Source organism: Dasypus novemcinctus, chromosome 9 (assembly GCF_030445035.2).
Source record: "Dasypus novemcinctus isolate mDasNov1 chromosome 9, mDasNov1.1.hap2, whole genome shotgun sequence".
Taxonomy (NCBI): domain Eukaryota; kingdom Metazoa; phylum Chordata; class Mammalia; order Cingulata; family Dasypodidae; genus Dasypus; species Dasypus novemcinctus.
The window spans coordinates 122,401,889-122,473,486 of NC_080681.1; the positions used below are offsets into that span (position 1 = coordinate 122,401,889).

Genomic DNA, 71,598 nt, shown 5'->3' on the forward strand with positions numbered 1-71,598 from the left:
CCCTGGAGTCTTTTGTTGGTTTTTTTTCCTAAGGCTCTTCTGGAAGATCTTTGGACTCGACAGATATTCTGTTACTTTCATCTTTCTGAAAAATGTGTCCAGAGCCTTTTTTATTTTTTCAGAGGTACTGGGGATTGAACCTAGGGCCTCATACATGCGAAGTGCATGCTCAGCCACTAAGCTGTACCCATCCAGAGCCTTTTGATCACCCCACATGGATGTGTTGCCTTCCACCCTGGGGTTAGCTTCACCTCTCCTGTTGGAACTCTCGTCTCTTGGATCCCAGGTTTCCTTTTTTTTTTCCAGTTCCCCCCCTCATTCAGGTGGAGCACATCCTACAGTAGCTTTCTGAGAAGGGGTACACTTTTTTTTTTATCTTACATGTATAAAAACACCTTTATTCTACTTTCTTGCTTAATTGATAGTTTGAATTGGTATAGAATTCTATGTCAGAAATAATTTTCTTTTAGCAGTTTAAGATTTATTCTCATCCTAATTTTATTAGGATTTATTGGTTATTAGTTACCTAATGATGTGTTTAAAATCAACCTCAAATTTAACTGATTTATTTTCTGTGGGTCAGGAAGTTGGGAGTGGCTTAGCAGGGTCGTTCCATTTGGAATTATCCAGAAAGCTGTGGTAAAGACATTCCGTGGCCAGGGCTGCAGCCACCTGAAGTTCGAACTGGAGCTGGAAGACCTGCTTCCAAAGCAGCTAGTAAATGATGCTGATTCTTGTTAGGAGGCCTCGGTTCTTCCCCAGGTGAACCTCTCCCCGGGCATGATTGCGTTTCTCCACAACATGACAGCTGGCTTCCCTCAGAGCGAGTTAACCAAGAGTCAGGTGAGAGCTGCAACGTCTTTTATGACCTAGCCACAAAAGTCACAAGCCATCATTTCTGCCAAATCCTACTGGTAAACTCTATTTAGCTACACCGGGGCTTGAATACCCCAAGGTGGGACCCCCTGGAAGCCATCTTAGAGGCTGGCTGCACACCCTCCTAGCTTCCGTTGTTAAGACCTCTGAAGTAACTCTTTCCCCTGATTCTTTGCAGGTGATCTGCTCTGTTTTTTTTGTTTTTGTTTTTCTCTCTCTAGACTTTTGTCAGATGTATTGTAATTTTCCCCACCGTGTCTTGAAATGTCATCATATGGGTCTATTTTCATCTAATTCTGTATGCTTGGGGGACACTTTCAATCAGTACCAAATTCTTCAGTGCTGGGAAGTTTTCTTGAGTTATTCTGTTTGTAATTTCCTCCCTCTGTTTTCTTTATTAACCTTTTTCTGAAATTCTTCTTACCCAGGTCTTTGACATACTGTACCTGTCCTCTAATGCTCTTCTCTCTCTTTTTTTTTTTTTATTGACTTTGTAATAATATTACATTAAAAATATATATGTGAGGTCCCATTCAACCCCACCCCCCTACCCCCCCCCTCCCCCCCTCCCCCCCCCAACAACACTCGTTCCCATCATCATGACACATCCATTGGATTTGGTAAGTACATCTTTGGGCACCTCTGCACCTCATAGACAATGGTTCACATCATGGCCCATACTCTCCTCCATTCCATCCAGTGGGCCCTGTGAGGATTTACAATGTCCGGTGATTACCTCTGAAGCACCATCCAGGGCAGCTCCATGTCCCAAAGGCATGTCCCATGCCTCCACCTCTCATCTCTTCCTGCCTTTCCCCATACCCATCGTCCACCATGTCCACTTTTCCCAATCCAATGCCACCTCTTCTATGTGGACATTGGATTGGTAGTGTCCATTGCACCTCTATGTCAAGAGGAGGCTCAGATTCCACATGGATGCTGGATGCAATCCTCCCATTTTCAGTTGTAATCACTCTAGGCTCCATGGTGTGGTGGTTGTCCTTCTTCAACTCCATCTTAGCTGAGTGTGGTAAGTCCAATAGATCAGATTGTAGGTGCTGGAGTCTGTTGAGGCTCAGGACCTGGCTATCACATTGTCAGTCCAGAGATTCAAATCCCCTAAATATATCTTAAACCCCAACATTAACTGCACCTCCAGCACATTAGCATGAAAGTCTTATGAAGGGAGATCCCATCTGAGTCCAGATTCATCACACATAAACACCATTTCCAAAGAGGGGCCATCTGCCCTGGTAGTTAACCTCATCGGCCATGACCATAACTCCCATGGGTCTCTTTAGCCCTCAAAGGAACCAATATCTGGGGGTTGTATCTGCTTTATCTGTCTCTCTGACTCTGCTCAGTTGTGCATGAGGGCAATCCTTCTGCCAGCCTCCAGACTCTTTTTTAGAAACTTGTAGCCATATAAACTCATTTCTCCTTTCCATTTCCCCCTTACTTTAGGTCAAACAGCATTTTAAAGTCATGGTATTTTATGTAGACATGGATATTCTGCTGATCCGCATTGAACCTTCCGTATAAGGTCATTTTCCAGTTGCATCATCAGTTGGTAGTTGATAGTGGTCCCTCGGTGCCAGGGAGGCTCATCCCCGGGTGTCATGTCCCACGCTAGGGGGAAGGCATTGCATTTACATGCTGAGTTTGGCTTCGAGACTGGCCACATTTGAGTAACATGAAGGCTGACAGGAGGAAATTCCCAGGCACAATGTTGCTCTAGGCCTTGTTCTTATTTTAGGTTTATCAGCTCACAAGCATAGTCATTAGCATCAGGGGCTCACTGTTGAACCCTCACTCCCTCCCGGTCCCCGCCACTGTACCTGGGAGACTGTCGCTGCTCCCCTAGGGACCACGACAGAGCACCACTGGCCAGGAACCCAGTACCCCCCCTACTGTGGTTTTTAATTGTTGCCACTATGAGTATATCCAAACATTACCATGCACCCCGGACATATGTTCTGTACAGCTCCCTGTCAGCCATATATCACCTGTCATTGGTATCCCATACCAGTATCCCTCCATTGCCATTGTTGAAACACTCTGTGATCCAGAACTCCCCGAAATTTGAAGCCCAATATAATGTCATGGTCCCTTACTAGGGAATGGCATATAGCGATGGGTTTAAAGGATAGATAAAGAACTTGGATAAAGTTAGATAAAGAACTTAGATAAAGAATGTTGACTTGAAAAAATTCCACATCCTATCTTTTTCCCCTCCCCCCCCAATTATTCAGCTTTTCTTCACAGGAGTCCTAGACCACAGCAATGTATATATATAATATACAGCACTCCCACACATCCACCAGAAAACCTTTTCCCTTCCACAGTGATACTCTTACGCCCTATTCATATCATATTTACTTAAAGTGATGTACAGAGTCTGAGACATTAGCTTTCTAACAAGGTGACATCTGTCCTTACATTATGGTGCATACTTTAGGATACACAGTTCTTTACATTTTTAGTTATCCTATGTTTTACATTATGGTTTACATTATCAGTCTGTCATCTCCTATATGTTATGGTGTAATATTACATGTTTTATATCCATCCTTGTGTACTCTCAAGAAACTCCTCTCTTACCCCCCATTTACTTTGGTTCCACACATTTAACGTCCATTTTCCCTTCCACCTTGGTGCCCACAGTGACAGCCAACCTCCGTTTCCTGAGGAGCCACTTCCAGAGATAGATGGAATAGTGTTCAGGGCCTAACTTGCTCAACTGCCCCAATGCCCTGGGAGCCACCCTTTCTCTCGAGGGATACAGTTCCCTCTATTTGATGGCATTAGTCCTCCCCAGGATGTGGGTCCACCCCCACTCTCACTACTTGGGTTTCTACCCCATGGTGTCACCCACTCTGGCAGAATGAGCATTTAGACATTCCCCAGGAGCCCGTCCTGCATCAGACCCTCCCCTCCGAGCATTCTAAACAGGTAACCCTCTTTATTATATTTTGATATGATTTTCTCGGCATTTTACTCTCCACCAACACCTGACCCTCTCCTGTGTTCGTATGCTACCCCTCCCTCCCCCCACTTTTGGGCAACGTTACCCATCCGTCCCTCCCCAGCCACCCTCAAACCCGCAAAGCCCCAACCAAAGGCAACCCCTTGTCCCCCTTTTATCTCTTCTTTGTGTTCATACTTACCACCATCTCGTCTTAAATTCCACCCCTGCAGACATCGGCTCATATCCTTCCTCCACCCTCCGATTTCCTGTAAGCCTATCGTTCAGTCTCTTGCTATCTAGGGCAGCTTGTTTATTTCATATCATTGAGGTCATGTAGTATTTGTCCTTCAATGTCTGGGTTGCTTCACTCAACATAAGGTTCTCAAGATTCATCCATGTTATCACATGTGTTTGTAGTGTGTTTGTTCTTACAGCCGAGTAGTATTCCATTGTGTGTATATACCACATTTTATTGATCCACTCATCTGTTGATGGGCATTTGGGTTGATTCCAACTTTTGGCAATAGTGAACAATGCTGCTATGAACATTGGTGTACATATATCGGTTTGTGTCCTTGTTTTCAGTTCTGCTGGGTATATACCCAGCAGTGGTATTGCTGGGTCATATGGCAAATCTATGGCTAGTTTTTTGAGAAACCGCCATACTGTCCTCCAGAATGGTTGGATCCTTCTGCATTCCCACCAGCAGTGGATGAGTGTTCCCCTTCCTTCACATCCTCTCCAGCACTTGTATTCTTCTGTTTTTTTCATAGCTGCCAATCTTATGGGTGTAAGATGGTATCTCATTGTAGTTTTGATTTGCATTTCCCTGATAGCTAGAGATTTGGAACATTTTTTCATGTGCTTTCTTGCCATTTGTATTTCTTCTTCGGAGAAGTGTCTGTTTAAGTCTTTTTCCCATTTTTTAAATGGGTTGTTTATCTTTTTATTTTCAAGATATAGGAGTTCTTTATATATGCAAGTTATAAGTTTCTTATCAGATATATGATTGCCAAATATTTTCTCCCACTGTGTGGGCTCCCTTTTTACTTTCTTGACAAACTCCTTTGAGGTGCAGAAGGCTTTAATTTTGAGGAAGTCCCATTTATCTATTAGTTCTTTTGCTGCTCGTGCTTTTGGTGAGATATTCATAAATCCATTTCCTATTACAAGGTCCTGTAGATGTTTCCCTACACTGCTTTCTAAGGTTTTTATGGTCTTGGCTCTTATATTTAGGTCTTTGATCCATCTTGAGTTGATCTTTGTATAAGGTGTGAGATGGTAATCCTCTTTCATTCTTCTACATATGGCTATCCAGTTCTCCAGACACCATTTGTTGAATAGGCCACTCTCTCCCAGTTGAGAGGGTTTGGTGGCTTTATCGAATATTATGTGGTTGTATATGTGAGGTTCTATATCAGAGCTTTCAATTCGATTCCATTGGTCTATGTGTCTCTCCTTATGCCAATACCATGCTGTTTTCACCACCGTAGCTTTATAGTATGTTTTGAAGCCAGGTAGTGTGATTCCTCCAATTTCGTTTTTCTTTTTCAGTATGTATTTGGCTATTCGGGGTCTCTTTCCTTTCCAAATAAATTTCATAGTTAGTTTTTCTAGTTCCTTAAAGAAGGCTGCGTTGATTTTTATTGGGATTGCATTGAATGTGTAGATCAGTTTTGGTAGGATAGACATCTTAATAATGTTAAGTCTTCCTATCCATGAACAAGGAATAGTCTTCCATTTATTTAGGTCTTCTTTGATTTCCTTGAACAATCTTGTATAGTTCTCGGTGTATAAGTTCTTTACCTCTTTAGTTAAATTTATTCCTAAGTATTTGATTTTTTTATTTACTATTGTGAATGGTATTTGTTTCTTGATTTCCTCCTGATCTTGCTTATTATTGGTGTACAGAAATGCTACTGATTTTTGCGCATTGATCTTATAACCTGCGACTTTACTAAACTCATTTATGAGTTCTAGAATCTTCGTTGTAGATCTCTCAGGGTTTTCTATGTATAGGATCATGTCATCTGCAAATAATGAAATTTTGACTTCTTCCTTTCCAATTTGAATGCCTTTTATTTCTGGTTCTTGCCTCAGTCTAATGCCCTTCTCTTTTGCTGTTTTTCATTTCCCCTTTTTGCTCTATTTTCTGGAAGATTTATTCAACCTTATCTTCCAAACATTCTATTGCATTGTTTCTATCATATTTTTTTAAGTTTCTGAGTATCCTTTTTAAAAAGTGTTCTTTTTTTTTGCTTCTTGATTGTAGTATTGTTCATTTTTCACCGAAGATATTGTTTTGTTTTGGTTTGGGACATTTTTTTTTCCTCCTTGCATTGTTTCTATATTCGTCGGTTGACTTTTTTTTGGGGGGGGGGTGGATCTTTCTCTCTCATGTTTGAGGTTTTCCTTAGTAACAGTGATGGTTAGGCTAATGTGTCAACTTGGCCAGGTAATTGTGCCCAGTTGTTTGGTCCTGCAAGCACTGGGCTAACGGTAATACAAGGGCATTTATGGACTTTGGTCACCATTGACTTTACCGCAGTGGTAAATCATAGATAGCTGGTTACAATTACACTAATCAGGGAGATTGCCATCAGCAATGAGTGACACTTTATCCAATCAGTTGAATGCCTTAAAAGGGGAAGTGATTCCAGCATTGAGTGAGAATTTCCCAGCTTGTCTTTGGACAGTCAAAGTCTCCTGGAAACTCATCAAGGACTTTCCCCACTGGGCTTGTGCATTCCCACGGTCACGTGAGAGACTCTTATAAAACCACATACTATGGACAGAGATCTCTTGTTGATTCTGTTTCCCTAGAGAACCCTGACTAATTCAGTCACCTTTCTCAATGGGAACTGAAAAAGCTCATTGGAAGCTCTTAGTACGTGGATGGGGCATGTCAATTTGACTCTCACTGTCAGTGATGTGGCTGAGCCACTTGCTTATAGAACTTTGGAGTCTTTCCTCTTGGACTGGTCAGATTTTCCAGAAAAGGGAGAAAGCTGCCAGCTTTTAGGAGGCGTGTCCGGGAAGAGGCGGGAGGGGATGAGCCTCAGCGTCTAAGACGGCTGATTAATGCTGCTGGTTTCTGTCTGCCACCCCTACCTCCCCTCAACCTGGTGCCCTCCATTTTACTCATTCCAGACACCAGTCTCAAGTTTCCACAGGAAATAGGAATTGTCTGGTATCTTCCCCACTTCCAGGAAAACTTGGTGCCCACAATTCCTGGGCCCTTGGGCAATCCGTGTTGGTTCCTGGCTTTCCCTGCTGCCGGCGTGGAAGTCGCGGTCAGGAGGTATTTCCTCCTGTCCCTCTGTTTATCCAGCTTCCGGAGTGTCGTTGCTGGCCGCTCCCTCTCCCATTCACTCCGTCCTCAAGGACTCCTGCCTTTGAAAAGAAATCCCGTTTCTATCCTTCCAGTGGGGTGTCTGGAGGAAACGGAGTTGCAAGTGCTCAGTCCCCCACTGCTGCCGAGACGCACCCGTTGCTGCTCTGCAGGGTGGCACCGCAGCCGACCCCGGGGCACGACTGAGGAGGAAGCGGGAGGCTGTGGGCAAGGGCGGAGAGCAGGACGGGCGTCGGGCCCGTCCGGGGGTTTGGTCCAGCTGCTGGCTCCTTTGGGTCCCGGAACTCTGGAGTCATGGAGTCGATTCCCAGAATCCCGGGGCCAGAGAGGCGGAGGGGGGAGCGCAGGCCCGGTGGTTAGACAAACAGATCAAAGGTGAGGGCCGCGCGGGCGCAGACCAGGCCCGGGCAGCGGGACGAGCGAGAGCACCATGAGGTGGGTGGGCGCCCCCACCACGGCCACGCAGCAGGGCCGGGGGAGAAGGAGCCCCCCAGGCCCTCACCCGCCCCCTGCCCTGCCCTCAGGCTGCTGACGGTCCTGGGCCTGCTGTGGGGCACGGCGGCCGTGCCCCCCGCCCCGCGGTGGCCTGAGCCCGTGTTCGGGCGCCTGGCGTCCCCCGGCTTCCCCGGGGAGTACCCCAACGACCAGGAGCGGCGCTGGGCCCTGACGGCACCCCCCGGCTACCGCCTGCGCCTCTACTTCACCTACTTTGACCTGGAGCTCTCCCATCTCTGCGAGTACGACTACGTCAAGGTGCTCAGCCCGGCGGGGGGGGGGCCTGGGGGTCCCCAGGGACCGGCCGGGGCAGGGGCCACGGACCCCTGCGGGCCCGGTCCGTCGGAGGAGGCCTGGCCTTGGGTCCGGCTCCCCCTCCCCGTGATCCCCGTGCCCCCCCCATCCCCACAGCTGAGCGCGGGGCCCAAGGTGCTGGCCGTGCTGTGCGGGCGGGAGAGCACCGACACGGAGCGCGCCCCCGGCAACGACACCTTCTACTCGCCGGGCCCCAGCCTGGACGTCACCTTCCGCTCCGACTACTCCAACGAGAAGCCGTTCGCGGGCTTTGAGGCCGTCTACGCAGCAGAGGGTGAGCCGAGAGCGGCCCCGGGGGCCCGGGGGGGTCCACTTTCGGGGGGCACCCTCTGTCTTTGGCCAGGCCAGCCCCCCCTTAGTCTCTGTGCCTTCCCACCCCATCCCTCTGACCCCCGCCACCCGCCCTCCTCCCAGACATCGACGAGTGCCAGGCGCCCCCGGGGGAGGCGCCCACCTGTGACCACCACTGTCACAACCACCTGGGCGGCTTCTACTGCTCCTGCCGCCGGGGCTACGTCCTCCACCGGAACCAGCGCACCTGCTCAGGTGAGCCCGGCCGGGGCAGGTCCCTGGGCCGGGACCCAGCCAGCTCCTCCAGGCCCCAGCTGCTCTGCCCAGGGGGCCCCGAGGGACCCCCAAAGCTGGCCTCTCTCTCCTTCCCCCTCCTCCCATCATCCATTCCCCCACCTGAGCCGGGGTCTATTCTCCCCGCCACCCCAGCCCCTTCCCTCCTCTCAGGCCCTGGGAGCCCCTTGGGCAGCTGTCACTGGGCCTCCAGGAGTTGGGGAAGAAGGGGGGGGCTACCTGGCGCCCCACAGTTCCTCCACACAACTTGAGGGTGGGGGACAGGGTGGGCCCAAAGCCCTGTGGCTTCCACTGCCTGGACCCCCTGACCCCCTCCTCACGCTGCCAGGCCACTGGGCCGTGGGGGGTGGGCGGCCCTGACCCCCGTGCTGACCCTGCCTCACCTTGCTGTCATCTCTCTTCCAGAGCAGAGCCTCTAGCCCCCCCTCGGGCTCCGGCCTGCCCAGTGGGCCAGAACCCAGCGAGTCCCCCTGCCTGCAGACCCCCCCACCCCCACCCCTCGGACCTAACAATAAACCCGCTCCACCTCCAGCCTGCTGCGTATCTCTGGGGCGTCGGGGGCGGGGCAGGCTGCGCAGACCCAGGCCCCCGCCCTCTCCTTCCCCTCAGCGAGGTCTGGATGAGCCCCAGCCTGGCGGGACCCCCTCCAGGGGAGCCACCTGAGCCAGAGGAGTCTCGAGGATGGCCTGCCAGCCCCCCAGTTTGAAGAGGGAGAGGGCCAGGCTGGCCTTCACATGGGAGGGAAGGGGGAGCCGGGTCCCCTCTACCTCCCTGGGCTGGGAGCACCCTGGGAACACCTCCTGGCCAGGGGGCCTGTGTGCTTGGAGCTGGGGGCCGGCCCAGAGCAGGGCCACCAGGGACGTTCTCACCGAGGGGGCGGCCTGGCTCCCCAAGCCCAGCAGAGACCCTCCCTGCTGGGGAGCAGCCACTGGAGGAAGGAAGCCAGGGCTGGGAACCCCCCTTTCCTAGAAGCGCAGGGGCGGGGGACCCCTCTTAGGAGGGACAGGGTCCCAGGGCTCCTCCGACAAGAGAATCAGCTGTTCTGATAAGGAGAGCCCTGCGCTGGGGGGAGGTGGGGGGGAGAGGCCCTCCCTGGTGGGTGGGCCAGGCTTCCTGGGGAGGGGTGGGGAGCCGCCTGGTGGGTGACCTTGGGAGTTGCTGGGGTCAGCACGGGGGATCAGGCGAGCAGGATGTCCCCTCCCTCACAGGGACACCCCTCCTTCCTTTTCCCCAAATTTGTGGGGAGCAAAAAGGGTCCCCAGTCCCTTGTCAGAGGCTGACCTGCACATCCCTCACCCTGGGGCTGGCCCAGGACATGCCTCAGCCCAGGAGTCTCAGCTTGGGACTCCCGACCTCTCTGGGGGTGAAAATGGGGGACGCTGGTGAACCCCACACCGAGCGCGGCCAGCTAAAGCCTCGAAGCAGGAGACACGTCCTCCCAGAGCGTCCCGCAGCCTCAGGCTGGGTGGAGCGGTGGGTTCTGGGCTGCCCAGCTCCAGGGACACAGGTGGCCCAGCCACGTCCCTGCCCCTGCGCCCTGCGGGGCCCGCAGGGAGCTCACCCTGCCTCTGCCCTCTGCCCTCTCCCCAGCTCTGTGCTCGGGCCAGGTCTTCACCGAGCGGTCCGGGGAGCTCAGCAGCCCCGAGTACCCGCGGCCGTACCCCAAGCTCTCCAGCTGCTCCTACAGCCTCCGCCTGGAGCAGGGCTTCAGCCTCGTCCTGGACTTCGTGCAGTCCTTCGACGTAGAGACGCACCCTGACGCCCAGTGCCCCTACGACTCCCTCAAGGTCCACTTCCGGGGAGCCCAGCTCCCCCCAGACCCTCCCAGCTGTCCCCGGGTGCTGTCCGCTCTGGTCCCCCACACCACGGAGCCGTGTGTTTTGGAAGTGGCCCCCGGGCAGGCCCCGCGGAGGGGAGGGGGCAGGCCGCACCCTCTCTCTGGGTGAGGGGGTGCAGGCTGAGGCGCCGGGCGGGGGCAAGCCTTCTCATCCGGCCAGACCTCCAGCAGCAGCACCCTGTCCAGGGCCCTTCCCCGCCCCAGACTCGTGGAGGCCTGAGCCGGGCTCTGACCTTCCGAGGCAGGGAGGGACTGGGGGACACCCGGCCCCAGGCCCGCTCCCCAGCCCTCCCCGCACTGCCGCCGCTGCCATCTGGCTGCCCTCCAACCCCGGCGGGTTCTGGGGCAGCGCGTCCCGAGGCTTCTTGGCCTCTCCTCTCGCAGATTCACACGGCCCAAGAGGAGTACGGCCCGTTTTGTGGGAGGACGTTGCCTGGCAGAATTGAAACGAAGAGCAACACTGCAACTGTCACCTTTGTCACTGATGAGTCTGGGGACCACACGGGCTGGAAGATCCGCTATACGAGCACTGGTGAGAGCAAGGGGGTCTCGGGGAGCTGGGGGGCTACGGGGCCAGCTGGCCGAGAAGAGGGCAGCATGGAAAGGGCAAACTCTTTCTGGGAGGCAGAGCAGGCTTGAGTGGGGTGAACTGTGAGGCTGGGTCCCCCAGGGGCACCGCCGTCTTCCACCTGCCCCTCCACCCAGCCATCCACCCCTCTCCCTCCTGCCCACCCTCCCGGCATTCCCCGGGGCTACGGACGTGCATCAGGCCCCACGTGGGGGGACACGTAACGCAAGGCCAGTCCCCACCCACAGCCTCTGCTGTCGATCCAGTGTGTGTGCATGTGTGAGGGGACAGGAAGAGTCACAGTGACATAACCAGAGCCCCGTGGGGAGCGGAGCACCAGGGGGACCTCCTAGCCCAGGAGGAAACACGGAGACGGGACTTGCAGGGTAAGTAGGTGTTACGGAAGGACCTTTCAGGAAGAGGCAAGTGTAGGCCCGAGCAGGCTGCAGAGGGCGAGCCTGTGAGAGGCGGGGGCTTCCGTCAGAGAAGGGGCAGACCTTGAACGCCCCAAGCTAGTTCTCAGCTTGCACACTTCCATCCGCGTCACCTCCTTTGACTCACTTCCAGGTCCCTGTCCTCGAGCCCTCTCGCTGCTCTCAGCCCACGGGTCTTTCAGAATGTCACGGAAAGAGCAGGGTCACTGAGCTGGGGAGGCAGGAATGGGTGACGGCTACAAAGCACAAAGAAACCAAAAAGCTGCAGGCCGTGCCTGGAGCACAGCATGCCGGGGTGTGCGCTGGCACTGCTGCTTCCAGGCCACGTGACATTGAACCGGCTAAGGACCCTTTCTGAGTCCTGTTTTCCTTCTTACCGCATGATGGGCAAAGGATGGTCACCAGTGAGCCAATGCAGGGAAGGCCACCATGTGGCCTGGAGGAGGTGGCCAGGAGATGATAGGGGGTAACTTTGTAAATGAGAACACCTGATCAGAAGAGACCAGCCTTGGGCCCCCCTGACGGAAGTGTAGGCAAGGGCGCGACTGGTCCAGGCGAGGGAGACCAGCGCTTTGGGATTATGGCATTTATCCTATGTTCATTTTTTAAAGCCTTTTGGAATAAAGACCTAGGCTTGAGAAATAAAATGCTTAAAACTGAAATGCTGGTAACAGAGGGAGCCACTGGGGGAGAAATCAGGCTTTGCCAGGTTCTAAGAGAAATGGTGGGTGAGAAGAGGCCGGAATGGAGGAGGTGAGGGGGTGGGGGAAGGGAGCGTGTGAGCAGGGGCCTGGCCCGGGCACCCAGTGGGCTGACAAGCCTGGCCTTGGAGGTTGGGTCCCTGAGGGAGGCTCGGGGGCCTGCACAGGACTAAGTCACCAGGACAACAGCTGGCTGAGGTGACCCCAGCCGCTCCAGCTTAGCAGGCTCATCAGGTCGCTGGGAGCGGTTGTCACCGGGAGAAGGGAACTCAGCCATGGCAGCATGTTTTAGGAGTAGCTGGAGGGATGGTTCAAGCCATGGCAGGTCAGGGCGTGGTGGTGCCAAAGTGGAAGAGGGTGCCCCTGGTGGCCTGAGCACTGTGGGGAGACGCTCAAGAGGGCTCATGGTGTCAGTGGCCCCTCAGGTTTCCACCTGTGTAGCACAAAGCTGCTGACCCATTTTCTCCCACGAATGGCTCCCCGTTGGGCCCCCAGGAGGCTTCATGGCCACGCACGCCTACAGAGACACTGGTTGAGGTCCTCACTAGCCCTGGGAAGTGAGGAACTATAATCATCTCCCCCATCTCACAGATGAGGAAACTGAGGCTCAGAGAGGTTAAAAATATCCACTGGGAGACGGAGAGCTGCGTTTAAACCCATAAATCTAGATCCTTTCCTCAAAGTCATGCTACTTCTCGATTTTAAGCATGCTCCCGCGATGCGGATGCTCCCAGTGCCAACACTGTCCTGCCGCCTTCCGTACCTTTGGCTGTATCCCAGGCGAGGCAAGAAATCCAAACTCGTACAAGCAACTGAGTTTAATCTTTCCCACTTGCGGCAAGCTCCTTTTCTGTGTTACATGTTCCTTTTGTAAACCAAGAACTTTAAATGGCTAAATTCAGACTTGGCTGGTACAGACCACGTCAAAACCGACAGCCTCATTTCCTCTGCACAGCTCAGCCTTGCCCTAATCCGATGGTGCCACCTAACGGCCACATCTCACCTGTGCAAGACAAATACGTCCTGCACGACCACTTCTCCGTCTTTTGTGAGACTGGCTATGAACTTCTGCAGGTAAGTTATTACAAAACTAGGTGCACCACAGTCACGGTTTTTAAATGTGTACACATCTATATGTGCAAAGGCGTGAAAGGAAAATGGAAAAACAGCTGTCAACACTAGGTTCTTACATCTAAAATCAAAGATACAAAAATAAGTTGAATACAAGAGGGAGAATTTTTTATTCTTAGGAATTCTGCTGTTAAAGCTATTTTGGAAGGCTGGTAATTAAAATGGACAATTTTTTATTGAGTGGCCGCACTACAGAAAATCAAGTTTGCTTTCCTTGTTTCATGTTCTCTTTGACAATACCTTGTATTAAAGTCCTCTGCTGGTCAGATGATGACCTTTCCATGAAACAACTCCTGGGCCCACAAAAAATTAAATGGCCTTTGGAAATAGTACATTCTGCAAAGTTATACATAGTGATCACTGTTAAGGGAGAGGGAGTATAATTTTAAAAAATGCTTAGACGTTGCTTTAGGGGCACAGGTAAGAGATTAACACGTCCTCTTTATGTTCTTCAAAACTGTCACCAAATCCCAGTGGTAAAAAGTAATAACATTGAAATGATAGCTAGCTATGCAATCCACAGACCTGTGGAGGGATCAAATTAAAAAGAAGTGACATACTTTTCCCACCTTGCAGAACTTCTCGGGGCGGGGTGGGTTCTTTCTCCCAGCTCCATGGACTGCAAACCTGTTCAGTTTCCAATAAAAAAAAAAATCCCAATATCCTTTGACGTGTAACGCTTTTGCCAAAGCCATAGTCTTTCATTTTACTGTTCTAGAAAAACACTTCTAAAATGTCAAAAATGTTTCCCTGTAAATGATATTAGCAATGAAAGCTGATGGAAAACACATATGCAAAGCTTATCGAAGTATTTTTAATAGCCTTCCTCCAGTTTAATGGCCACAGGCTAGAAAAACACCTGGACACATTAGCTCTGTGGCATGGGACTGGCCTTTCCCAAGCTCTTGGACCACAAACCCTTTGGCACTTAGAATTGCTTCAGTCGTAATTATTTTGATCCCTATATTGACCAAACATGAGAACTCATGAGATCTAATATAGTCTTGAATTAAAGTGGAAAGCTAAAAACTGCTGTTATAAATTACCACAAGGGTCAGCATTTGATTCACAAAATTCCTATGTTGAAAGATGAGATCCAGAACGCAGGGGGCATACACCAGCAAAGCTGCTTGTGACACCTATGCATGTGCACTGCTCAGAGTCGAACCATGCATCCTAGTGCCAGGTGGTCCACCCTTCACGTTCCAAAACCAGCCACGTGAGCCGTTACCCCTTCGGCAGTATCTCATAAAGCACTAGTAGGAAGTGTTCTATCAGCTTCGGTGAATGGAGTTTATGATGTAAATAAGAAAATCAATGTTCTCTGAATTCCTCTTTAGGGTTATTTGCCCCTGAAATCATATGCTGCAGTCTGTCAGAAAGATGGATCTTGGGACCAGCCGATGCCAGCATGCAGGAGTACGGTCGTGTGGTGACTACAAGTCCCAAAACCGTTGCAGCTTCTATTGCCGCGTGTGGGCTTTCTAATACTCTTGTTTATCAGAGCTTCAATTCCAAGTTTGCTTATCTCTCAGTGCTCTTAGAAGTTAAAACAGAACCAGCTAAGAAAAATATCTGCTTTAGAAAAATGTGCTCTTTAAAAAGCTGTTTTTTTCAGGCATAAAAATATTCTTTGTAGAAAGCAAGGAAATGCAGGGATTTACAAACATCCTAATACCCACAGTCCCTCCATGAGATCGTCATTGTTCCTGTTTTGGCCTGTATTTCTCCATTACACACACACTCCTGGGGGGTGGAATAATTATGGGTGTGCTTTTGTAAATACATGAATATATAGCAACGAGGGTACAGGTGTATGTTCATCTTGTCAACTAAGAATCAGTTTAAAAATATTTATAACTACTTTCATAAATAAAACACTGAAAAATAAATTTTAAATTTTAAGTTATAGACGTTGATTGAAAAAATATCAACATTTACAAGAACTCATCCAAATTACCACTAAGTTGAGTGTCTTTACATTCCTCTCCCATGCTATGTATTTCATTATGAATTACCAAAATGGGACATAAAACTTGGATTGCAATGTACCCCCCCCCCCCAGTATGGCTGGGGTTATCTTCCCACATCAAATATTAACACAGCCACTTATTCTTAATGACTGCAAAGTATTCCATTGCCAAATACATCCTAATTTTGTTTCCAAATTTCTATCAGCACACAGTTCTGGTTAAAACCCATGCATATCTTTTTGCACATTTGCAAGGGTTTCCCTAGGAGAATTCAAACGCTTGAATTTCATAAATTTATTATTTCCACCCACGAGACCAGTCCTTTTCTTTCAGCCGGAAACAAGTACTGACACTAATGGGAGTCTTGGGGGTTAGAGGTCTGGGCTCGAACCCTGCCTCAGCCACTTGTGTAGTTGTGGGCACATCTCTCCACCTGCCTCCTCAGCGTTGGCACGGCAATGTGGCCCCATCAGTTGCTGTGAGAACTGCAGGTAATGTAGGTAAAGCACTGGCACAGAGCCAGGTACATGGTAGACACTCAGTAAATCACTGAAAATTACTTAAATGTAACCTTCCAATATCCACTATAGAAACACACCAAATTTTGGTGGTCTACTGTGTAGACAACTGACTTTTAGACTGAATTCACTATCTTACGAATTGGCTATTTTTTTTACCAGTAATGTCCGAACAACCGTGAATTCTAATCCAAACTCAAGTTATTATCAATCAGCCAACATCTCCAAATTTTTCTTACCACTTCCAGGTCTTCTAAAAAGTTTCCTTATTAAGAGTCATCTAACAGGCTTTAAATAAGAACAAGCCAAGTCCTTCAGTCTTCTTTGTACTGTTCTGCATCTTTTGTACCTTTAGGTTAACCATATTGTAAAGTTGTGCCATCTCATATAGAACCAGACTGCATAGGTGGTGCTGTTTTCTTCTCCTGTGCTGAGTGAACTGAGCATTGAAGAACTAAGTAGATTTAAATTCGCTTCCTTTAGGAAAGGTGTCACAACACTTCTTACCCAGGGATGACTGACTCGCCTCCATCTAGTCATGCACTTCAGAACAGAGATGACGATCTTAAAAGATTTTCTCCATTTTCAGAGATGAAATTAAAGATTGTCACTGTACAGAGAAAATACAGCTTCGAGCTATAGCACCACACTGCACAACTACTTACCTAGATGCTTCTGACACCAGTATTTAAAGTATAAACTGAGCCCCTCCCCCATCTTTCTTTATTAGTCATCGACTGTGGCCCTCCTGACGATATACCCAATGGCCAAATGGAATACATCACAGGTCCCGAAGTGACCACCTACAAAGCTGAGATTCAGTACAGCTGTAAAAAGACCTTCTACACAATGAAAATGAATTATGATGGTAAGCAAATTTTTCAAAGGGTAGTATTTGGAACTTAAGCCCTTACAGCCTGAAAATTAACATTTTTGGCTAAGGCTAGACAAAAGATTAAAAGGTACTTCTCCCACTGCTAAGTGAAATATTACAGCTGAAGTACTTTAATGTCAATTTGCAAAAATCTGAAAACAGATCTTATCTAGTAAATGACTACTACAAACACACAATATATTCCAAATGGTTTAATTTAACAAGTCAAAACCTTATCATTAAGCACTTGAGATCTTGATACATATTCACGTTACACATCTAAAAGGTTTCCACTTTGCAAGCAAACATGGTAATGCAGAGACCTCCTATTCATGAAATCATGTAAAATGGTTATTCAGACACCTCTATTTTCCACTGATGCTCAAGAATCAACATTCTTCAAGGGGTATTCAAGCAAATGACAACCACCTTATACATGCAGTTAAACATTTTTGCTTTTCCAATGATTTGCAGGTAAATATGTGTGTGAGGCTGATGGATTCTGGACGAGCTCCAAAGGAGAAAAATCACTCCCAGTCTGTGAGCCTGGTAATGGATACATTTATAGGAGAGATTCATAATTGATGGAAGGTAGAACTAGGTAGTAGACAGTAAGTAGTGCTTTAGCTGTGGTAGGCAGAAATGTTAACTCCAGCACTTGGCTCTTAGACCAAGTTATTATTCCCAAATAATATGTTCTCATTATCCCCTTTCCATATGGAGAGGTTGTTAGATGCTGACTACATCAGTCATTTGATTAGTTTTGACCTTATAACTAGGCAAGCATAAAAAATTAAATGAATTTTTAAATTATCTTAACCCATTTGTACATTTATAAACATGAGTTCTTCTGTTACTTTTCTTCTCTGTAAAAATGCTATTAAAACCCAAAGCTAATAACTTGATTATTTCCCTAAGCAATTGTTTTCAATGACATGTAGTTTTTAAACATTAATGCAATTTGCGTTTTAATAGTACTTTAAAATTCTTAACCAGAATTGGCTCTGTTGATCTGAATAGAGTGATTTAAAACAAAACAAAACTACAACAAAAAAACCCCCAATAATCCAGAAAGGTAATACTATATTCATTACCCCTGTGTTATTTGGCTTAGATTAGTTCTTTCTTTAAATCTGTACCGCAGCTCACATAAGTTTTAATACAAGTATTCTGGAACAACAGGAAATATATATGCTATGCTAATGAGCATATTTAGTTAACAATAAAAACACAGGAAAATTTAGTATTGGAAGAATGAATCAGACCAAAAACCGTCATTTCTGAACCCAAAGGGCCCTGGCTACAATGGCAACATTCTCACTTTTAAAAAAACATTTAAATGTTCAAAGGTCAAAGTAATTTTGCAAATCCTAAGACCTTGGTACCAGAATTACACAGTAAATACTTTACAAATAAGACATGAGAAGCAACAAAAAGGCCATTTACATTCACTTCTATGCACACCACCCAGTGCTCAGCTAATTCCTGTTTGCCTTATTAATCAGTTTTCCAATCTTGTAGGCCAAATGCTTTTAGCAAAAAACAGCTTCTTTTTTCAAAGTTAATTTTCACCCATTTTCTGAGTTAAAAATTGACTAAAGGTTTTATAATTTCTCTGAACTGTGCTGTTTTAAAACAGCATTGCATGCCTGTATAGCAGATACCCACCAAGTCACATGATCTGACTTTTGGTTTACATTAAATACATACTACAACTTTAAAGTGAGTTGAAATAAACACCACTGGGCTTCTATAAAGGTTACATATCTGCTTCTTTATCCACAGTTTGTGGCATATCAAATCGTACTACAAGAGGTCGTATATATGGAGGGCAAAACGCAAGGCTTGGTGATTTTCCTTGGCAAGTTCTGTTACTAGGTGACACTATAGCAGCAGGTGCACTTTTATATGACAACTGGATCCTTACAGCTGCTCACGCAGTATATGCGCAAAAAGACTATGCGTCCTCCCTGGACATTAGAATGGGTACCTTGAAAAGACTATCATCTCATTCTACCCAAGCACATGCAGAGTCCGTTTTTATACATGAAGGCTACACTCACAATGCTGGTTTCAACAACGACATAGCACTGATTAAATTGAAGAACAGAGTTGAAATCAATAACAACATCAGGCCTATTTGTCTGCCAAGAAAAGAAGCTGATTCCTTCATGAGGACAAATGACATTGGAACTGCATCTGGATGGGGATTAACCCAAAGGGGTTTTCTTGCCAGAAGTCTAATGTTTGTGGACCTACCAATCATTGACCACGAAAAATGTACTTCAACATATGAAAAGAAGCCTTATCCAAAGGCAAAGGTAACTGATAACATGCTATGCGCTGGCTTAGAAATTGGGGGTAAGGACAGCTGTAAAGGTGACAGTGGAGGGGCATTAGTGTTTCTAGATAATGAAACACAGAGATGGTTTGTGGGAGGCATAGTGTCTTGGGGTTCCATTAATTGTGGGGAAGCAGATCAGTATGGAGTCTACACCAAAGTTATAAACTATATTCCCTGGATCAAGAACATAATAAATAATTTTTGAATGCCTTCAATCAGTAAATGGTTCCTCATTTTTAAAAATACCTGTAAACAATCTCAGCAGCAGCAGTTGCCACCTCACCCAAAAATAACACAAATCCTAATTATAAACGAGATTGCTACTACAGATACTTAGCTTGTAACTCCACCCATTTCTCTTTGGTTCAAAGGGGACATAAGCCATTACGGGGATATCTATTTTTTGCCAATCCAATACAAATTCCATTGCTTGAATTTGCAGTTAAATTACTTACAAAGTTGAATATCTTTTCATACTGTCTGCATTTCTATAAATTGTCTATTCATATTACTTGCCTGTTTTTAAATTGTTTTTGGATTTATTGATCTGTATGAACACTTCAGATGCTACAGCATTACCAGTACAGGAATAACCTTGAATCATTCTTTAAAAATAACTGGAAACATTAATACCTTAGCCTGGGTATCTACTGATTTCCATGTTAAAAAACCAATACCATCAAACATATAAATTTAGTTTCCAAAACGGCAGACAAAAAAACCAAAAAAAAAAAAAAAAACCCAAAAAACATGGAATACTATTATTTTACATGGTCAGAGATAATACAAATTTTCTAAGACAATGTGGCAATACATTCCAAAGCCTTAAAAAACACGTATAGTCTTTGACCTAGTAATTCCAATATTACGAATTTAACTTAATTCTAAGGATCTTCATAGCAATTGGAAATACCCGAAATGATGTTTAAATTCAGAAGACCTGTCAAATTAATGTGACATATCCTTACAATGAAATACAACATTAGAAATAAGTGATGATACTACAGATAAATAGTTTGCCTTCCCCGCTTCCTTTTTATAGTGAACATCAAATACCTGGGGCACACTTACACCGAACAGATCACAGAGCATACAAAGGCTGAGTAAAGAACTCTAACATACAATTAAGAGTTACTCTCTCAGTACTCAACAAAATAAAATTAATCTAATGATCACATCTTCTAAATTAGCAAGTTGGTAACCCCTACTTTTTCCTACTAAGGACCAAATGTAAGCTGGCTTAGCCTTAATTACCTAATTTCATTTTAGTCAACTATTCATCCCTAAGAAATTTTAATAGTTAACATTTAATGAAGTTTTTCAGTGTTGTTAAACAGTTACCATGATATGTAAAAATTCACTGAGTTTGGGCTTAATTTCTCATGCCTAATAAGTGCAACTTTTTGAGTCACTTTTAAAAGGTAACTTTCCAGCATTCTTGTCACATCTAGAAAAAGAAGTTTTGTTTTTCCAGTAAGACTCCAGACACTAAACTGTGGTAACAACAAAAATTTTTATTCAACTGGTTCAAAATTTTTTTAGAATGAATGCATTTAGATGACCAAATAGACTTTAAAACAATTCTGTGCCAAATAGTTTAAGTACTTCTAAACTTCAACCTTTTTAAGGGCAGAATTAATGCCCATAGCTATGTAGTACCATAAACATGTTAATAAAAGGCTACTCAACATTGGAAACCTCCTATGACTGGAAATATTTACATAAATGTAAATAAGGGATTAAAACCATGCTATTGACAAGTTAACTTACCCCTGGGTTCCTTGAAGGCTTGTCAGTTTAGTCTTTGGAGGTCCCCGAATACCATTTTAAGTGTTACCATGTTACTGCTGCTGAGTAATAGTGCAAGTGCTAAAATGCAAAATTCAGATGGTACAGGATTTGGAAATCATGCAGAATTTAGATGCAGAAAAAAAAAAAGTAAAACAACTCAAGATCCTTTTACAGAGGAAACTGAATAATGAAACAAGGTGGTGATCACAAGTCTAAAGGGTGACTTCATTTATAATAAATGTTCAAAACACATAACTTGCAAAATGACAACCTATTTACCATAACCTAATTAGAGAAGGGTATCAGGCAAACTACCAACACAAAAATCGTAACATTCTTCCAATGAGAAAGAAAATGAGCTCTTCAAAGCTCAGAATTGATTACATAAAAAGTACAACCAAGAATCAATATATTGCTTTACATACTTAACAATGCAATGTGAGAGTCTAGTCTGAATTTTGTAAACGATTTTATTCAACATTACTATATTCCCCTACCTTTGGAGGATAAAGCCCATTTCACTTAACACTTCTACAGACAGACAACCCACCCTATTAGTTCTTAAAGCTGTCAGGCTTCTTAATGGATTTCAGGCACAAGATAATTTGTGGTTTCTTCTACTTTACCCCTATCGCAATTAATTCCACTTTTTGAATCCCAAACTAGAAAGGTGCTGATATATTCCCTTCATTTCAATTGATGTGCTTTGCTACAAAGCATTTAAAAATAAGTAATTGTTTTGCCCAACCCCCAAATAAGAATATTTTTAAAAGGCATGATTTCTCAGAGTTGAGGTTTATACAGGCCATGTAAATAGAACATCACCCAAATGCACAGAGGCACTAAGAAAAACTGGAGGGTACTGCTTACCATTTTAGGTGTGGTCACCCAGACTTATTAAAAACTAGATTTAAAAAGGAGAAAAAAACACAAAAACAACTTTCACTTTGGACAATGCAAGAACAAATAGCAATTAAGTCTGGGTATCAGGTGTCAATGCATGACAGGTGATGAATCCATTTGACTTGAGACAACTTTTCAAATAAGTTTATTTGAAGCAAAATAAACTAGTGCCAAGAAACTTTATGAAAGTTCCATCTCAAAAGGGTCAAAAAAGGGGAATTAACTGCTATGAATTCTTTGCATTCAGGGCTGCAAAACAAAGACACATATTATTTAAATCAGTTTTATTTAAGAATTTCCAACATTGACAACTCTTATAAAAAGCATCCAAGCACAGGACACAGAACTGCAGCAAACAGCATTCTTTTGGGTATCTAACAGACATTAGAACTTCCACCCTTCTTTGAGACACCCTGAGCTCACTGGTGAACTCTGCTTCCAAGAACTCCTGCAAAGCACACCACAAGCTCAGTCCATGTTCTCAACCCATCAGCTTCAGTTCACATTGCCACACTTACTTATCAGTAACAGAAGAGAACACACACCATACAGCATTCACAGCAGTTGACAAAGGGATAGGGGAAATACAAGTATCGTTTCACTTAACACATTCAACTAACGGGGGTTACCTAAGAACAAAACTCACTTAAAGTCTTCCAACAGATGTGGCTGTCCTTTGAATGCAAAAAAAACATTCGTACATTATTTACTATCATTGCTCTCTGCACACTCTCTCACCAAAGCCACAGGATTGAGAGACACATCTCGCCAAGTTAAAAAATATCCATTATGCACCACCAAGTCTCTGCACGCGCTCTCTCCTTTTTCTCGTTCATACTAGCCTTTCATGCCTCGGCACCACCATCAATCCCACACAAGGTTTCAAAAGTTCAAACAGCCTTCTGGTTCCATATCACAGCCTTGCGTTCATAGCGTTGATACGACTCCATGAAATAAAGAGTAGTGGATAAAAATGGAACACCCACCGTCAAAGACGCAGCCTGTGCAGCGTGATGACGAATTCTTGAATGAGAAAGCATGTAGACAGAAGTATTCCTATGGCAGAATATTTACAGCACTACTTTCAGTGAAGTGCTTCTTCCATAAACATTTGAAATGAGATGAACTGCAGAGATTAAATGAAGGCTTCATATTGTACTTTTGTATATGAGGGGAGACAAGTGTTAAAAACAAAAACAAAAACTAAAGAACCAAACACAGCGACACCATGTATCTCCTAAAAAGGAGATTTTCCTAAGGAAAAATCCATATGGTGGGGTTCAAATTAAAACAAGGAGAAAATAATGTAGTTCTAACCAATGGTTCCATTTTGAACATGCAAAGAATTCACTTGACAAGTCCAGGGATAAAATATTACAGGAGAAACCTTTTGATATCAATTGTAGTGTTGGTTTACCAAACAGGCAAACAGCAGTTCACTTTCAATCACTCAATATTTCAACCCTTTAAGTAACAAAACTTATAAAATTCCTTTAGCTCTTCCTTTTTCTAAAGAAAAACGTCAAAAATACTGCTGAATATACTCCACGTTGAACAAACCAATTTTGAAAATTTTTAGTACATATGTATTTTACAATATACTTACCATGAGTTTAGAAAAAATTGAATTCCCACCAGTCTATACCAACCAACCACAACCCACTGTCTACATTCCCCAGCCGGAAGATTTGGAATCCATGCTTGAGCCAAAGCCTCCATTAAAACCACTGCCTGATCCTGCATTTGATGCTGATCCCCAACCAATTGCTGCACCAGAATTAGAGCCACTGTAGGAGTTACTTCCAGAACCAAAGGCCTGATTTGGCTCCCTCTGCATGTTGCCTTGGCTTTGGTTATTACCTGATGGGCCTGACTGGTTCTGCTGACTGGCTAACATTCCCATCATACCCCAGCTGCTCTGCAAAGCTGCTTGGGCTGCAGCCATCATTGCTGGATTAATGCTGAAAGCACCAAAATTCATCCCTCCACCCATATTACTACCTTGATTGTTTCCCAAGCCAGCTCCACCCCCTCTATTATTACCAAATCCACCCTGATTCCCAAAGCCACCTGGATTACCACCAAATCTTCCACTTCTTTCTAACTGTCTATTGCTATTGTGCTTAGGTTCAGCATTGGATATATGTACGCTGATTCCTTTAATGATCAAGTCCTCTCCACAAAGAGACTGGGCAACCTGTAAGAAATAGGGATGTAAATAAAAGAGATTAAGCTATTGACTTATACATAAAAGTATCAATAAAATCTAGATTTCAAGCCATTATCTAAGCTGGAAAAGTTAGCAATGAATACTAATTTCATGTAACCCCCCAAATAGCCATTAGCCTTAGTAATGGCAGCAGGGATTTCTTCCCCAGTTTATTTTCAAAAGCTACATAACGCTCCCAGTCAAATGTCATACATTTGAAAATATCAAGGCTATACCACATATATCCAGGGTCATATATGCCACACTTTGCAAGGTCAGAAAGCTCAGATGAATACGGCAATTAGCTGGGTAGGAAAAGTTCAAGAGAAATTTACCTAATTAACAGGGACAAAATTACTAAAGAGAAAAATACCTGATCATCTGCAAATGTAACAAAGGCAAAAGCCCTGAATGGTTTGGGAATGAAGACGTCTACCACTTCTCCGTATTGGCAAAAGAACTGCTGCAACTCATCAGCAGTCATGTCCTCTGTACAACGCCCAACGAACACCTTCCTGCTCCTCAAAGGCTCATCTGGGCTTTGCTGGTTAAATCAAAAGGGAGAAAAAACACCAGAAATATTATATGAGCAATGAAAAGAGCATCATGGTATTAGATCAATCAAAACTCATCTGCTTTATCAGATGATGTTCCAAATAAGTAAGACTGGTGGAAGTTGGGCTTTTGTAATAAAATTAATGTATTCTGATTGATGCTTCAACATGTAACTATGTAAGAAATTGTTAAATCAATAGAAAAGGGAAATAAAAGTGAACAAAATTTTAGTTTGAAGGGGTAAGAAACTAAATATTTCAAACAAATACATCAGCATATACTAGGGCTCTAAGGCTTCAGGGTAAAAATCAATTTCAAGAACATACCCCATCATTACCCTAAGTATATTTAGTGTCTTATTTTACACTTTTTTCTTACTTTTTTTTGACGTACTGGGGCCAGGGATTGAACCTGGGACCTTGTACATGGGAAGCAGACACAACCACTTGAGCTACATCCACTCTCCTACAGTGTCTTCTAAGGCAGTTTTGTCAGCAAAGCATAAAGGAAGAAAGAGCAAAGTACCTTAGAATTAGGAAGTTTACAGTCACACCACCGTCCATCTATCATATGTCGCTGTGACATTACTTTCACCTGGGTTTCATATTCCGTAAAACGAACAAAACCAAACCCTTTTGAATGACCAGTTTTAATATCTTTCTTGACCTAGAAAAGATGATTTACATTTATCCTACTAAAACTGCACACAAATCACACATGGAAGCAAATCACAGATTTCCCTGACATACAATTTGAATGGAATTAGCAGGATGCAATAGCTTAATTAAAATTTAAACCAAGTAATGCACGAGGTAAAAAGCAATAGGAGGATTAATGTTGAATCCAGGTTATGTGAACAGCAGAGTAAAACTCATTTACATATTAGAATTTTAACAGTAATGTTTTAGAATAAATACAAGGATAAACTAGATCTGTTTACAAATCTCAACTAATTAAATGGGGAAAAGCAGAAAATGCTGCTTTCTAATCTCTCATCAAAATCATGTACGCAGAAAAAAAGCTAATGTAGTCTACTTCCCTTAAGCTTTTATGCAATAGCAGGATTTTTTAATATCAAAGGCAAAAATCTACAGTACATGCATAAAGGCAAACAGTATAAGCCACATTTCTTTTCAGCATCCCCTATGTATACACATAAGAAGTAATACTCAAGTATTATCTGAACATGAAAATACAGTGCCACTAAAATAAAAGAAATGCTCATCCATGGGTACAGAGATGGTAATGAAGTCAAAGTTTACCTGCACCATAAGAACTTCTCCAAAGGTACTAAAATATTCTTTTAGATCCTGTTCAGTTGTTTTCCATGGCAGGCCCAACACTATTAAATCGGACGTCTTCTGAACTGCTCTTTTCACTTTCACTGCTGATGAAGCATCAGTTTCATCCATTTTTCTTTTGTTATCTGAACAAAATGAGCAGAAATGTTTTAGAAAACTTCCTTTAATACTTCTTAAAATACACTACCTCTTATGTCTAGAAAAGCAAAGCAAAAGGGAGATTCTAAGAATGTTAACACAATGAAAAGTTTTGGCAAGAAAATGTTAGCATTCGAACAGAATAAGGGCTAGAATAAGTGGCTAGGGTGCTTTCCTGTTGTAAATTCAGGGATTCCCAACTCACAAAATTATAACTGTATGTTCTCTCACTTAAAGGAAGTATCAAACAAAAATACATACTTCACTATGACTTAAAAATACATTAATATTAGGGGAAAAAAGCAACTTCTCTAATTAAAAAAAAAGAGTAAAGCAGTGTGATACTATCTTTGTGCGTACAAAATAAATATATTTGCTTAATTATTTAAATATCTGTTACATAATCAAAAGACTACACACCAGAAAATTACATGGTGGAGTTGGTAATTTTAATTTTTTTCATCTTTCCTAATCTTTCAACACTAATTTTGTAGTAAGATAAATCTCAAGTTTCTTTTTTCAAGACTAATCTCTGGAAAGGAAAAAGAAATCAATAACATCTTAAATTTGGGTAAATATTAACCTCTAGTCAATGGTTTAAGAACAACATACTAAAAAAATGAGTTGCACTATTAAAAGCTTTCTTGGTGTCAATGTCAGGCATCTTGAGCAACTTTGATGGGCTAATTTTGTTGCAATAACAAGTTATAATAAAAGTTAACACACAGCTGTACCAACCACATGCATTCCTACTGCTAAAATACACCTACATTCTTGGTACATTTCTTAATCTTTTTACTTTTCTTAGATTTACAAGAGGCAGCAAGAAGAAATAAGATTAGGACCAGGCAGTGGACTTGGCCCATTGGTTAGGGCGTCCGTCTACCACATGGGAGGTCTGAGGTTCAAATCCCGGGCTGCCTTGACCCGTGAGCAGCTGGCCCATGAGCAGTGCTGATGAGCTCAAGGAGCGCCGTGCCACAAAGGGGTGTCCCCTGCGTAGGGGAGCCCCACGTGCAAAGAGTGAGCCCCAAAAGGAGAGCCGCCAGCGCGAAAGAAAAGTGCAGCCTGCCCAGGAATGGCGCTGCACACAGAGAGCTGACACAACAAGATGACACAACAAAAAGAGACACAGATTCCCATGCCGCTGACACAAGAGAAGCAGACAAGGAAGATGACGCAGCAAATAGACACAGAGAACAGACAACTGGGGCGGGGGGAGGGGGGGAGAGAAATAAATCTTTAAAAAAAAAACAAAACAAAAGATTAGTTCATACTGATTCAAGATTTGAGTTACTACAGTTGATGTTCATTTAAAGGAAAAGAAAAAAGAGTCAGGTTAGCTGAATGAATGAAGTGTTTGTACAATGACCAAATCATAACTGGGGGGTATTTTAGAAGACTGTATCTACAAAAGACTGAAACGACAGATGCAAAATGTTAACAGATTCTTAAATTTGTCAACGGGTTAATAACACTTGTTCCAGTAATTTATAACACAGATGCCATGTTTTCTCTAAAAATGTTCTGCAATTCTCAATTTTGACTAATTTAGACTAGTCATCTTCCAAACTAGTAGACTAATAATAGTTTAAGGAATAACTCACATTACAGATATTTCACCATGAACAGAGGCCATGGTGGGTGACTTAGAATGAGACACAAACTTCACCATCCTTTAGCATTATTGCAAAACCAAGTGGCAACACACCTTTGGGATAGTTGACAACATACACCAGATTTCCCCAGCCGGCATCAGGTGCATGCAGAACTCCTTCTACTAGCCGGACACCTCTCATACACTGAGATACTGGATTCCTGTAGCGCAGACCACATGCTCCTGGAAACTGGGCCGTAACCGTGGACAGCAACACAGTCCCATCATCTTCTGATGGTATTTCAATAGGCTCATCATTCTCATCTTCGGTTACTCGAATATATTCAGACATCTTTTCTTAACTTTTTTAAAAGGAAAAGAGATATGAATGACTGGCACTCAAGGGAGGAAAACTGTTACCTTATAATCAGCTGAAAACTCTTCTCATCACATTACTGTTCTTTAACTTCCAGAAAAACTCCTGTTTAGATTCTTTTTTTCATTTGTTTGGATTCTTACACACACTGGTTATCACTAAGAGATGAGGAGGCAAGGACAAGGATAGTGATTTCCCATGAAAATGTATGATACTTCCCCCAATTTATTCATTCAATAAACGATTCCTGAGTGCCTATTTTGCATCAGGTGCTACAACTATAAGACTGAAATCAGTCGATCCCAAGTGCCACGCTGGTAACAAACGGGGTCGGGATAAGCAAGAAAAATACGGTAAAAAGGCAACTATTTCGTTGCAAACGTGATATATGCTACTGGAAAAAAAAAAAAAACCCTGATAAGACCCGGATGAATTTAAGTTGGTTGCGGCGTGTGTGTGGACCAGAGTAGATTTCCTTCAGAAAGTGATGTATAATGCTCACACCTGAAGACTGAATGAACAGGAGTGAGCCAGAAGAAGAGAGAAAAGTTCCTCATTTTGGGGCTCCCAAACTTGTGCCTTGGAAACAGCGGCGACAAGTCCTCCGTGATCCTGGCTGGCACCTCCCAGAAGCCAGTGCGTGACGGCCGAAGGAGGAGTTTTTAAGCGCGTCCCGGGGTGGGGCCGCAGGGGCATAAGGCCTGAACTGGCAGTGTCCCCCCCGAGTGCCCAGTACCGAAGGCACCAGGCGCTGCCCGGGCCTGGAGCCAGGCCAGGCCCCGCCTCATCCTGCACGGTACCACGGGCCTAGCATCCTTGCTTTGGCGCCAGCCCTAACACCGCTCCCGCGTGAGGCCGCTTAGGCAGGACGACACTGGCCGGGCCTCCCGGCTCCCATCCTCGGACGGCCGCCGACGCCGCTGCATCCGCCTCAGTCGCCCATATGGGAGAGCAGCGGCACGAGGGGCGTCCTTACTGAGATGCAGCCGCGACTCACCCGCTAGGCCGCAGTTAGGTAGCCCGACGGGGAGCCTGGAACAGCGGGAGACCCGAAAGCAGCCCAGCAACCGCTTCGCTCCCACAAAATGGCGCTAGGGCCGCCTCCTCCCCCCGCCCGTCGCCGTCCTCTCCCACCGGATCCCCGCTGACGGGGGAGGGCCCCTCAAAGAGAGACAATAACGCCCTCCCCAACAAGTTAGGTCCCCTCCTCAGAGGCTGAGAAAACTGAGACCTTCTTGAAACTAAAAGAAGACAAGAACTTGGGTCTGAAAACGCTAAGGATTCCAAAAATGTGGAGACGAAGGCTCTTCGCTCCCTCCCACGTAGCGTAGTAGATGGTTTCGCCCGACCAACCGCCGGCCCCGAGTCTCGGCCGGTGCTCGCGTACTTTGAAAGAGCGCGAGAACTAGCCCAGGGGCAGGGCCAGGAAGAGTGGGGCGGGGCCGCCACTGTGGGGCGGGGCCCAGACGCGGTTGGGAGGGATGCAGTGGCGTCGCGTGCTGGAGTGGCAGGTTCTCCTGACCTGGGCTCACTTGGAGGGTGGGGGACGTCAGGGTCCTCCTTTGTCTAAAAGCCAGCCGGGTGCGTCCTCTCCTCACTCCTCTAGCCAGCCTTCAAACCGGGGAGGAAGAACTTTGTTTCTAAATAATAGCACTATTAGCGTTTACTGTATATCCGGGACTTTAAGTATTTCTGTATTTACTTCGCGATAGTTGCTATTGCAGATGAGGAAACTTAAATAGTTTGCATAAGGTCACCCAGGTAATAAGTGGTGGGCCTGGGATTTGAACCCTAAGGCACAAAATTCTACTACCAGCTCCAGCCCTCTGGTCTGTTTTAATACAAACATTTAGTTTCACAATTCTGAAATCAGTATGAGATTTTATAGTTACAGTTACAGTTGAGGATGCATCATAGTGCTTTTAATAGTGCCGTTATTGTCATTATTTAGAAACAAAGTTCTTTCCAGATTTGGAGGTTAACTGAGGAAGGGAGGAGAGGATGCCCTGGGCAGGCAACGTTTTTAATTTCTTAGTGGTACATAAAATAACAGTGTATCGGATTCAGTGAAATACAGTACCAGCAAAGGTTTCCACAGGCACTGGTCTGAATGCTTCACTTATTAACTCGTTATGATCCTGGCAACAACCCTGCAAGGCAGGTGCTGTTGTTATTATTCCGTTTTGCAGATAGGGGACCTGAGGTCCAGAGGTGAAGTAATGGTGCCCAAGCTCACGCGGGCAGGAAATGGTGGGGCTGGGATTTGAACACAGGCGGCGGAGCTCTGGAATGAGGACATTTGTAGCAGTTTAACATAGTTATGAATTCCAAAAACAGATATTGGATTATGTTTATAAACTAGTCTGAACCTGGGCATGATTAAGTTATGATTAGGGCTTTGATTGGGCCACGTCATTAGGCTAAAAGGCATGGCAAAGGACAGAGTTGAGGGTTTTCTGATGTTGGAGTTTTGATGTTGGAGTGTGATGCTGAAGTCTTAAGCTGGAGCCCCAGGAAATCAGCATGCAGAAGAAAGAGAAGCAAGCCCCAGGAAGAGAGGACCTGAGCCAGGAGAAGAACACAGAGTAATAGAGATGGCTCCTTTGGCATGGCAGAAACACCAGGGAGAGGGAAGTGGATGTGGCTCAACTGATAGAGCGTCCGTTTACCATATTGGAGGTCCAGAGTTCACACCCAGGGCCTCCTGGCCCATGTGGCGAGCTGGCCCACACACAGTGCTACTGCACGCAAGGAGTGCCGTGCCACACAGGGGTGTCCCCCACGTAGGGGAGCCGCATGTGCAAGGAGTGCGCTCTGCAAGGAAAGCCACTCCGCGCAAAGAGCGCAGCCCTCCCAGGGGTGGTACTGCACACACAGAGGGCCGACACAGCAAGACAACGCAACAATAAGAGACACAGATTCCTGTGCCACCTGATAAAAATGCAAGCGGACACAGAAGAACACACAGCGAATGGACACAAGAGAGCAGATAATGGGGGGTGGGCAGGGGGGAAGAAAGAAATAAAAAAAATAAAAATAAAAAATCTTAAAAAAAAAAAGAAACCCCAGGGAAAGAAACAGAGCCATTTGCCTGATAGTCTACAGCTGGCCTTGTGGAGAGAGAGGCAAAGTCTAGAGAGCCTCAGGAGTCTACAGCTGACCTTGTAGGGAAAACAAGAGCTGAGCCCAGAGGAACCCAGGAAGCCTGAACCCTCGCAGATGTCAAGGCAGCCATCTTGCTCCAACACGTGGAAATAGACTTTGGTGAGGGAAGTAACTTATGCTTTATGGCCTGGTATCTGTAAGCTCCTACCCCAAATAAATACCCTTTATAAAAACCAACCAGTTTCAGGTATTTTGCATCAGCACCCCTTTGGCCACTAATACAGAATTCTCCAGCCTCCTGCTTCTTACATTCTACTGAGGATAAACAGTAAATCCTGCAACTCTATCTCTGATGCCTGCTGTTCCTATTAACCAGATTATTCCTGAACGAATTTGGAGGGACAAGGGAAGAGAGACATGGCGGGGCGTGATGATGAGCAATCTTCACCCGCCTCCAGGGACAGATGTCCCCCAACGATCGCTCCTGTGAAACCTTGTTCAAAGCGTGATGACCGGCATCATCTCACTTCATCTGTGGCCACTTTGGGGGAAATTGCTGTCCCAGGTCTCTCAGACCCTGAAGCCTGCTCTACTCACCTCCCTGGGCTGCTTTTTGTGACATGAGCGAGGCTTGGGGTACGTAGCTCCACGGAGCCTCAGGGGCTGCTACCTGTGGGCAGAGCTGGGGACCGGGGGCTGGGGAAGCATCACACAGGAACAAAACCACGAGGGCCGTCCCTTCCCTCCACACCTCCTCAGGTGAGCTGGGAGGACCAGCAAACACCGTCCTGAAGACGGTGAATAACCACTTCGGGAAGAAGATCAGAAAGGCCAGAGGTCAAGCTTTACAGCGCTGATTTAGCACCAGTTATCAAAAATTCTGTAGGTTTGGCATGTAGCGTTTTCCATACTCTCTTGGTTTGTTGGCTTGCTTGTTCAGACCTGTTACAGACTTACTACACATTAAGCCCACGGATTGTTAAAGGTCAAAAAGAGTATGTGCTCGTACCCATCTCCCGTCTTCTGAGCATTTATTAGGTGCTTTCTGAAGATAATGGATCAGGAAGGATTTTACTGAGCACGTTTTCTGTACCCAGCACTTGCTAAACCACCTTGTGAAGATACACAAGGAAAATGAAAGGCAGCCACAGCCTGGAGTCGTGCATGATACCAGTGGCAGTGGGACAGGTAGGGAGCCCAAGAGAGAGAACAATTGGAGAACAGTCCCAGGAGGCATAAAGTGCGAGGATGCCAGCCATGGGTGGCCGCTCTGGACCTCCCAACAGCATCCTGGGGAGCTGGCTTCCAGCACAAGTTCCAGGAGTGTCAGTTGGAGAAAAAGGACCCTGGCCAGCGAGTCAGCGTGGGACATGACCTGCATGTGCTTCCTCACCTTCCCTTCCCCTCCAGATGCCCCAGCTTGGCTAGCTCTGTAAGGTGAGAAGAAGGGAGCCGGTCAAGCAGTTTTGAAATGAAAAGAAATAGTAAGGCAAGAAAACATTATTTCCTCAAGACTCAATTTCCTCTTAACCCCCATAATATTAGGGCCTGTCAAAATTAGGAGTTGTGTCCCCAGCTGGTTTATCTTCAATTTTTCTTAAAGTGTTTTACACTGAAATAATTTGAAACTTAGGATAGAGTTCATAAATAATATAAAGAACTTCTATGTTTCCTTCATCCAGATTCACCAGTTATCAATGTTTTGTTGCATTTGCTTTATCACTCCTTCTCTCTATTGACAACACACATACACATCTTAACTTACTGGTTTAGAGTTAGTTGGAGATATCATTCCCCTTCACCCCTAAATACTTCAGCTTGTATTTCCTAAGGACAAATTCATTCTCTTACACAACCAAGTACAATGATTAAATTCAGGGGTTCCTTGGCTTTTCCATCACATGGCAAAGAAGCAAACCTTCTAGCCTCTGAAACCATGAGCCAAACATTTCCTGCTGTCAAGCCAATTGAAATGAAAACAGAGCCCAGTTTTTAAAGTTTGCCAATTGTCCCCCAAAGTGAACATGTGCTTTGAGCTGCTTTTTTTCCTAATCGAGGATCCAATCCAGGAATGCCACAGCATTTAGTCGCCGTGCCTCTTTAATCTCCTTTAATCTGGAGCAGTTTCTTAGCCTTCCTTCGACTTTCATAACGTTGCCATTTTTGAAGAGTTCAGGCTGGCTTTGTTTTGTGAAATGTCCCTGAATTTGGGTTGGTCTGTGTTTCCTCCAGCTTTATTCAGGTTGTAGATGTTCAGCAAGAATACCACTGAGGTGATGTGCCCTTCTTGGGTGTCACCTCAGGAGGCAGGTGATGCCTGTTGGTGCCATGCTTCCTTTGATTGCTTGGTTAAGGTGGTGTCAGCTGGCGTTCTTCACTGTAACTAATTAATAGAAAATAATAGTAAATAATCTGTGGGTAGATACTTTGAGGCTATGTAGATATCCTGTTCCTCTTTAGTTTTCACCCAGTAGTTTTAGGAACCAGTGATGATTCTTGCCTAATTTGTTTTTACCAAGATGGTTTCAAAATGGTGATTTTCTAAATCCATAAGCTCTCCAAAGTTTGTTCAACTTTTTGTTCTAAAAAATTTAAAACCTATGGAATAAAGTGACGGTACAACGAACATCAGTTTAGACCCCCTAAATGCGATAATTTTTAATATTTAGCCATCTTGCTTTATCTGTCTGGTTATATCTACATATTTTTTTTTTTTTTGCTGGACGATTTCAAATTAAGTTGCAGGCATCGTTACACTTCGCCCCTAAATACTTCAGTCTTCACCTCATAAGACCAAGGACGTTCTCCCACATCACCACGATAGCAATACCGTAACTGTTATGTACTGAATTGTGTTGCCAAAAAGGTATATATATATTTTTTAAAGATTTATTTATTTATTTAATTTCCTCCCCTCCCCTGGTTGTCTGTTCTTGGTGTCTATTTGCTGCGTCTTGTTTCTTTGTCCGCTTCTGTTGTCGTCAGCGGCACGGGAAGTGTGGGCGGTGCCATTCCTGGGCAGGCTGCTCTCTCTTTTCACGCTGGGCGGCTTTCCTCATGGGCGCACTCCTTGTGCGTGGGGCTCCCCCACGCGGGGGACACCTTTGCGTGGCAGGGCACTCCTTGCGCGCATCAGCGCTGCGCATGGCCAGCTCCACACGGGTCAAGGAGGCCCAGGGTTTGAACCGCGGACCTCCCATATGGTAGACGGACGCCCTAACCACTGGGCCAAAGTCCGTTTCCCACAAAAAGGTATATTGAAATCCTAATCTCTAGCACCTCAGAATGTGACTGTATTTGGAAATAGGGTCAATAAAGATGGAATTAAGGGAAGCGGACTTGGCCCTGTGGATAGGGCATCCGTCTACCACATGGGAGGTCCATGATTCAAACCCCAGGCCTCCGTGACCCGTGTGGAGCTGGCCCACGTGCAGCGCTGATGCGCGCAAGGAATGCTGTGCTACACAGGGGTGTCCCTGCGTACGGGAGCTTCACATGCAAAGGAATGCACCCCATAAGGAGAGCGCCCAGCACCAAAGAAAGTGAAGCCTGCCTAAGAATGGCATTGCCCACACGGAGAAATGACACAACAAGATGATGCAGCAAAAAGAAACACAGATTCCCATGCCACTGACAACAACAGAAGCGGACAAAGAAGACGCAGCAAACAGACACAGAGAACAGACAACCGGGGTGGGGAGGAAGGGGAGAGAAATAAATAAATAAATAAATCTTTGAAAAAAAAAAAGAAGACATTGAGGGAAGCAGATTTGGCTCAACTGATAGAGCGTCCACATACCATATAGGAGGTCCAGGTTTCAAACCCAGGGCCTCCTGACCCGTGTGGTGAGCTGGCCCACGTGCAATGCTGATGTGTGCAAGGAGTGCCTTGCCATGCAGTGGTGTACCCCATGTAGAGGAGCCCCATGTGCAAGGAGCGCACCCTGCAAAGAGAGCCGCCCTGTGTGAAAAAAGTGCAGCCTGCCCAGGAGTGATGCTGCATACACGGAGAACTGACACAGCAAGATGACGCAACAAAAAGAGACACAGATTCCTGGTGCCACTGACAAGAATACAAACGGACACAGAAGAACACACAATGAATGGACACAGAGAGCAGACATTGATGGGGGGGCGGAGGGGAAGGGGAGAAAAATAAATAAAAATAAATCTTAAAAAAAAAAAAAAGACAGTGAGCACAAAGATTATTTTTAAATTTATTTATTACATTCAGAAAATATGAGGTCCCCAAATACCCCCCTCCCCCCTCCTCCTACCCCTCCCCCCACAGCAACAATCTCCTCCATCATCATGAGACATTCGTTGCATTTACAAAGAAGATTTTGAAATCCTGACTAGAAAAGTAACAAAGCTAATAGGAATGAAAGACACAGTAGGTGAGATAAAAAACACATTAGAAGCATACAACAGCAGACTTGAAATGACAGAACAAATAATAAGTGATACCAAAGACAGAACAGCTGAAATTGAAGAGAGAAGAGAACAGAGGGAGAAAAGAATGGAGAAAATTGAGCAGGGACTCAGGGTGTTGAATGAAAACGTGGAACGCAACAACATACGTGTCATGGGAATTCCAGAAGGAAAAAAGGAGGGAAGAGGGGCAGAAAGAGTATTTGAGGAAATAATAGCTGAAAATTTCCCAACTCTTATGAAAGAAATGAACTTACATGTCCAAGAAGCACACCATACCCCAATCAGAATAAATCTGGATAGACCTGCTCCAAGACACATACTAAGAATGTCAAATGCCAAATATAAAGAGAAAAGTCTGAGAGTAGCAAGGGATACAAACTGGCTGAAAGTGAAAGGTTGGAAAAAGATACTCCATGCAAATAGTAACCAAAAAAGAGCAGGGGTAGTGTCGTAGTTTGATATGGTTATGAATTCCAAAAATAGGTATTGGATTATGTTTGTAATTTGGTCTGTACCACCCTTGGTGGGTGGGGACTCACAGGTAAAATACATGGCAAAGGACAGAATTCCAGGGTTTTTGATGTTGGAGTTTTAATGTTGGAGTTTGATGCTGAAGCCTTAAGCTGGAGCCCCAGGAAGTAAACTCACAGAGGAAAGAGAAGCAAGCCCCAGGAAGAGAGGAAACTTGAACCCAGAGAAAAGCAAGCCCCAGGAACATAGGAACCCAGGAAGCCTGAACCCTCACAGACATTGGCGCCATCTTGCTCCAAACAGACTTTGGTAAGGGAAGTAACATGCTTTATTGCCTGGTATCTGTAGGCTCCTGCTCCAGATAAATATCCTTTATAAAACCCAACCAATTTCTGGTATTTTGTATCAGCTCTCCTTAGGCTGACTACTACAGAATTTGGTACTGAGAAGTGGGGAAGTGCTTTTGCAATTACTGAAATGCTGGAATGGTTTTATAAATGGGTAAGGGGTCTTTTTTGGAGGACTTGTGAAATGCTTGGAAGAAAAGACTTACAGTGCTTTGAAGAGACTGTTGATAGCAATATGGATGCTAAAGAGACTTTTTATGGTGCCTTAGATGTAAATGATGAAACTATTATTGGAAACAGGAGGAAACACAATCCATGTTTTAAAGTTAAAGAGAACTTAACAAGATTAGCTCTTGGTGTTTTATGGAAGGCAGAATTTGAAAATGGTGAGCCTGGGCATTTAGCTGAAGAAATTTCCAAAGTAAACCTGGAGAATGTGGCTTGCCTTCTGCTTGCAGCTTGTAGCAAAACACTAGATGAGAGAGATATGTTGAGGACTGAACTGTCGGGTACAAAGGAAACAGAAACTGATTCTGGAAATTCCAAGCCTCTGGAAATCAAGCTCCCAGATGAAAGTGCCCCATTTGAGGACTTAACTAAAATTTGAACTTGTAAATCAGGATTGAAGATGCAGTTACCTCAGAAAGATTTGTGGAAGGTCTTACTGTCTGATGGCTTAGACCCCAGCTTCTTGCATGCAAAACCAACAAGGTTTTTGAGAGAGCTGTATGAACAAAACCACTGTCAGCCTGGAATAAAAGGGACATGGAAAGGAGAGATTGAAGGGGAAATGACTTCAAGAGGAAAACCATGGAAGCTGAGATCTGGAATTAAGACATCACCTTGGGCCAAGAGAGAAACTCCACTCATGTGTACAGAGAAGGTGAGTTTGCACAGCAGTTGCTGGCTGAGGGTGGATGTTCCCACCTGATGTTCTGGGAGAGTTTTGCCACCCCAGGGTACAGAGAGCGTAGGACACATTCCCCAAGAATTAGGGCGGTTTAGGTCCGCACCCCACAGGTCTGAGAGAGATGGACATGTCCCCCATGGATTAGGGAAGGCCAGGTGGTCAGCTCATTGCTCTGAGATGGTTGAGCCTGCATGTCAAAGATTAGGGGGAATGTTGACTTCACGTCACTGTACTAGGGGGACTAAGACTCTAGCCCAAAGATTGGGTAAAGTGTGGCAATCACCCCAACACTCTTGCGGGGTAAGATCTGGAGCTTGGTCGACACCCAGATGCTTGACGAGGGTGGAACCAAGAAAATGGCCATTGGGCAAGCATGTGGAAAGGGTGGGCTCCCGTAAGGCACCAAGGAGAAGAAACCATCATCTTAAGAATGACTCTCAGGCTGAAATTAAATGGAGGATTCCTGCAGGTTCACTGAATTGTAGAGGACAGGTGACTCATGTTTCTCCTTATTGTCATGAAAATGCTTATCCTTTGTCCATTTGTGTATTGGAAACAGATAAATTGTTTTGTAAGTTTCATTGGTCTATAGCAGACAGGACTTTGCCCCAAGACAAACTGTATTTCTTTTAAAATTGATTGTGATATGATTTAGTACTTGCATTGTTACTGATTGAAGTTTTTTTTTTTTTTAATATTGTGATGTCTTTTGGAATTCAGAGGGTGGATTGTAGCAGTTTGATATGGTTATGAATTCCAAAAATAGATATTGGATTATGTTTGTAATCTGGCCCGTACCTAGGTGTGATTAAGTTATGATTAGAATTTTGATTGGGCCATGTCATTAGGACTTTGAGTCCTCACCCCTTGGTGGGTGGGTACTCACAGATGAAAGATATGGCAAAGGACAGAGTTTGAGGGTTTTTGATGTTGGAGTTTTGATGTTGGAGTTTGATACTGAAGCCTTAAGGTGGAGCTCCAGGAAGTAAGCTCGCAGAGGAAAGAAGCAAGCCCCAGGAAGAGAGGAACCCTGAACCCAGAGAGAAGCAAGACCGTGGAAGGGAGGAACCCAGGAAGCCTGAACCCTTGCAGATGTTGGCAGCCATCTTTCTCCAACATGTGAAAATAGACTTTGGTGAGAGAAGTAACTTATGCTTAATGGCCTGGTAAGCTCCTACCCCAAATAAATACCCTTTATAAAAACCACCCAATTTATGGTATTTTGCATCAGCACTCCTTTGGCTGACTAATACCAGTAACTATACTAATATTGGGAAAAAAACAGACTTTAAATGCAAAAAAAGTCATAAGAAATACAGAAGGCCGTTATATATTAATAAAAGGGATAATCCACCAGGAAGATACAGCAGCCATAAATAACTGTGCACCTAACCAGGGTGCCTCAAAATACATGAGACAACTCTGGCAAACCTGAAGGGAGTACTAGACATCTCTACAATAATCATTGAAGACTTCAACAACCCACTCACATCATTAGATAGAGCAACTAGACAGAAAATCAATAAAGAAACAGAACTTGAACAATAATGATAAACGAGTTAGATGTAACAGACATACAGAACACTGCATCTAAACTCAGTAGGATATACATTCTTCTCAAGTGCCCATGGATCCATGGATAGGCCACATGTTAGGTCACACTGCAGCTCTCAATAAATATGAAAAGATTGAAATTATACAAAGCACATTCACCGACAATAATGGATTGAAACTGGAAATCAGTATTAGACAGGAAAGAGCTAAATTCTCAGATGTGTGGAGGCTAAACAACATACTCCTAAGTAATCAGTGGGTCAAAGAAGAAATTGCAAATGAAATGAGTAAATATATTGAGACAAATGAAAACAAGAACACCATCTATCAAAACATGGGATACAATGAAGGGAGTCTTTTTTTTTTTTTTTAATAAAGATTTATTTCCCTCACCCTCATTGTTTGTGCTCCCTGTCCACTCTCTGTTTCTGCTCATCTTCTTTTCGGAGGCACCAGGAACTGAACCTGGAACCTCCAATGTGGAGGGGAGGTGCCCATTCACTTGAACCATATCCACTCCCTGCTTGTTGTTTTCTTTGTTGCATCATCTTGTTGCATCATCTCATTGCATCAGCTTGCCACGCCAGCCTGTTGCATCAGCTTGCTGTCTTGCTCATCTTCTTTAGGAGGCACTGGGATCTGAATCCAGGACCTCCTATGTGGGAAGCAGGCACCCAACTGTTTGAGCCACATCTGCTTCCCATGAAGGCAGTCTTGAGAGGGACATTTATATATAATGCTTATTTTAAGAAAGAAAGAGCTAAACTCAAAGATTTAACTGAACAAATAGAGACACTAGAAAATTAACAGCAAACCAATCCCAAAATAAGCAGAAGGAAAGAAAAAATAAAGATTAGCACAGAAATAAATGAAATTGAGAACAGAGAAACAATAGAGAAAATCAACAAGACCAAAAGCTTGTTCTTTGAGAAGATCAATAAGACAAACCCATAGCTAGACTAACAAAGAAGAAAAAGAGAGAAAATGCAAATAAATACAAGCAGAAATGAAAAGGGCGAAGGTTATGACTGATCTCCCAGAAATAAAAAGGGTCATAAGAGACTATTATGAGATAGTGTATGCCAACAAATGAGACAACCTAAATGAAATGGACAAATTCCTAGAAATGCACAAACAACTTACACTGACACAACAAGAAATACAAGAACTTAACAAACCAATAACATTTAAAGGATTGAATCCATCATCAAAAATCTCCCAAGAAAGAAAAGTCCAGGATCAGACGGCTTTACAGGTGAATTCTACCAAGCATTTTGAGAAGAATTAACACCAATCCTGTTTAAACTCTTCCAAAAAATTGAAGAGGAGAGAAAATTACTCAACACGTTTTTTGAAGCCAACATCACCCTAATACGAAAGCAAGATAAAGATACTACAAAAAACGAAAATTACAGACCAATCTCTTTAATGAAGATAGATGTGAAAATTCTCAACAAAATACTTGCAAATCAAATCCAGCATGTTAAAAGACTTACACATCATGACCAAGTGGGGTTTGTTCCTCATGTACAAAGCTGGTTCAACATAATACACCACATTAACAAATTGAAGGAAACAAAACACATGATCATCTCAATTGACACAGAAAGGGCATTTGACAAAATCCATCACCCTTTCTTGATAAAAACTCTTCAAAAGATAGGATTAGAAGGAAAATTCCTCTATATGATAAAGGCATAAATGAAAAACCCTCAGCCAACATCATACGCAATGGGGAAAGGTTGAAATCTTTCCCTTGAAGATTGGGAGCAAGACAATGATGCCCACTGTCACCATTGTTATTCAGCATTGTACTAGAAGTTCTAGCTAGAGCAATTAGACAAGAAAAATAAAGGCATCCAAATAGGAAGAGAGGATGTAAAAGTCTCACTAATTGCAGATGCCATGATCCTGTATTTAGAAAATTCTGAAATATCCACAACAAAGCTACTTGAGCTAAAAAATGAGTTCAGCAGAGTGGCAGGGTACAAAATCAACACCCAAAAATCAGTAATGTTTTTGTACACTAGTATGGAACAATCTGAGGAGGAAATCAGGGAAAAAATTCCATTTGCAATAGCTACAAGACTCAAATACCTAGGAATCAACTTGACCAAAAAAGTACAGGATCTATATGCAGTAAAAATTACAAAACAATGCTAAAAGAAATTCATGAAGACCTAAGCAAATGGAAAGACATTCCATGTTCATGGATTGGAAGACTAAGTATCGTGAAGATGTCAATCCTACCCAAACTGATTTATAGACTGAATGCAATACCAATCAAAATTCCAACAGCCTACTTTACAGAAATAGAAAAGGCAATTACCAAATTCATTTGGAGGAGGAGAAGTGGATGTGGCTCAACTGATAGAGCTTCTACCTACCACATGGAGGGTCTAGTGTACTATACCCAGGGCCTCCTGACCCATGTGGTGAGCTAGCCCTTGCACAGTGCTGCTGCATGCAAGGAGTGCAGTGTCTTGCAGGGGTGCCCCCGTGTAGGGGAGTGCCACATGCAAGGAGTACATCTCGCAAGGAGAGCTGCCCGGAGTGGGGAAAAAAAAAGCGCAGCCCACCCAGGAGTGACATGACACACACGGAGAGTTGGCGCAGCAAAATGATGCAACAAAAAAGAGACATAGTTTCTCAATGCTGCCTGATAATAGAAGCAGATGCAGAGGAACACACAGCGAATGGACACAGAGAGGAGACAAAGGGGGTGGGGGTGGGGGTAGGGGGGGAGGGAGAAAAAAAAATCTTAAAAAAAAATTCATTTGAAAGGGAAAGTGCCCCTGAATAGCCAAAAGCATTCTAAAAATGAAGAGCAATTTAGGAAGAATTTCACTGCCTTATTTTGAAACTTATTACAAAGCTTCAGTGGTCAAAATAGCATGTTACTGGCATAAAGATAGAGACATTAATCAGTGGAGTAGAATTTAGAGTCCAGAAATAAACCCTCACCTCTATAGTCAACTGGTTTTTGACAAACCGACCAAGTGCGTGTTATTGAGACAAAGCAGTCTCTTCAAGTGGAGCTGGGAGGACTGGGTATCTATAAACAAATGACTGAAAGAGGACCCCATCTCACTTTCTATGCAAGAGTCAATTCAAAGTGGATTAAAGACCTAAATATAAAAACCAGGACCATAAAACCATTAGAAGAAAATGTAGGGAAACATCTTAAAGACCTTGTGGCAGGTGGTGGTTTCTTGCACCTTACACCCAACGCACATGCAACAAAAGAAAAGATAGATAAATGGGACCTCCTCAAAATTAAACACTTTTGCACCTCATAGGACTTTGTCAAAATGGAGAAAAGGGGGAAGCAGACTTGGCCCAGTGGTTAGGGCGTCCGTCTACCACATGGGAGGTCCACGGTTCAAACCCCAGGCCCCCTTGACCCATGTGGAGCTGGTCCATGCGCAGCGCTGATGCGCGCAAGGAGTGTCCTGTCACGCAGGGGTGTCCCCCGTGTAGGGGAGCCCCACACGCAAGGAATGTGCCCCGTAAGGAGAGCCGCCCAGCATGAAAGAAAGTGCAGCCTGCCCAGGAATGGTGCCGCACACACGGAGAGCTGATACAACAAGATGATGCAGCAAAAAGAAACACAGATTCCCATGCCGCTGACAACAACAGAAGTGGACAAAGAAGATGACGCAGCAAATAGACACAGAGAACCGACAACTGGGGTGGGAGGGAAGGGGAGAGAAATAAATAAATAAATAAATCTTTTTAAAAAAATGGAGAAAAGGCAGCTGACTCAATGGGAGAAAATATTTGGAAACTACATGTCTGGTAAAGGTTTAATATCCAGGATATATAAAGAGATGTTACAACAACAATAAAAAGAGAAATGATACAGTTAAAAAATGGGCAAAAAACTTGAATAGACATTTGTCTAAAGAAGACATACAAATGGTAAAAAGGCACAGGAAAAAATGTTCAACATCACTCATGAATAGGGAAATGCAAATCAAACTACAATGAGATATCATTTCACACCAATCAGAATAGCCACTGTTAAAAAAAAAAAAAGAGAGACCTGCAAGTGTTGGAGAGGATGTGGAGAGGTAGGAACACTTATTCACTGTTGGTGGGAATGCAGAATGGTGCAGCCACTGTGGAGGATTGGTTGGCAATTCCTAAGGAAGCTGAATATAGACTTGGCATGGGACCCTGCAATACCACTACTGGGTATATACCCAGAAGAACCGAGAGCAGTGACATGAATAGATACCGGCACACCTCTGTTCATAGTGGCTTTATTATGATTGCCAAAAGTTGGAAACAACTCAGGTGTCCATCAACTAATGAATGGATAAACAAACTCTGGTGTATTCACAAGATGGAATATTATGCAGCAGTAAGAAGAAATGAAGTCATAAAGCATATGGCAACATGCATGAACCTGGGGGACATTATGTTGAGTGAAGCAAACCCAATGCAAAAGGACAAATACTGTATAGTTGCCTTACTATGAACTAAATATATTGTGTAACATATTGTATGATTCCATTTATATAAAATGTAAGTATAGATCAATTTATAAAGATGAAATTTGATTAGTGGCTATATAGGGCTAGGGAAGGCATGCTAAGGTATATGGAGTTTTTCTTTTTGGAGTAATGAAATAATTCTAAAATTTTTTGTGATGGTGGATGCACAACATTGTGATTATACTAAAAGCCATTGATTATTAACTTTAGATAGATTATAGGTATGTGACTATATCTCAATAAAACTGCTAAATAAATAAATAAATAATAGCCAGAAATAGCAGCTAGATACAGCAGGGGAAACCCAATGAGAGGTGAAAATTTTTTTGTTTGTCCGTTTGTTGTCATTTATTATTATTATTATTAAGATTTATTTTTTTATTTATTTCTCTTTCCCCCGCCCCCCCCCAGTTGTCTTGTCTCTGTGACCGCTTCTATCCTTATCAGTGGCACCAAGAATCTGAGTTTCTTTTTGTTGCGTCATCTTGTTGTGTCATCGTTTATTATTATTATGGAAATAGTGAAAATGCTTTAATGGTGATTGAAGTGATGCATGCACAACTATGTGATTATACCAAATACCATTGATTGTACACTTTGGATGAATCATATGTTTTATTAATATAGATCAATAAAAGTGATTTTTAAAAAAAGATGGAATTAGGTGAGTTAAAATGAGATCATACCTCCATCCAATGTGACTGGTGTCCTTATAAGAGGAAATATGGACACAGAGAGGAGAGCGCCGTGTGACGACTAAGGCAGAGAGCACTGTGGATCACCGGCAAGCCTCTGCCAGAAGCCAGGAGACAGGCGTGGGTGGATTTTTCCCTACAGACGTTAGACCAGGGGTTCTTAACAAGGGGTCCATGAGCTTGAGTTGAAATTCAAAAAACATTCATATGGGGATGTTTTGGTGTGGGTGTGATATATTTATTAAGTAATTGACAGTATAGTGTAGACTTAGTAAGGGGTTCATTGTTTTTGCCTGACTGACAAAGGGGTCCGTGGAACAAAAAAAGGTTAAGAAGCCATGCGTTAGAAGGAACATGGCCCTGACAACATCTTAATTTCAACTTCTAGCTTCCAGAATCGTAAGACATTTCCTTTGTTTTAAGCCACTCACATTGTCATTTTTTAGGGCAGCCCTAAGAAGCTAAGGCAATCCCCAAGAAGATTATTTCCTAATATCACGTAATATCCAGTTCATATTCAAATATCCTCAGTTGTTCCCCCAAAAGTCCTTTAACAGCTGTTTTCTTGAGCCAGGATCCAATTAAATTTCACTCACTGCATTTGATTATCTTGTCTCTTTAGTCTCTTTTAACCCAGAATAATCTCCCCGTTCATGATACTAACTGTATTGAAGAGAGCTGGCCAGTTAGTGGGTAGAATATATTGTATATTCTGTATTCATCTGATTGTTTTCTCCTGGTATTATTTAGCTCACCCCTCTATCATTCCCCCATTTTAAATTGTTGTTTGTATATACATCTATTTTAGGGGGACCTTTTGATTAGGTTACTTTAGTAAGACATGGTCCAGGGTGGGTCTTTTTTTTTTTTAAGATTTGTTTTATTTATTGCTCCCCCCTCATTGTTTGCACTCACTGTCTGCTCTCTGTGTCTATTTGCTGGGTGCTCTCTGTGTCTGCTCATCTTCTCTTTAGGAGGTACCGGGAACTGAACCTGGGCCTGCCACATGGAAGAGAGGTGCTCAGTCACCTGAGCTACCTCAGCAACCTGGTTGGTTGTTTTCTCATTGTCTTTCCTCTTTGCGTCTCTTTTTGTTGCAGCACCTTGTTGCATCAGCTCGCTGCCTGCCACTCCAGTTCATCTTCTCCAGGAGGCACCGGGAACTGAACCAGGGGCCTCCCATGTGGTAGGTGGAAGCCCAATCGCTTGACCCACTTTCACTTCCTGCAGGATAGGTCTTAATCCTCTTCCTGGAGTCCTTTATAAAAGTCTAAATTCAGAGAATGAGAAAGAGAAAGCTACTGAAGCCAGGAGCTGACAGCAGAGAAACCCAGAAGAGAAGGGAGAGACGAGAAGATGCTGCCACAGGACAGAGGTGCCCAGGATCGCCAGCAACAGCCTTTGGGGAGAAAGCATGGCCTGAAATGCCTTGATTTGGACATTTTCATGGCCTCAGAACTGAGCTTGTAAGCTAAGAAATCCCCGTTGTAAAAGCCTTTGGCAGCCTTAGTAAACTAAAACCTGGTGACCAGATTTCTTCACAGAAAAGGTGTATTTTCCCGCTTTGCAATCTGCAGATAATCTCTGGGTGATACCATGGCTCAAGGTTAAGTATCACGTTTCCTACAGACTTTCACCTAATAATTTTTCCATCCACTGATGATCCTTCCCTGATTCAGGTGTTTCATTGGGGGTTGCAAAAGAATGATTTTTGTTTTAGTACTGTTATTTCTTCTACATGTTTAAGATAGCTTTCTTTTGTTATGGAACACCTTTCCTTCAACAACTGGGGATGAACAACAACTTCTAAAAACACAAGGTAAGTGCTTAACTATTTATCAAGAATTTAAAAAATTTGATAATCACTATGAATTTGTGTATTTTTATTTGTATATTATTTTGCAATAAATTACAGTCATTAGTATATTTAATAATCAAATTGTCCTACCTACAGCCTATGGAAACCCTTTAAACTGGCTCTGGGTCCTTTTTTATTCTTTTAAGATTGATTTCCCCTCCTTCTGCCCTGCTGTTTTTGCTGTCTGTGTCATCTTCTCTTCTCATTTTCTCTTCTCTAGGATTCACCAGGATTCGATCCTGGAGACCTCTGATGGGAAGAGAGGTTCCCTGTCAATTGCGCCACCTCAGTTCCTGTTTTCTGCTCTGCTTCACCTTGACTCTCCCCTTGTCTCTCTTTTGATGCATCATCAATTTGCTGCGTGACTCACTTGTGCAGGGCACTGGCTCACCATGTGGGCACTTGTGTGGGTACTGGCTCACCATGCCGGCACTGGCTCACCATGTGGTCACTCGCGAAGGCACTGGCTTGCTGTGTGGACACGCTTTCTATTCTTCTTTTTCACCAGGAGGGCCCAGGGATTGAAGCTCTATTACTTGAGCCACATTGCTTCCCGGCTCTGGGTCCTTTTGATGCATCATCTTTAAGCACATTCTTCCTTTCTAGGACAGCAAGATGTCCCAGGTTCACCTTATACTTTTTATGCTCCAGTCTTGGAATCAACCATTCCTCCAAGGAGCTCTGGTTCCTTTTAGTGGGAAATGTGTTAAGAAATCAGAATCTGGGCATTATATATACTCATTGCTTCTCTGATTGACACAAGCATTTTTGAAAGATAAAATAATATAACACCAAGTCAAGATATTTTTATTTCACTATGATTTACTTTTCTTTTAATTTAGGTAACTTAGAACCTGCCAAAATGATAATCTGCCTCCACTGTTTGGCCTAGGTCTTGGATTAAAAAAAAATTTTTTTTTGAGGCACTAGGGCTGGGAATTGAACCCAGGACCTTGGATGTGGGAAGCTAGTGCTCAACTACTGAGCCACATTGGCTCCCCTAAAATATTTTTGTAAAAAGTCAACCAAGGAAGCACATTTGGCTCAATGGATAGAGCGTCCACCTATCACATGGGAGGTCCAGGGTTCAAACCCAGGGCCTCCTGACCCATGTGGTGAGCTGGCCCATGCCCAGTGCTGATGCGTGCAACAGTGCACCCCTTAAGGAGAGCCACCCTGCATGAAAAAAAGTCCAGCCTACCCAGGAGTGGTGCTGCACACATGGAGAGCTGATGCAGCAAGATGACACAACAAAGAGACACAGATTCCTGGTGCTGTTGACAAGAATACAAGCAGACACAGAAGAACACACAGCAAATGGATGCAGAGAGCAGACAACTGGGGGCTGGGGGTAAGCAGAGAGAAATAAATAAAAATAAATCTTAAAAAAAAAAGTCAACCAATGGGGAAACAGCTGTGGCTTTGCATCCTGGGGCCTCCTTGTAAAGGGAGACTCACCTACATCCTGTGGAGAGCTGCCCAGCCCACAAGCACCATGGAACGCTGCCTGGCCCACAGAGCACTGCAGAGCACCACCCGGCCTGCAGGTGCCACGGAGAGCCAACTCAGCGAGGTGATGCAACAAGAAAAGGGAGACAAGCAAAAGAACAGAAGAGCATGCAGTGAATGGACACAGAAAGCAGACAGCAAGCAAGCTGCAAAGGGAGAGGGGAAATAAATACAGACACAGAAGAATGCACAGCAAGTGGACACAGAGAGCAGACAGCACACAAAAAGCCATGGGGGGTGTTTGGGGGCAAGATGGCGCCTGAGTGAGTGCATCTCATAATCTCTCCTGCAAAGAAGAGGCTGAGTAGGGTTGGAGTCCTGCTGGACTGGGCTGTTCTGGGTGTTTGCAGGGCAAGAGGTGTCTGGATGTTGATTTGATGGGACGGTGACAGAGGAGATTCTTGCAAGACGTAGAATTTTGGGTCTCTTGCACGGAGGTCGGAAGTTGTGGGCGGGAACCTTACCCCTGGGGCTGGCAGCCCGGCTGCGGTGATTCCTGAAGTCTTTGTTGTGCTGGGGTGTTCCCAAGCCCTGAGCGGGCTGTTTCGGGGGCTTGCAGGGCGGGAGGTGTCTGGATGTCGATTTGGTGAGAAAGTGATGGAGGAGATTCTTGCGAGAGGTGGAATTTTGGGTTTCTGACACAGAGGTCAGAAGTTGTAGGTGGAAGCCCTCCCCCTAGGGCTGGCAGCCTGGCTGCAGCGATCCCTGGGATCTTTGTTATGCTGCGGTGTTCCCAAACCCTGAGTGGGCTGTTTCGGGGGCTTGCAGGGCAGGAAGTGTCTGGATGTCGATTTGGTGAGACAGTGACAGAACAGATTCTTCTGAGAGGTGGAATTTTGGGTTTCTGACACGGAGGTCAGAAGTTGTGGGTGGGACCCCTCTTCTTATGGCTGGCGGCCCAGCCACTGTGATCCGTGAAGGCTTTGTTGTGCTGCAGTGTTCCCAGGCTCCATGTTAACCGGATGCATGGTTCCCAGGTTTGTGTCCCCTAAACCCTGGTGGACCATGCTCCAGAGACTAACACACCTTGAGTCTGCAATACAACAGACTACCCATCCCCAAATCCACTGTGCCCTGAGGTCCATCTGAGGTCCTTGATTATCCTAGCCCTTGGTGTTTTGTGTGTTTTTTTTTCCTCTCTCTCCTTGAATTTGGAGGAGTGTACCAGCTGACTTGGGGAGAGTCTGGGAAGAAAGGAGAGACAAATCTGCTGAGAAAGCCCAATTTACCTAAATGTCCTGGGATAGGAAACTTGGTCTGGGAGAAGGTGACAGTCAGAAAATCAATTAGACCTCCCCTAGCACACCTAAGGGGGAGGGACTGTAGGAGGTGCTATCCAAGCTTCCAATAGCATATTTGGGGTTTCTGGTGAGGTGTAGGTACTCTCATGCTGGAAATAAAGAGTCATAGTCTCCTGTGTTGAGTTGGTTCAACAAGGACCTACTTGATGGGAAACAGACTTGGCCCCGTGCTTAGGGCATCCGTCTACCACATGGGAGGTCCGCGGTTCAAACCCTGGGCCTCCTTGACCCGTGTGGAGCTGGCCCATGCGCAGTGCTGATGCACTCAAGGAGTTCCATGCCATGCAGGGGTGTCCCCCACGTAGGGGAGCCCCACACGCATGGAGTGCGCCCCATAAGGAGAGCTGCCCAGCGTGAAAGAAAGTGCAGCCTGCCCAGGAATGGTGCCGCCCACACTTCCCGTGCCATGACGACAACAGAAGTGGACAAAGAAACAAGACGCAGCAAGTAGACAGAGAACAGACAACGGTGTGTGTGTGGGGGGAATTAAATAAATAAATAAATCTTTAAAAAAAAAAAAGCAAGGACCTACTTGAATCTCCTACCGGACCTCTCAGGCAGCTTTCCTGCTGCCCTGGGAGAAAGAGAAGTGAGGAAGGGAGAAAGGGGGAAGGTCAGATCCCTAAGTGTATTATTTAACTGCAAAGAGGATTCCTAGCTTGAAACATTGGTTCTTTTTTTGTTCTTTTTTTTCTTTTTTCTGTCATGGTTGCTAATATTGCATTGTCTCCTGGTCTTTTCTCCTGTTTTATCCCCCAAGGTCCTTTTTCATTTATTTAGTTTTTTTTTCCTTTTTCTTTTTCTTGCTTGTTTCCCCTCCCCCTTTTTCTTTGCCCCCTTTTTCTTTTCTCTTTTTTTGTCTTTTCTCTCTTTTTCTTCTTTTTTAAAATTTTATTTTCTTTATATAATAGGTGCCACAGGGAGTGCTTCACACTTGCTGTGTTTCCTCATCCTCCATTTCCTCTTTTCTGTGTGTATTGATTTTGGCCACCTACACTATCCCCTTTCCCCCACATCTTTCTATCCTCCATCATCTACTGTTTCTCTTACATTCTACCTTCCTTTCTTTGGCCCCCAAATTGTCTGACTTTTTATTTCTAATACCTTTGTTCTGTTTTCTGTCTTTTATCCATTCTTGATATTATTGTCTTTCTTTTCTCTTTCCCTCTCTCATGAAAACACTGGCCTTTTAATTCATACTATATTCCTCCCCATATTCAGTTGACTGTCTCATTATAGGCACTCTACTTACTGCTATAACTCTACACAACTTACATGGTCTATATCCATTCTCTTAGATCTCATATTGTTGCTCTGTTAACATTTATTACCAATACTACTTTATACATTTTCTTTTCTTACTCATTTTGCTTTCCCTGGCCCTAATATTTTCTTTCAAAGTGAACTTAGCCAGCAACAAGAAAATAGAGTAAGAAGAACAAAGTGACAAAGAGAAGCCATAACACTTATGCACAAACAACAACTAATTAATCCCCAAGACTAGACAAAGAAGCTAAGGAACTGATTATACCTGTCAAGATAAAATGATGACCAGACAGCAACAAAAAAACTACAAACCAAACCAATAATCAGGAAAACATGGCTGAACCTAATGAACAAATGAAAAACCAGGAAGGGGAGCAGAACGTTGGACAAGTAATTAAAGATCTCAAAACATATATTAGAGACCAACTTAATGAAGTAAAGGAAGAGATTAACAATATGAAGAAAACACTTGGAGAGGAAATTGCAGACATATGCAAAAAGATAACAGATATGATGGTGATGAACACCACAGTTCAAGAAATCAAAAACACACTCTCAGCAAATAGCAGCAGATTAGAAGAGGCAGAGGAGAGAATTAGTGACGTGGAAGACAGTACATCCGAAATCAAATGGATAGTAGAACTGATCAATAAAAAGATAGAAAAAATCCAGCTAGGATTTAGGGACCTGAATGACAGTGCAAAATGCACAAACATACGTATTATAGGCATCCCAGAAGGAGAAGAGAAGGGAAAGGGGACAGAAGGGGTGTTGGAGGAAATAATGACTGAAAACTTTCCAAATCTACTGAGCGATATGGATGTACCAGGAAGCACAATGCACCCCAAACACGATAAATCCCAACAGGTCCACCCCAAGACATATACTTGTCAAATTATCCAATGCTCAAGACAAAGAGAAAATTCTAAAAGCAGCAAGAGAAAAAAGAACCATCACATACAAGGGAGGCTCCATAAGATTAAGTGTTGATTTCTCATCTGAAACCATGGAGGCAAGAAGGCAGTGGTATGATATACTAAAAGAAAAAAATTTCCAACCAAGAGTACTTTACCCAGCTAAACTAGCATCCAAAAATGATGGAGAGTTCAAAATATTCACAGATAAACAGAAATTAAAAGAGTATGCCAACAAGAATCCTGCCCTTCAAGAAATAGTAAAGGGAGTTCTGCAGGAAGAAAGAAAAAAACAGGAGAGGCAGAGTTAGAAGAGAGTGTAAGAGCAACAAAAAAGACAAAAAGAGAAGGAAAAAACCCACAAAATATGACAAACACAAATCCAAACAAAATATGGCTAACATAAATAATTCCTTGAAAGTAATAACACTGAATGTCAATGGATTAAACTCACCTGTCAAAAGATTCAGACTGGAAGATTGGATAAGGAAATATGACCCATCTATATGCTGTCTACAAGAAACACATCTTAGACCCGGGGATTCATGGAGGTTGAAAGTGAATGGCTGGAAAACAATCTTACAAGCAAACAATAACCAAAAAAAGGCAGGAGTAGCTATATTAATATCAGACAAAATAGACTTTAAATGCAAAACAATTGTGAGAGACAAAGATGAATACTACATATTAGTGAAAGGGATAATCTTTCAAGAAGAATGAACAATCATAAATATTTATGCTCCTAACAAGGGCGCCTTCAAATATGTGAGGCAAACAATGGAAAAACTAAGTGAAAGAATAGATGCCTCTACAATTATAGTGGGAGACTTGAATACACCACTATCAACTTTGGACAGAACATCTCAAAAGAGAATCAATAAAGAAACAAAAACTTTGAACAGTATATTAGAGGAGCTGGATCTACTAGACATATAGAGATCATTACACCCGAATATAGCAGGATATACATTTTTCTCAAGTGCATACGGATCATTTTCCAAGATAGACCATATGCTAGGCCACAAAGAAAGGCTCAATGAATTCAAAAAGATCAAAATCATACAAAATAATATCTCTGACCACAGTGGAGTGAAGCTGGAAATCTGCAAGGGCCAGAGGCCCAGGTTTCACACCAAGATATGGAAATTAAACAGTACACTCTTAGGAAAACAGTGAGTCAAAGAGGAAATCTCAAAAGAAATCAATAACTACCTTGAAACTAATTAAAATGATAACACAACATACCAAAATTTATGGGGCGCAGCAAAGCAGTACTGAGAGGGAAATTTATAGCCGTAAATTCATACATCAAAAAAGAAGAAAAAGCAAACATTGAAGAACTAACTGCACATTTGAAGGAATTAGTAAAAAACAACAAAGTAACCCCACAGGAAGAAAAAAGAGAAAGAACAAAGATAAGAGCAGAACTAAATGAAATAGAAAATAAGCAAGCACTTGAAAAGATAAACAAAACCAAGAGCTGGTTCTTTGAGAAGATCAATAAAATCGACAAACCCTTAGCTAGACTAACAAAGAAAAAAAGAGAGAAGATGCAAATACACAAAATAAGAAATGAGAAAGGAAATATCACCACTGACCCCATAGAAATAAAGACTATCATAAGAGGATACTTTGAAAAACTATATTCCAACAAAAATGACAATTCAGAGGAAGTGGACAAATTCCTTGAAACACATAAGCAGCCTATATTGATGAAAGAAGAAATTGATGATCTCAACAAACCAATCACAAGTAAAGAGATAGAATCAGTCATTATAAACTTCCCAACTAAGAAGAACCCAGGGCCAGATGGCTTCACAGGTGAATTCTACAAAACATTCTGGAAAGAACTAATGCCAATCTTGCTGAAACTCTTCCAAAAAATTGAAACAGAAGGAACATTACCTAACTCATTCTATGATGCCAACATTACCCTAGTACCAAAGCCAAACAAAGACACCACAAGAAAGGAAAATTACAGACCAATTTCTCTAATGAACCTAGACACAAAAATCCTCAAGAAAATACTTGCTAACTGTATTCAACAACACATTAAACAAATTATACACCATGACCAAGTGGGATTCATTCCAGGTATGCAAGGATGGTTCAACATGAGAAAATCAATCAATGTAATACACCATATAAACAGATTGAAGGAAAAAAATCACATGATTATGTCTACAGATGCAGAAAAAGCATTTGACAAAATACAGCACCCTTTCTTGATAAAAACACTCCAAAAGATCAGAATACAAGGAAATTTTCTGAACATGATAAACAGTATATATGAAAAACCCACAGCCATCATCATTTACAATGGTGAAATCCTAAAATATTTCCCTCTAAGATCAGGAACAAGACAAGGATGCCAGTATCACCTCTTCTATTTAACATTGTCTTAGAAGAACTTGCTCGAGCATTGAGGTAAGAACCAGATATAAAAGGCATTCAGATTGGAAAGGAAGAAGTCAAAATTTCATTATTTGCAGATGACATGATCCTATACATAGAAAACCCTGAGAGGTCTACAACAAAGCTCCTAGAACTCATAAATAAGTTTAGTAAAATTGCAGGTTATAAGATCAATCACAAAAATCAGTAGCATTTCTGTACACCGGTAATGAGCAAGCTCAGGAGGAAATCAAGAAACAAATACCATTTACAATAGTGAATAAAAAACCAAATACCTAGGAATAAATTTAAAGATGTAAAATCGTATTCACAGAGAACTACACAACACTGTTCAAGGAAATCAAAGAAGATCTAAATAAATGGAAGAATATTCCCTGTTCATGGATAGGAAGACTAAATATTATTAAGATGTCTATCCTACCAAAACTGATCTACACATTCAATGCAATCCCAGTAAAAATCAACACAGCATTCTTTAAGGAACTAGAAAAACTAGCTATGAAATTTATTTGGAAAGGAAAGAGGCCCTGAATAGCCAAAGACATATTGAAAAAGAAAAACGAAATTGGAGGAATCACACTACCTGACTTCAAAACATACTACAAAGCTACAGTAGTGAAAACAGCATGGTATTGGCACAAGGAGGGACACACAGACCAATGGAACTGAATTGAGAGTTCTGATATAGATCCTCATATATATAGTCATATAATATTCGATAAAGCCACCAAACCCTCTCAACTGGGAGAGAATGGCCTATTCAACAAATGGTGCCTGGAGAACTGGATATCCATATGTAAAAGAATGAAAGAGGATTACCATCTCACACCTTATACAAAAATCAACTCAAGATGGATCAAAGACCTAAATATAAGAGCCAAGACCATAAAGACTTTGGAAAGCAGTGTAGGGAAGCATATACAAGACCTTGTAATAGGAAATGGCTTCATGAACTTCACACCCAAAGCATGAGCAGCAAAAGAACAAATAGATAAATGGGACTTCCTCAGAATTAAAGCCTTCTGCTCCTCAAAGGAGTTTGTCAAGAAAGTGAAAAGAGAGCCTACACAATGGGAGAAAATATTTGGTAACCATATATCTGATAGGAGACTTATAACCTGCATATATAAAGAACTCCGATATCTTGAAAATAAAAAGACAACCCATTTAAAAAATGGGAAAAAGATTTAAACAGACACTTCTCCAAAAGAAGAAATACAAATGGCTAAAAAGCACATGAAAAAATGTTCCAAATCTCTAGCTATCAGGGAAATGCAAATCAAAACTCCAATGAGATACCATCTTACTCCCGTAAGATTGGCAACTATGAAAAAAACAGACTACAAGTGCTGGAGAGGATGTGGAGGAATGGGAACACTCATCCACTGCTGGTGGGAATGCAGAAGGACCCAGCCATTCTGGAGGAAAGTTTGGCGGTTTCTCAAAAAACTAGCTATAGATTTGCCATATGACCCAGCAATTCCACTGCTGGGTATATACCCAGTAGAACTGAAAACAAGGACACAAACCGATATATGCACACCAATGTTCATAGCAGCATTGTTCACTATTGCCAAAAGTTGGAATCAACCCAAATGCCCGTCAACAGATGAATGGATAAATAAAATGTGGTATATACGTACAATGGAATACTACTCAGCTTTAAGAATGAATACACTACAAACACACATGATAACATGGATGAATCTTGAGAACCTTATGTTGAGTGAAGCAACCCAAACATTGAAGGACAAATACTACATGACCTCAATGATATGAAATAAGTAAACCAAGCTGCCTCAGAGAGCTAGAGACTGGATGATAGGCTTAAAGGAAAATGGGGGTAGAGGAAGGATGTAAGTTGACACCTACATAGGTGAAATCTATGATAAGCTGGAGGTAAGTATTTGTACAAGGAAGGGATAAAATGGGGGAATAGGGTTACCTTTGGGTGGGGCTTTGCAGGCTTGAGGGGGGTTAGGGATGGGAGGATGGGTAATATTGCCCAAGAAATTGGGGGGGGGGGCAACATACGAACATAGGAGATTATCAGGTATTTAGTTGAGAGTATAATGCTGAGAAAACTTTTTCAAAAATATAATAAGGAAGGTTAACTGTTTAAGATGCTTAAAGGGGATAATCCGATGCAGGACAGGCTCCTAGGGAGTATGTGAATGCCCATTTTGCCATAGTGGGTTATATCATTGGATAGAGACCCATATAATGAGAGTGAAGGTATACCCACATCCTGGGGAGGACCGATGTTCTCAAATAGAGGGAATTGTATCTCTCGAGAGAAATGGTGGCTCCCAGTGCATTAGGGCAGTTAAGCATGTCAAGCCCTCAACACTGTTGCAAGTATCTCTGAACATGGCCCTTCAAGTAATGAAGATTGACTGTCACTGTGGGCCCTAAGGGGAGGGGGACAGAGGTATTGAATAGATGGAACTAATGTAACTGGGTGGGCAATAGAAGTGTTCCACAAGATTACGCAAGGATGGATAAAGACATGTTAAATTACACCAAAAATATATAGGGGCTGATATGCTAAAATGTAAATCATAATGTAAAACATAAGATAACTAAAAATTTAGAAAATTGTATAGTCTAAAATATAAACCACAATGTAAACTCAAATGTTACCTTGTTTGAAAGCTATTGTCTCAATATCTGTACATCAGTTTCAGTAAATATAGTATGAATATGTAAAAAGATTATTGCTGTGGAAGGGAAAAGGGTTTTATGTTGGGTATGTGGGAGTACTCTATACTGTATATATGAATTACTGTGATCTAAAACTTTTGTGAAGATAAGCTTAATAATTAGGGGATAATAAGAAAAAGATAGGATGTAGACACTGAGGAAAAGACGGAAGTAGTTGCCTTGCCAATTTGCATACAGGGCAACACTTATTGCAGTGATGGAAGGCAAAACATCAAAAACATAGCTTTTGCATTTTAAAATTTTTTGATACCCCAATTTATTTTTACCTTAATTTTTCTAAATTAATATGTATTCTATATCTAACCTTTAAACTCATCATTATATTCCATTTTACTATTAATGGAACCTGGCAATATATTGGGCTTCACTTTGGAAGAAGTTTTGGATCACAGAATGGTTCAACAATGGCAGGGGAGGAATACTGGTGTGGGATAGTATTGACAGGGGGCACAAGGTTGGCAGGGAGTTCTACAGGGCATATATCCAGGGCACATAAAAATGTTTGGTTATTTTCATAGTGGTTACAATTAAAAACAACAACTGCGGGAGTGCTGAGTTCCTAGCCAGGGGAGCTCTATCACAGTCCCTAAAGGAACAGCAACAATCCCCCAAGTGCAATGGCAAAGACCAAAAAAGAAGGAAGGTCCAACAATGAGCCCTTGATACTAATGACTATGCTTGTGAGCCTGTGCACCTGAAATAAGAACAAGGCCTAGAGCTGCAGGGTGCTTAAGAGTTACCTCCTGAGAGCCTCCATGTTGCTCAAATGTGGCCAGTCTCGAAGCCAAATTCAGCATGTAAATGTGTTGCCTTCCCCCCAGCATGGGACACGACTCCTGGGGATGAGCCTCCCTGGCGCTGAGGGATTACTACCAAGTACCAGTTGATGATGTAATGAGAAAATGACCTTGAATAAAACGGTCAACTCAGACCGGCAGAATATCTGAATCTACATATAATACCAGGAGTTAAAAATGCTTTTTGATCTGAATAAAAGGGGGAAATGGAAAGGACAAATGAGTTTATATGGCTATGAGTCTCCAAAAAGAGCCAGGAGGTTATCAGAGTGATTGCCCTTATGCACACCTGAACAGAGTCCCAGAGACAGATAAAGTAGATACAACCCCAGGTATTGGTTCTTCTGAGGGCTACAGAGACCTATGGTCATGGCAGATGGAGTTTAGTGCCATGTCAGTTGGCCCTACTTTGGAGTTTGTGTTTCTGTGTGATGGAGCTGGACTCAGATGTGATCTTTGTCCACAAGTCTCTCCTGTTACTTTTGCCAGAACTGTAGTTGGTTTTGGGGTTTAATGTATACCCAGGGGACCTGAATTTCTGGACTGACCATGTGATAGCCAGGCCCTGAGCCTCAACAGACTTGCAACCCCTACACTCTGGTTTATTGGACTTACCCCACTCAGCTAACATGGAGGTGAAGAAGGTCAACCACCACACCAGGGAGCCAAGAGTGCCTACAACTGAAAGCAGAATTCCATGTGGAATCTAAGGGCTCCTTTTGATATAGATGTGGAGTGGACACAACCATTCTAAGGTCCACAGGATGGAGGAATAGAGTATGGATTAGATTGGACTTACTGATATTCTATTCATGAACTATTGTGATTAGTAATCAAAGAAAATGTGGCATTGGGGTGGAGAAAGTGTCCATGGTGGCTGCTGGGGGTAGGGAGTGGGAGGAAGAGATGTGATGTGGGGGCATTTTTGGGGAATTTTGGGGAATTGTCCTGGGCGATGCTGCAGGGACAGTTACTGGACATTGTATATCCTCCCATGGCCCCACTGGGTGGACTGTGGGAAAGTGTGGGCTATGATGTGGACCATTGACCATGAGGTGCAGTGGTGCTCAGAGATGTATTCACCAAATGCAATGAATGTCTCTTGATGATGGAGGGGGTTGTTGTGGGGGAAGAGTGGGATAAGAGGGGTGGGGGGTACATGGGGACCTCATATTTTTTGAATGTAACATTAAAAAAATAAAGACCAAAAAAAGCCATGGGGGAGAGGTTGATTGAAAAAAAAAAGTCAACCAATGCAGGAAGTGGATGTCGTTCAAGTGACTGAGCTCCTGCCTACCACATGGGAGGTCCTGGGTTCGGTTCCCAGTGCATCCTAAAGAAGATGAGCAAGACAGCAAGCTGATGTGGTGGGCAGGTGTAGCAAGCTGTTGTAGCAATATGACACAACAGGAGACACTAGGAGGAAAGCATAATAATGAGAGTCACAACAAAGCAAAGAATAGAGGTGGCTCAAGCAATTAGGTGCCTCCCTCCCACATCGGAGGTCCTGGGTTTGGTTCCCAGTGCCTCCTAAAAAAAAAAACACAAGGAAGATGAGCGGACACAGCAATGCTAACAAGGAGGGGGTGGGAAGAAATAAATAAAATAAATCTTAAAAAAAAAGTCAGCTAATGTAAAAACATTAATGAAAGTCTATTAGTGAAAAACACCAATCACAAAAAACTGCAGTCCTTTGTTCTCCCCAACTCCTCTTTATCCATTTTAGAGGTAATCCTTCTTTCAAATGTTTCTTACGCAGTTGCCTACATATTTTTACATAATCTATTCTGTGATCTTTTGATTCATCCATTTTAGAGATTATGTATTGATTTCCTATTATGATAAATGAAGGTGTTTAGCTCATACTCCATTATCCATTCTTCCCTCTTCCTAATGTACTTATTTTTTAAATAATGTTTTTCCCCTTCCCTCCCCTTATTCATCCCCCTCCCCCACCCTGCTCTTTTTGCTGCCTGTGTCCATTCACTGTGTGATCTTCTGTATCTATTTCTCTTTTTGTCTTCTTGTTTTTTCTCCTCTAGGATTCACTGGGATTTGATCCTGGGGACCTCTGATGTGGAGAGAGATTCCCTGTCAGCTGTGCCACCTCAGTTCCTGATTTCTGCTGTGCTTCACCTTGACTCTCTCTTGTTGCATCATCCTCTTGCTGTTTAACTCACTTGTGCAGGCACTGGCTCACTGCGTGGGCATTGGCTTGTTTTCGCAGGCACCCTTTTTCTTTTTCATTTTTATCAGGAGGCCCCAGGAATCAAACCTGGGCCCTCACACATGGTAGGCGGAAGCCCTATCACTTGAGCCACATCCACTTCCCTGTTTTAATATACTTATATCACAGTTTTTTATTAAATCCACATGTAGTGTTTTCTTTATTATGACTACATAAATATTGTTCACGTCTGAGTAAAGAAGTATCTTTTCTTGTGCAACTTTTAATTTTTCCTGGAGTTAATAGTTGCCTTGCTATTTCATCTGCTTTGTTATCTTTGAACATTTAAGGGAAGCGCTTGTGGTTCAACTGATAGAGTGTCCACCTGTCATATTGAGGGTCCAGGTTTCAAACCGAGGGCTTCCTGACCCATGTGGTGAGCTGGCCCACGTGCAGTGCTGATTCATGCAAGGAGTGCCATGCCATGCAGGGGCGTCCCTCGTGTAGGGGAGCCCCACGCACAAGGAGTGCGCCTCACAAGGAGAGCTGCCCAGCGCGAAAAAAGGCACAGCCCACCCAGGAGTGGCGCCACACACACAGAGAACTGATGCAGCAAGATGACACAACAACAAAAAAGAGTGACACAGTTTCCCGGTGCCGCATGACAAGAATGTAAGCAGACACAGCAGAACACACAGCGAATGGACACAGAGAGCAGACAATGTGGGGGAAGGAGAGAGAAATAAATTAAGTAAATCTTGAGAAACGGACTTGGCCCAATGGATAGGGCATCTGCCTACCACGTGGGAGGTCTGCGGTTCAAACCCCGGGCCTCCTTGACCTGTGTGGAGCTGGCCCATGCGCAGTGCTGATGCGCGCAAGGAGTGCCCTGCCACGTAGGGGTGTCCCCTGCGTAGGGGAGCCCCACGCGCAAGGAGTGCGCCCCGTAAGGAGAGCCGCCCAGCGCGAAAGAAAGTGCAGCCTGCCCAGGAATGGCGCCACCCACACTTCCCTTGCCGCTGACAACAGAAGCGGACAAAGAAACAAGACGCAGCAAATAGACACCGAGAACAGACTACCGGGGGAGGGGGGGATACTAAATAAATAAATAAATCTTTAAATTAAATAAATCTTAAAAAAAAAATTTTAAATCTCCCTACACCCTCCTAGAACTGTGCAAACCTCTCAAATATGGTTTTCCTCATGGTAAAATTTGTGTGATAATTTATCTGTTCCATTTTTTAACTTTTTGGACTCTTTAGATCTTTTCTAGGTTGCTTTCTGGCAATTATATCAGCTGTCATCCTGGGGCTTTCTGGCATATGTGGAAATGGCTTTATTCTACTCTCACATTTGATTGATAGTCTGGTTGTGTATAGAATTTTAAGGTGAAAGTTAGTTTTCTCAGGAGTCTGAAGATATTTCTCTATTCCCCTCTAGCTTTCACAGTTGCTGTGGAGAAATCTCTTGCATTCATGGTCATTCACATAATCTGCATTTTCTTTCTGCAGTCTTCTGTGATCTCCTTATCACTTGTGCTTGGAAATTCACAATGATGATTTTGTTTTCCTGGAGATCTTTTTACATTTATTGCTCTGGACTTAACGGTGATCTTTTCATTCTGAGGATTCTTGTTCTTCAGTTCTGGGAAGGTGGAAGGTTTGTTGTAGTATTTCTTTAGTAATTTCCTCCCCACTGTTTTCCTGGTTCCCTCTTTCTGGAATTCCTTTTAGTTAGCTATTGACTCTCCTGCAATGACTTGTTTAAAAATCGTCTTTCTTCTGTTGTTCAAATTTTTCTTTTTCTTCTTTCTTTGAAATGTCCCTAACTTTTACCCTTAATCTCCCTCTTTTTAAAAAATTTTAGCATCCATGTTTTTGAATTCCAAAAGATTTTTCTTGTTCTCCGATTTTTCCCTGATTATAGAAACTGTTATTTCATGGACTTAATATTCTCTCTTGGCTCTTTGAGGATATTGTTTTAGTTTGCTAAGGGCTGCCCAAGCAAAAATACCAGAAATGGGTTGGATTTTATAATGGCAGTTGTATTAGGATCAAATCTTACAGTTCCAAAGCTGTGAAAATGTTCATATCAAGGCATCATCAGAGATGCTGTCTCACCAAAAGTCAGCTGCTGGCAGATCTTGGACTCATGCCACATGGCAAGGCCAAGTGACAGCTGGTCTCTGCCTTCTCCTCCAGGTTCACTTTCTCCCCGAGCTCAGCTGTGGGTGATCAGGCATGTGGCTCATCTCTCCCCAGGTCTTGTCTCTTCTGCTTGGGGCTGCTCTGCTGATTCCAGCCCCTGGCCTCTCTCCCAGCCTCTTGGGGTTTCTCTGTCTTTCTGTGACTGCAGGTGATCTTGGAGTCCTCTCTCACATGGCAGGGTAAAAATGGCTTTCTTTCCATGTATCTTCATTTATATAGAACTCCAGTAAAAGGATTAAGACCCACCCTGGGTCCCACAATCTAATCAAAGGCTCTTAACTGAAGTGATCTAATCGAAAGTGATCTAATCAAAAGGTCCCTTAACTGAATCTAACCAAAAGGTCCCACATGCAATAAGTTTGCATGTACAGGAATGGGTTAGCTTAAGAACATGCTTTTCTGGGGCCCACAGAAGACTCAAACCAGGACAGATATTAATGAGTTTCCTTGATGTTTTCTTGTGTACTGCACTGTATATGTTTCATCTGTATAATTGTTTTTGTTTGTTTTGGTCTTGTTCTTCATGTTAGAGGCTTGCCTTCAATTATCTATTGATCTCTTGAACTCCATGACTATTTAAGAGTAAGACGCTAAAAAGTAGTTGGAAAACTGTTTCTGTGGGCCTTGTAGATTGATGGGCAATGAGAGTAGGGGAGGATGTTTCCATTAGGGTTTGATCAGTGAAGTAGAACCACCATAAATTAAATAGAAAAAGGGATTTATTATAGGGATTAGGCTTCTTATAGTTGTGGGCCTTGTTTAATGAGTCTGTAAGGCTACTGCTTCCAGTCTAATGTTGGGCCTGAGGTCATCAGGGTCAACAGTCAAGAAGGAAAGAAGGACTAATGGAACCCATGTGTGGCCCAAGGACTTTGGGTGACCTCCAATGACCCTCACTTCCTAGTGTTTACACCTGTCTGTGATTGCCTCCCCTTGAGTGTTTTAAGCCCTAACTCAACGTCTCCCTCCTTGGCACCTAGTTTTTTTTGTTTCTGAGCCTTTTTGTGGTTTTGCTGGGCGATCGGCCTGCTTCTTATAGGTATCCTTTCCTGGTCATTTCAGTGTGACTTCATCCTCGCTGCCAAGTCAGGTACCATTCTCCTCTCAGCTTTTTCTCTTCCTCACTGGTGACTCATAGTTATAATTGTCTCCTTGTTTTACTGAAGGTGAAGTTGGTGTCCTCTTGCCCTTTGGGGGTAGTTTTTCAGAGAAGAAGGGGATGGAATGTCTTTGCTCTGCCATCTTGAAACCAGAGTCCTACCTAAAAATGAGAGAATTTGAAGGGGATTACACTTCCCTTATTCCCTTCCACACAAGATGCTGAGTATTGAGACACGGAGCATACATCCAGACGTCTGCCAACGTGGGAGGCTTTTAAATGTCCGACTGTGCCAGACCCAAGACGTGAGGTAGCTGGCGTAGTCTTGGGAGCAGCCATGGAATGTTTGCCCAAAACCCAAAACCCACAATCCAACTTCTTGAACCTGTTGAAATGTCAGGATTGTATTCTGACTTCTTTTATTGCTTCTCCTGGACAGAAATTGTAGGTCCAGGGTGAGAACAATAATTTATTTGAGTACTTATATGCTAGGCTTTGTTCTAAGTAATTTAATTTATACCTTAACCCTGCAAGGCAAGTATTATTATTATTATTATTTACTACCATTTTCCAGCTGAGGAAACTGAGGCACAGAGATACCAAGTAACACTGCCAAGGTAACACAGCCAGTATGTGGGAAAGCCAGGATTCTTGGCTTCTGAGCCAATCACCTTACCTGGAACCCTGGGGGACAAGTTACTCTCAATAGTCTGTTGTAAAAAACCACAGCATTATAATATTTATTGACTATTTACTAAGTGCCAGACACTGTTATTAGCACTTAACTTCATTTTATCCTCACAGCAGCCTATGAAGTAAGTACTATTCTTAGTTCCATTTTACAATGAACCTGAAGCTTCCAGAAGTTCAACTAGCCCAAGATGACCAGTCAGTGAAGGCAGCATCAAAATTTCAAATCCAGGATGTCTGGCTCCTGAACTTTCACCCACCTTTTCTTTTTTGGCCTTTGAGCAGAGTCGACTTTATCACTCTCCTCAGTTCATAGTCCATCATCCTTATCAACCGGCAAGGTCTCGCTTGTGTTATTTCATTATTTTTCCATTTACTTCCAATTCCTATACCCTTTCCCCTCCCCTGTCCTTAAATCTGCATGTGTCCTTGTAAAACCCCTCCCCTGTCCTTAAATCTGCATGTGTCCTTGTAAAATATGTGAGGTGGTTTTGTGCGTGTATTCAGCAAAACCAGGTATTTATTCATCATCTACTATGGTACAGGTGTCATTCAGCAAACTGTGACCCGTTGCCAGTTTTTATATGACCTGCAAGCTAAGAATTTTTTTTTTTCACATTTTGTATGTTTGGGGGGAAAAGGGGGAAAAAATCATATTTTGCAGCATGTAAAAATTATATGAAATTCACATTTCAATGTCCCTAAATCAAGGTTTATTGAAACAGCCACGCTCATTTATTTATGTATTGTCTGTGTCTGCTTTTGTGCTACATCAGCTGGTTGAACAGTTGGCAATAGAGACCACATGGTACAAACCTAAAATATGTACTCTCTGGTCCTTTACAAAAAAAAAAAATTGCTGATCCTGATGATAAGTGTTGGGAAGACGCACATGGTGGTGTCGCCCTTGTCTCCTGGGTTCCGTTGACTTCCGGCTCCTGGCTGCTTCCTGTGGCTTCTCCCTCTGTGGTCTTCTCTGGGAGGCCTCCAGGAAAAGGATCAAGACCCATCCCGATTCAACTGGGCCACAGCTTCCCTGAAGTAACCGCATCAAAAGGTCCTGTTTACAGTGGGTTCACACCCACAGGAACCGATTACGATGAAGAACATGTTGTCCTGGGCTCCATGACTCTAAGGCACCACACCACTTAATACTTCCCTTTATATCTCCTAAGAACAGTTATGTTCGCTGATGTCAACATTAAGTATGATTACTGCGAGCAAGAATTTAACATTGGTATAAAGTTTACATTCTATATTCCTTTTTTTTTTCCCTTTCAATTGTCCCAACAATGTCTTTTTGGGCATTTTCTCCTCCATTATTATTTAAATGAACAAACAAAATGTTGTACATGCATTTTGGATTGCATTTAATTGTCCAGTCCCGGATAGTGTATTGCCTTTAATTGTCATTGCCTCTTTAGTCTCTCCCTCTCTCTCTCTTTAAATTGTGGTAACACGTACAACATAAACTGTCCCATCTCAACTCCTTCCAATCATATAATTCAGTGGCATTAATCACATTCACAATGTCGTATCACCATCACTCCCATCCATTCCTGGAACTTTTCTATCACTCCGTGCAGAAACTCTGCACCCGTTACGCATCCACTCCCCATCCCCCTTCCCCTTTGCTCCTGGTAACATCACTCTACTTTCTGTCCCTACGAATTTACATATTCCGGTTATTTCATATAAGTGGAATCATACACCATCTTTCCTTTTGTGTCTAGCTTATTTCACTCATCATGATATCTTCAGGATCAGCCATGTTGTCACATGTATCAGAACTCCAGTTCTTTTTCTGGCTGAGTAATATTCCACTATAGGTAGAGACCACATTTTGTTTATCCATTCATTGGTCAAAGGGCATTTGGGTTACTTTCATCTTTTGGCTATTGTGAATAATGCTGCTATGAATATTGGTGTACAGATATATGTCTGAGTCTCTGTTTGCAATCCTTTTGGTTATATATCTAGAAGTAGGAGTGCCAGTTCTGTGTTTACCTTTTTGGCGGCACCACCAAACTGTTTTGACACCATTTTACATCCACACCAGCAATGTACAAGGGTTCTTATTTCTCTCTCACCACCACTTGCTATTTTCCATTTTTAAGTAATAGCCATTTTAGTGGGTATGAAGTGGTATCTTGTGGTTTTGATTTGCCTTGTCCTCATGGCTAATGATTTTGAGCATCTTTTCATTGGCTCATTGGCTATTTGTGTATCTTCTTTGGAGAAATAACTATTCAAGTCTTTGACCCATTTATTAACAGGCTTTTTTTTTTTTTTTTTTTTTTTAAGGTACAGGAGTTCTTTTTATATTCTGGATATTAAACTCTTATCAGATATATGGTTTGTAAGTATTCTCTCCCATTCATTGGCTGTCTTCACTTTCTTGATAATGTCCTTTGATGGCATTGAAGTTTTCAATTTGGGGAATGGATGTAGCTCAGTGGTTGAGTGCCTGCTTCCCATGTATTAGGTCCTGGGTTCAATTCCCTTGTATTAGTCAGCCAAAGGGGTCGCTGATGCAAAATTCCAGAAGCCTATTGGCTTTTATAAAGGGTATTTATTTGGGGTAGGAGTTTATAGATACCTGGCCATAAAGCATAGGTTCCTTCCCTCACCAAAGTCTATTTCCACATGTTGGAGCAAGATGTCTGCCGATGTCTGCCAGGGTTCAGGGTTCCTGGGTTCCTGTCTTCCCAGGTCTTGCTTCTCTCTGGACTCAGAGTTCCTCTCTTCCCAGAGCTTCCTTCTTTCCAGCCTCAGAGTTCCTCTCTTCCCAGGGCTTGCTTCTCTTTCCTCTGTGTGCTTACTTCCCCGAGCTCTAGCTTAAGACTTCAGCATCAAACTCCAACATCAAAATTCCAACATTAAAAACCCCCAAACTCTGTCCTTTGCCATGTCTTTTATCTGTGAGTTCCCACCCACCACGGGCCGGGGACTCAACACCAATCAAGTAAATGCTCTGCATCCAATATAATCTAATATGCCCAGAGGAAAAGACCAGTTTACAAACATAAGCCAACATTTCTTTTTGGAATTCATCAATAATATCAAATTGCTACACTCCTTAAAAAAAAGGTATTCAGTTTTGATGAACTATAATTTATCTATTTTTTCTTTTGTTGCTCATACTTTTGGTGTCATATCTAAGAAGTCATTGCCAAATCTAAGGTCTTGAAGGTTTACTCCTACATTTTCTTCTAAAGGTTTTGTGGTTTTAGCTTTTACATTTAGTTTGTTGATCTATTTTGAGTTAATTTTTTGTATATGGTGTGAGGTAGGTGTCAATTTTCATTCCTTTGCATGTGGAAAAGAACAAAGCCAAATTTCCAAGCTGCATTTGTTGAAGAGACTATTCTTACCCCATTTAGTGTTCTTGGCACTCTTGTCAAAAATTAGTTGGCCGTAAATATGTCAGTTTATTTCTAGACTCTTGATTCTATTCCATTGGTCCATTTGTCGATCCTTATGCTGGTACCACACTGGTTTGATTACTGTAGCTTGTAGTAAGTTTTTTTTCTAAATAAAGTTTTTGTTAACATTCAAAGACTTTTATTATCTTGTTCCTTTCTTTTAGGAGGTACTGAGGATTGAACCTAGATCTCGAACATGGGAAGCAGGAACTGAACTACTTGACCTACCTCTGCTCCCCTGTAGTAAGTTTTGATATTGGAAAGTGTGAGAATTCCAACTTTGTACTCTTTTTCAGGATGGTTGCAACTATTTTGGGTCCCTTGTGATTCAAAATTAATTTGAGGATCAGCTTTTTCATTTCTGCAAAAAAAGGCTCCTAGAATTTTGATAGGGATTATGTAGATCACTTTGGGTAGTATTGACATTTTAATAACATTATGTCTTCTGATCCATGAACACAGGATGTCTTGCCATTTATTTAGGTTTTCTTTAAATTCTCTTAGCAGCATTTTGTAGTTTTCTGTGTACAAGTTCTTTACCTTCTTGGCTAAATTTATTCCTAGATATTTTATTGTGAAATATGTGTTTTACTTTAAAAAAAAAAGATATATTTAATTTATTTATTTCTTGCCACTCCCTCATCGTTTGCATTTGCTCTGTCTGCTCGTGTGCTGGTCTTCTTTTCAGGAGTCACTGAGAATTGAACCTGGGACCTCTGATGTGGGAGGGGGGTGCCCAATCACCTGAGCCACCTTTGCTCCCTAGAAAAATACGCTTTTAATTTACATAAATAGTATGATGGTTTAACTGGGAGGGGTTATATAATCCATCTTCCAATCTGGGGCTTTTGAGAATGAAAAAGAGGCTGTAAATTAATATGCTGGGACAACTTGGGCTAAACCAGTCTGTCTCTAAACCTGGGATGCATGGTCATCTAGCTTTAACTCTTATCCTACCCAAGATCATTGGTTTCATTCATTGTGTTTTTAGGATCTGTCCATGTCATGCGTATACATTTAGAACAGGGTTCAGCAAATTTGGGCCCATAAGTCAAAATCTGGACCACATAAGTTTTTGAATGGCCTGCAAGCTAAGTATGGTTTTTACATTTTTAAATGGTTGGAAATAAGTGAAAATAATACTATTTCGCGACACATGAAAGTCAACTTTTGGGAAACGGACATGGCTTGACAGAGCATCTGTCTACCATATGGAGGGTCCAGGGTTTGATCCCCAGGGCCTCCTGATCTGTGTGATAAGCTGGCCCACAAGCAGTCCTACCGGGTGCAAGGAGTACCGTGCCAGGCAGGTGCGCCCCTGCATAGGGGTGTCGCACGTGCAAGGAGCGCGCCCTGCAAGGAGAGCCGCCCTGCGTGAAAAAAGCACAGCTCAACCAGGAGTGGTGCCGCACGCACAGAGAACTGATGCAGCAAGATGACACAACACAAAAGAGGCGCAGTTTCCCAGTGCTGTTGATAATGTAAGCGGACGCAGAGGAACACACATCAAATGGACAGAGAGGGCAGACAACGGGGGGTGGGGGTGGGGGATGGGGAGAGAAATAAAATAAATCTTAAAAAAAAAAGAAAGTCAACTTTCAGTGTCCATAAATCAAGTTTTATTGGTACACAAATCATGCTAATTTGTTTATGTATTGTCTATGGCTGCTTAGCATTGAATAGTTGCAATGGAGATCTTAAATCTGGCAAAACCTAAAATATTGCTCTCTGACTTTTACAGAAAATTTTGCCAACCTGGGCTCCAGATGATTGCTTCTAACTGCTGTGGAGTTTTCTGTGGTGTGACTCTACCACATTTACTTATCCATTCCACTGATGATAGTCCCCTGGTTTGTCCCCTAATAAGCCCATTGTGAACCAGAGGGAGAATTTCTCTGGGATATCTGATGTGTGAGACAGCTAGCTGGCTCAGGGGTGGATGCATACTGCACACTTAATTTCCTTACTTTCTGTCCAATTTTCCAAATGGTCTGCACTATTCGATGCTTCATTAAGCATTGCTGAGACATCCCCTTCTCTCCAGACCATTCATTCATGCATTCATTTTATTCAACAAGTATTAATTGAGCACTTACTAAGTGATACAGCAAAGAAGCAAAGAGAAGTTCAATTGCCAACACTATATTCACATGGTCCTTGGCTCAGAGACCTGGCACTTTATGGAAATAGCTGCTTAAACTCTCACAATTGTTGATAATATTATCTCTATTTTCCAGATGAATAATCTGGCTCAGAAATGCCAGGGTAGATCTGAACTCAAGCCCAGCCTGGCTGTGGCATCTGGACCCTTAAAGCTGTTGCTCTCCTCCGTACAGCCTCTCTGTACAGCTTTGCCAAAACTCTACCTTTCTCGTTTTCACCTTCCTCATTTTTGCTGTTCTGATAAGTATAAAATGCCCTTTCATGATGTCGTTTTAATTTGCATTTCTCTATCTAGTGAGTTTGAATATTTCTAGAGTCAGGGCTTTTAACACACTAATTTGCTTCTTTTTAAAATATTTTATTTTATTTTTTTTATTTCTCCCCTCTCCCTCCATTGTCTGCTCTCTGTGTCCATTTGCTGTGTGTTCTTCTGTGTCTGCTTATATTCTCATTAGGCAGCTCTGGGAACTGATCCTGGGACCTTCTGGAGTGGGAGAAAGGCATTCAGTCTCTTGTATCACCTCAGCTCCCTGGTTTGCTTCGTCTCTTATTATCTCTCCTCTGTGTCTCTTTTTGTTGCATCATCTTGCTGCATCAGCTCTCCGCATGGGCCAGCATTCCTGCACGGGGCAGCCTTTCTGCACGAGGCAGCACTCTGTGTGGGCCAGCTTGCCTTTGCCAGGAGGCCCTGAGTATCAAACCCTGGACCTCCTATATGGTAGACAGGAGCCCAATTGCTTGAGCCACATCTGCTTCCCCTAATTTGCTTTTTGAAATCAAATTAATATATTTTCTAAACAAGGTGGAAAAATGTTTTCAGCAAAGAAATTTGCAGACATTAGATGCCTTATCCCTTATTGCAAGGGAGGCTTATCTTCTAGAAAGGGGGTATACAGATCTTGGTGGATTGTGTTTAACCCAGACCAACTGGGATCAAAGTCCAATACACTCACCAGTTATGTGTGCTGGCAAATTACTAACTAGGACTCTATTTTCTCCTCTGGATAATGGTGGAATTTTCCTTATAGAAAATTGGGAGAAATAAAGCGCTTGGCACATAGAAGTTTCTCAATCAACACTGGCTACTATTAGCCATAATAGCACTCACATAAAAAGGGAAATGTGTCTCACAGAGGTTCTCCACTTTTGTGTATGACACACACACACTCTTCTGGCAGTCTGGTGGAACTGTGAACTGCTAATCGGTACAATATTTTAAATGCATAAGTTAAATACATAGGATTACAAAGGAAACCAATTATATCAAAGCTCAGTTATCAAAAATATACAACAAATTTGGGATGAGTAACACAAGCACTCTTTACTGGGATTAAATACCTGCAGTCAATTCACTACCTTCCTGTAAAAGTGGCAATGAATGTAAAAGATAGTTGGGGATCTCTGTCAAATCTGTCATTGATAGGAAAATGCCTGTGATTTCACAATAAGTCTGTGGCTTGTTGCCTAAGTTCAGAATGGAAGCACATGATAAATTTCAGTTAGAACTGAGTGAAAATAAAGATGTAATTTTTTCCCCATTCAAGTTCAAGAATCCCCTGAAATCTATACGTGTGCCCTTGGGAGTGGGCACAGGTAAGAAGCCTGAATTAGATGCTCCATTCAGAGGAGGGAGAGAAAGCAGCCAGTCGGTGATAATTCTTACCAGTAGAAAAACTGTCTTACTGCTTGGAGAGGGAGCTTCCTCCCTAGAAAGGATTAACTCTCCTTTCAGAAGAGTAAAGAAGATGAATAACACAACTCATCAACCATTCATTTCCTGCTTCCCAGGCAAAGAAGTTTCTGGTTGCTTTGTGTGTTTTGAAATTGATGTAATCAGGTGGACATCTAGCAAACCTTGTAATTGTTGGCTAAATTTTGGTTTGCTCATGTATAAAGTGGTAAAATGGTGCCAAATCTCACAGAGATAGGCAAATTAAAAATGCCTTGGAAGCTTGGCAACTGGAGTTTGTTTAAATATACATTTATATATATATATATATATATATTAATCTTTGACCTCTAAATATCAAAGAAAACCAGTGGGTGGGTCAGTAAGTTCTGTGTTTGAAAAACCAGTTTAGTGAGTCTAAGGGCCTTTGGTTTAAAGAGGATTTCTTTGCAGTTTCTCACTTGCAAGACAGGAGGGTGTTAATAAAATCAAAGTGTGCAGGCGCTGTGATACCAGGGCTTCCAACCTATTGAGTACAAACAACTTTGAAAATGTGATTTCCCCAAAGGGAGTAATGAAATTTGAACTCCGCTTAAAAGAGCCCAATGATCCTGCTTTCTCTGAGAGTATTCAACATCAGAGGGCCCTGCTGCGTGCCCTGGGGGAGTTGGGTGCTCAGGGCTGTGAGAGGGCCGTGTGTGATTAAGGGTGTGTGTGTAAGTGTGTGAATGGGGGTGTGTGGCTGTGTGCGTAGGTGTGTGTGTCTGGGAAGAACGGGTTCAGATGTCACAATACAGAAGGAAACCTCACTTCAATTCCTGTGTGCTCTTCTCTTCTTAAGCGAGCTCTGGGGCGGACTCGCAGGCTCCCTGCTGTGGGTTGGGTGCGCTGTGTACCCAGGGAGATTGCGCTGGCTTAGCGTTCCTGTGCCAGCCTCCGGGAGAGCCAGGGCGGCCAGCCCCTCCCAGCCGCCTGGAGCCTCCCGTCCCAGGAAGCTTTAACCAGCTGCCAGTTCAGCTTTTGTTTGCTTCTGCTGGGCAGGGGGAGGGCCTCCCTGCAGGCAGGGGGGCAGGTTCCACGCTGGGTCCCAAAGGCCACCTTCTCAGCTGGCTCATGACAGACCAGGAGAAACGTGAGATAAAAGAAAAAGTTGTTCAAGAGAGGGATAACTGAGAAAGAGAAACGAGGTAAAACCAATGCAGCGAGAGAGTAACATTGAATCCAGGAGTCGGTATGTGAGCGTGTCCTGTAATCTAACTTTTCTGTAGGTTTGCAATTTGTCGTAATAAAATTTGGGGGTGGGGGTGGGGAAAGAAATCCAATCAGTAAGAGGAGATTGTCCTGAGATCTCCAAATTTTTTTTTTTAAGATTTATTTTTATTTATTTCTCTCCCCTTCCTCCCCCCCTCCCCCCCCATTGTCTGCTCTCTGTGTCCATTCTCTGTGTGTTCTTCTGTGTCCGCCTATATTCTTGTCAGCGGCAACGGGAATCTGTGTTTCTTTTTGTTGCATCATCTTGCTGCGTCAGCTCTCCGTGT

General features: G+C 43.3%; 2 protein-coding genes across 9 annotated transcripts; one reads left to right on the forward strand and one right to left on the reverse strand.

The window, feature by feature from the left end:
* The first annotated feature begins 7,519 nt into the window (after positions 1 to 7,519).
* MASP2 (MBL associated serine protease 2) lies at positions 7,520 to 19,186 on the forward strand. 6 transcript variants are annotated; one of them, XM_004482547.5, is made up of 11 exons: positions 7,520 to 7,631; positions 7,721 to 7,949; positions 8,103 to 8,280; positions 8,421 to 8,552; positions 10,182 to 10,378; positions 10,813 to 10,960; positions 13,087 to 13,205; positions 14,603 to 14,681; positions 16,484 to 16,621; positions 17,102 to 17,176; positions 18,413 to 19,186. In XM_004482547.5, exons 1-11 carry the CDS (start codon positions 7,627 to 7,629, stop codon positions 19,174 to 19,176), a joined length of 2,064 nt encoding a protein of 687 aa, XP_004482604.2. In that variant the 5' UTR covers positions 7,520 to 7,626; the 3' UTR covers positions 19,177 to 19,186. The 6 variants fall into 6 exon arrangements, 3 of the variants coding, with proteins under 3 accessions (XP_004482604.2, XP_058160406.1, XP_058160407.1); XM_058304423.2 differs by having other exon boundaries at positions 17,102 to 19,186; XR_009187323.2 differs by lacking the exons at positions 14,603 to 14,681; positions 18,413 to 19,186.
* TARDBP (TAR DNA binding protein) lies at positions 16,825 to 29,168 on the reverse strand. 3 transcript variants are annotated; one of them, XR_009187327.1, is made up of 9 exons: positions 28,839 to 29,168; positions 27,580 to 27,827; positions 25,692 to 25,855; positions 24,955 to 25,095; positions 24,248 to 24,418; positions 22,652 to 23,862; positions 21,633 to 21,914; positions 20,742 to 20,840; positions 16,825 to 17,173 (listed from the first exon to the last, which is right to left on the reverse strand). XR_009187327.1 is itself a non-coding variant. In XM_023585785.2 (6 exons), the coding sequence occupies exons 2-6, from the start codon at positions 27,815 to 27,817 to the stop codon at positions 23,332 to 23,334; spliced, it is 1,245 nt and encodes a 414-aa protein (XP_023441553.1). In that variant the 5' UTR covers positions 27,818 to 27,827; positions 28,839 to 29,165; the 3' UTR covers positions 16,825 to 23,331. The 3 variants fall into 3 exon arrangements, 1 of the variants encoding a protein (XP_023441553.1); XR_009187326.2 differs by lacking the exon at positions 21,633 to 21,914 and having other exon boundaries at positions 16,825 to 20,840; positions 28,839 to 29,165; XM_023585785.2 differs by having other exon boundaries at positions 16,825 to 23,862; positions 28,839 to 29,165.
* Positions 29,169 to 71,598: the final 42,430 nt, after the last annotated feature.

What these genes read in the sequence shown, in the direction of transcription:
- TARDBP (XM_023585785.2), bottom strand. Translation starts at nt 27,817, where the DNA reads ATGTCTGAATATATTCGAGTAACCGAAGATGAGAATGATGAGCCTATT. An exon ending in TGTTGTCAACTATCCCAAAG is followed by an intron (nt 25,856 to 27,579) that starts GTGTGTTGCCAC and finishes CATTTTGTTCAG; the next exon opens with ATAACAAAAGAAAAATGGAT. An exon ending in GAGAAGTTCTTATGGTGCAG is followed by an intron (nt 25,096 to 25,691) that starts GTAAACTTTGAC and finishes CATCTTTTCTAG; the next exon opens with GTCAAGAAAGATATTAAAAC.
- MASP2 (XM_004482547.5), top strand. An exon ending in GCGAGTACGACTACGTCAAG is followed by an intron (nt 7,950 to 8,102) that starts GTGCTCAGCCCG and finishes CCATCCCCACAG; the next exon opens with CTGAGCGCGGGGCCCAAGGT. An exon ending in AATGAAAATGAATTATGATG is followed by an intron (nt 16,622 to 17,101) that starts GTAAGCAAATTT and finishes AATGATTTGCAG; the next exon opens with GTAAATATGTGTGTGAGGCT.